We start from the raw sequence: 54,859 nt of genomic DNA on the forward strand, positions 1-54,859 counted from the left end.
TTTAAACACTGAACGATGAATTGCAGAAAAGGAGAGGCTTTGATTAGAACAAAACAACGTGGCAGGAAGCAACAATCGAGGAGATTTTTTTAGTGTTAATTTGGCCCGCCAACTCCTAAGATCCTCTGGCGGGCCCAGGCTTTTTGATTTAGCCGGGCAGGAAAGCGATGAAGTGTCCACTCTCACCACAGTAAATGCATAATTTGCTTAGAAAACGTCTTTGTCTCTCCTCTGGGTGAGCCTCGTGTGTCCCACCTGCATGGGTTCGACATCTCTTTCGCCCGAATGAGAGGCCTGAATAGGCAGCGGTAGAGACTGGGACTTAGGTCTCTGTATGGGCAGCTGCTCTGTAGAGGAAGAACAAACAGTCACGTTATGTGAGGCAGGAGAAAGTGTCACCTGCTTCTTGGAACTGCTTCTGGCACGGATTCTATTGTCCAATCTGATCGTAAGACGAATTAAATCTTCGAGGGTAGCTGGTTCGTCGAGGGTTGCAAGCTCATCTTTAATGTGCTCATTTAAAGCCATGAAATAGGCTCCCTTCAGAGCGCTTTGGTTCCACCCGGAAGCTGCCGCTTTAACCCGGAAATTGATGGAGAATTCAGCCACAGAAGAATTTCCCTGCTTTAGATTGAAAAGAGCTCGAGAGTCAATGGTTTGATCAGTCTCTTGGTTGAATACCTGAGTAAATTCAGAGAGGAAATCAGAGTAATAGCAGTTAAGGCTAACGTCAGTGGCAAATCTTGCCTGAGCCCACTCCAAGGCTCTTCCTGTTAGCTGAGAGAGGATGAAGGTTATCTTCTTGTAATCCGTGGAAAAACTGTTTGGAGAGTTCTGAAAAATCAAACGGCACTGAAATAAAAATCCTTTGCAATCTTTCATGTTACCAGAAAATCTCTCTGGTAGACTTGGACGGAACTCCGATGATGTCACAGCTGGTGACCTCGGATGCGGAACTGGACCCGGAAATGGTTGAGGTGTCGGTGCAGCATTAGCGCTGTTCATGTAATTAGCATAGCTTTGGATAGCTTGATTTTGTCTTTCAATGTGGGTGTTTAACTCACATAGCGCCAGGCCGTGTCCATGGAGCTGGGCCGCCTGTTCCTCCAATCGACGGATGAAGTGATCTGCTGGGCCTTGAGTTTGGCCGCAGTGTTCTGTCATGATGGGTTCTCAAAGAGCGACCCAAATATGCAGAACACCACTGACGGACACAGGAATAAAAGTTCAACAAGTTTATTTTGCTACAAGCACACAGAATGTACTGGTTCTGGCTCGGGCCTGGACACTGGTTCACCGGAGTCTGCGTGAGAGACAGTTCAGTTAGCGTTGCAAGTTAGAACTTGATTTCTTGAAGATAACTGATTGTACCTTGAGGGTTCTTGAGGTTAGCTTTGGGAGAGTCACTGTTGGATCTGGAGAAGGAGTTGATCAGCAGAGTCTGCTTGCTGCTTCAGCGTCTCACGTCTAATAAAGAACAGACCTTGGCTTAGGGTTTTCCAGCTCTAGCTGTATGAAGTTCATTAAGGTTCTTCGGGTTTGGCTCTGAGGGTCGGCTCGGCAGGTTAGCTCTTCCAGAGCTTCACAGAGGAGACACTGGTTTCCTGGAAGACAGAGACAACGGTTAGAATCCAAGCTGGATTCAAAGTCACAAAGTTACACTGAAAGTCTAGGCTTAGGCGCTGACCAACTGGATCAACACTGCGGCGTTGAGGCAAGGTCCGAAGACAGCTTATGTAGTGGATCCTCTGATGATCTTGATGGGCTGCAGCTGTGCAGGCGGCTCACTCAGAAGGATCCACGGCGGACTCTGCTGGAGAAAGGTGGAACTTCTCCAGCTCCCAACAGATTAATTGGACAGTTTATACACTTGGATCACATAATCTCACATTTACATAATATTCCTGAATTAAATTCTTAAGGTGCTTTTCCAGTTGTAAATCCTGTTTTTATTCAGTGTTTTACTGTTAGAAATGTATTAAGAACATGTGTGACAATCTGCGTTTCATATTGGAGACCGAAATTATGATTAACTTTTCAACTTATTTGTGTAAAGTCTGATTTCTAAATTAAACTAATCCTTGATCTTGCAAACCCTGCATAGATACATTTGAGCTATAATTATAATGTTTATTCTGTTAAATATTAGTTGGCTCGGTACAGATAACCAGGAATGTAACCTTTTTAAGATTGTACGTTTCGTCTTGGATATTCATAAACAAGTTAGTGTGTCCACTTTAACCTTAATCATTCCTGTAGTTCTCTGCCAAGCTAGAAAAAAAAAATATAAGGTTGTCTTCCTGTGGACTTTGAAAGAGTGTGTGCGGCAGTGCACAGAAGTTGTTTAATCAGACTGGAATGCGAAGTGACTGTTTCCTGTCTCTATGGAACAACCAAGAGAGAGGCGGACAGAAAAAATGTCTTTCGAAACACAAAGATATTTGAGTAAGTATTAACATACTTTATTTGGCTTTGAGCTAGAACTGTATTTAGTCTGTTTTAGCCTATAATCTGTTTTAAGTCTTTTGTCATCTGCATTTAGGATTCTGATCTGTCTCTATATTAATCTTTTAGTGAAGTAAACAGTTTTCATTCTACGCTTCACGTAGAATCATCTAATATAATCTAAAGCATTACTGACTTCTTAGGTCTATTAATATCATCGGTTCTTCACTTCTTGAACCACATCTCAGTCTTTGTTCTGTTTCAAGCATTATTTGTTAGTTTCCTCAAAAGGATAACTTCCTCATATATTGAAGTAAATACATGTTGCTAACATCTGTAGATTCACTGTTGGCTGAATCTTTACAAATCATAGCTGGTGGTTTTTCAACTTAACTGTTCCAAAAACAAACTAAAAGTAAAAAAAGGTTCAAACAGCATCCCATAGGATTCAGGATGTAACCGTTGTAATGATTTACATAGTGGCAATTAGTAACATATTCTGAACATTTTGAAGCTTATTAATTACTGCTTATAGTTTTCCCAATACTAATTCAGTCTTTGTAAAGTAAACATCAGCAAGTTTACACAGAATGTCAGTGTGAGTTCTGTCCCCCAAAGCTGGAAACAAGTTTTTCTAAGATGAACAGAAAAAAAAGAAAGGACAAAATCTTACTCTGTTATTAACTTATCTAAATCTCAGTGTTACTTAATTCTAATTGCACGAACTGATCAGCATGTTTTCTCTAAGTCCTAAAATGTCTCTGCTAAATGTGATATGAGATATTCTTCCTCATGCTGGTTCTAAGTCTCATAATGTGCTCAGCAAACTTCACATCACTCTATATTAAATGCTGACCATATTTTGTTAAGCGTTTGCTTTAGAAAGTATCTGAACCAGAACGTAAGGCATTATGATTTTACAAAATAGTCTTGCTATAAAGAAAATCATGACATTCAAAGGTTTGGAATGCAAGTTTATATTAAGATAATCACAACTGCTCTAAGGCGTTGATTACAAATTTTGATTGTATTTAGTTTGCAATAGATGCTTTAGAATTAGAAGTACAGTTAAACCTATAGGTTGTTTTATAAGACAGAATAGATATTATATTAGATACCATGTAAATGTTGATGTTTTGCTGATCTCTGCTGTTGTACATAAATAAACCATAATTCACTTACTCTGACCATAAAGCTGTGTTAATTTGAGTACTGATGTGTTTGGCTTTTTGCAGCGTTTGCTTCACGTCCAGCAACCAGCGACAGAAACCATCTCCTATTTTGGCCGAGCTTATTAATTAATTAAAGTTTTTATTGATCTCAGCAGTGGCTGCCATCGTTGGGCACCAGAGAGCAATCAGGGTTAAGGGTCTTGCTCAGAGACCCAGAGTGGCAGTCTGTGGAAGTGGGTTTCAAACTTGCAACCTCAGGATTCCAAGCTCTATGTCCCAACCACAAGGCCAGCACTTCCCTCCAAGCTTTCCATGTCAGCTGCAGCACTTTCTAGTTCTGCCAGTGTTCTTTGCTCGAGCCGCTTCGGCTAGATGACCGTGATTCATCCAGTCTCCGCCTCATTCGGTCTCGGTTGCACGGCTTCAGTTCACCAGGCTCACCTCGGCATTTAGTGATCAGCTGGTCACAAGTCTGAAAGACTCTCATGCAGTTCCGAGCCCCCCTGGGCTCAAGGCACCGTATCCTAAAATTTCAGCCAAACTCATCCAACTCCTGTGTCTACATACCATTTTTCATTACTCTGTAAATAATAATGCATGTTTTTTATGACATTTTATGTTTAAGACAACCACAATACTGTTTTAGGTTTAATTAAATTCTCCATGTAAATAATTTGCCTTGTTAATTGTTTTATGAAAGAACAATTTATAAATCATAATTTTCCAATAGCAAAACCACTTTCCAACCTTTGCTTCAAGGTGTTAAAATGACTTCATTTTATTTATCTCTTACCCCTAATAATTGTTGAGTTGTATTTGTTCTATCAAGTTTCATCAAAAGTTAATTACCTTAAAAAAATCCTTAGCATAAATGTAACTTGCTCTTTTTGAAAATTGACCTTTAAGTGTTCTTTTTTAATTCACCTTTAAGTATTCTTAATAATCAGTCTTTCATTTATTGACTTTGCTACAGTAAGACCAACTTAACTCAGGAGTGCTCTAATTCTGTCATCTATGGGCAAAGAAAGGATTCGTCTAATCATGTGGTGTTTATCATAATCAAATATAAGCTGCAAAGCCAGTCACTTTACATGCCGTACACAATATCATTCTAGTGTAACAATCTGTACATTGTTTTCAGTTAAAAATGCTTCGAAACCCTCGGGCCCTAATTCTATTTTGATCGCCCCTGCGTGCACTCTGGTAACTGTGCTCCTCCTTCTGCCTCTCAGCGAAAACAAGCAGCTGTGTGTGTGTCAGGCATAATGTGTGTGTGTAGAAAATGTGTGTGTGTTGAGTTTCCGTTTGCCTGGGGACAGAACTCAGAACCATTTTTGGACTTTACTGGGTGGGCGGGAGGTGGGAGGGGGGGTTTCCAGCACTTTTAGTACAAATTGATTTTCTAACCTTTTAACATGTTAATTTCAAGACATAGTAGGATGTAAATATATTAATCAATATATTTCTTATAAAATTGACCATAGTTTTTCACTTTTTATAAACATTTGAAAAAGAAGATCAGCACTTTGCATAAATTTCAGCTCCTCTCAAGGTTCACCTCCAGAAATCACAGCAACATCGATAGCATTTGCAAAACAACATAAACAAAATATAACTAAAACCAAACACTTTATAATAGAAGTTGTCTAGACCAGATCCTATTTCTTGTGCACATTATTTGTATTTTCTTTTTCGAAAGTTTTGTCATTGTTTGTCTTGTAGTATTTTCTGATGACTTTGGTCCCACTCATTACTGAATTACTCAAAACGCATCCAAATAGTAAGAACGTGCAGAAATTCGACTTTTTCAGCAACAGGTTTCCTGCATACCTTTCTTATCATATGTCCGGACGTGGATGCATAGAGAGAATCCAGTTCTTCATGGGATTTTATGTTTGTTGCCATATTAATCTATGTTTCAACATAACTGTAATCTAATTATCTGCTGTTTATTATCCTATTGATCTGTTTATACTGAACCATAATAGAACAAATATTTCATACCCCAGACAGACATGTTGACATTGAACAAACAACATAGAACAGACAGACAGACAGAGAACATAAAGACAGACAGACAGACAGACACATGCCGGCTTCTAACATAGTTTTGTTTATAATAATATATAGTCCTGCTTAACAGATACAGAACGTCGTGGCATTTTTTAGCTTCCAGCATGTGTGTGTCAGCGCACACACAGATAGGCTCAAAGGACGAGGAGTGAAGAAGAGACGGGAGGGGGCTTTTACTAAAACAAAATGTTTTGAAGCTTTTAACTGTTGTCTTACAAAATTTGAAACTTCTCTTATTTCCACTATTTATGTAACAAATTGTTCTGTAATAATTAACAACTTTTCAGCCAAGTATAATTAAACATTGGGCACAGTTAAGCCTTTTCTGTTAGAACAAACAACTGGACACCTATTTTTCATGCAGCTCTGCTATTAGAAAATGTGACGCAGTTACAATTAAAGTGAAAGCAGACGTCTTTTGCAGATATAAAGTGATCACTTTCTTTCTTTTGTTTAGTCTTTTATGTTTTTAGACTTATTTATGTAATTATTTTCGCTTTTTATGTTTTGTTTCCTTATTTAATGACTTTTATTACCTCCTTTTATTTTGACCTCTTATGTCCTCTGGGACACTTAGGAGAGGTTATTAGAGATCTCTACATTTTGTAGGGACTAGATCTTACTTTACACTGTTTTCAGTCTGATTAAATTACAGTGATTAAGCAGATCTGATTACAGATTCTGGAAGGAGCTTTGAATTTAAACAAATGTTTTTAGTGTACACTTAGATTTCAAACACACATACAGAATCACACAGAGTCACACGTTAATACAGAGTCACACAGAGCTCTTTAGACATTCATTTAGGGTGGCCAGATGTCCGGCTTTAGGGCGGACAGTCCGGATTTTCATTGCACTGTCCGGCGTCCGGCGCTGCACCCAGCCGGACGTGTATTTGTCCTCCTTTACCCCCAGATTCCACATACTCCGTCAGCGCTCCGCCCCGCTCACGTACGTCGTGCAGAGTACTTGTCTGTCATGTGAATCAATGAGAGCTGTTCCACATCCTCCGCTCGTCACCGCCCACGTACGTCTTCTCTGTCCTTCACCGTCAAAATACGGAGCTGAGCTATTTTTTGCTCCCCTCCGGTCCGTCCAGATCAAGACCTGCTATTGCAATCACACCAAACAAACAAAAAGAATGTAGAGAAGACCCGGTTTGTCAAATCAAATTATAGTAAAAACAGATCGGTAACTAGAAATTACAGCATAGTTCGTATATATTCCCAAAAACTAAGAGCAATTAATTAAATAAGTTGATGCAGACTATTGGTGCTTCAACAGACCAGGAAGAAGTTGTGAGATTCTAGAGGGCATCTCACAACTTTAAAAGAAAATTCTTATTGCAGGAATGGATGAAGAGATGATGAGTTTGGAAGCAGAGAATAAACAGAGTTCATACAAACTATGGATGATCCTTGTTATCCCTGTTACAAACATCCACAACAGAAAGAAAATATTTGGGCAGAAACTGAACATCTGCTGGATGATGATGGGGATTTTTTTAATATGTCAGATTAAATTAAGCGTTCACAGGTTTTATACAGGAATGAGGAACTCTAATTTAATGCTCCTATAATGCTATTAGAAATAATTTTAATGCCATCAACAAGTATCATGTACACAAGTTATTAGTTTACATGAAATAAGGAGCTGTAAGCACAGTTCCATGACTCAATTTTATATATATATATATATATATATATATATATATATATATATATATATATATATATATATATATATATATATATATATATATATATATATATATATATATATATATATATATGGAATAGAGAACATGGTGAAATCATCTTTACTCTCAACAGGCTGCAGCCATGTCATGAATTCCTCTTTTCCAGCCACTTTTTGCAGTTTGCATCGTCCTATTCTCTAGCTCTTTCTCGAGCTTCTTTTCCAAACAACTGCTTTATGATCAATTGCAGCAGTTCTGCGCAAATTAATCGTGTTAAAAAATGGTCACTTTTTAAACACCACAATGTATTAAATAAATACAAATGCTGGGAACCAATTCTTTTTTACATTTCTTTAATATTTTGTTCTATTCAGCTACACAAGCATCCTCTTTAAACTACTAAGAATTGTGCTATAAATGTGACTTTACCCGATTCTTATGTACACCTTAGTAATTTATTGATATGCCGCACAATGTCCTCCTTTTTGGTGCTATAGAAATGGCCACCCTACATTCATTCCATTAAATGCCATGGCAATTAATTATTTGTGCACATAATTCTTTAACTTCATAGATCCAAGCAACCAATATAAACTAATTTGCACACACTTTTAACTCTTTTTAACAACTTTTGGTCTAACATCATCAACACAGAGCCAAACTGCTCTCTGTTGCTTCTTTCTCCGGAGATAAACAACAACAACATACGAGATCTCAATACAGTCCCTCTGGACTCAGGCCTATTTTTCAACAACAACAGCCCTTCAGGCTCAGTCGAACTGCAACTCGGCGACATGTTCTAGGAAATAGAATTCCTCACTAGAATGAGATATACATAATAGTTGCATCATTCATAATGATACATCACTTATAGTCCGTGACCGCCAGTTTCCACCAATTTCTATAACGTTATGGTGCAATCTCGCTTCAGCAGATTACTATTAATTATCAGATAATCCGAGCCAGTTCTTGACAGCTACTATTTGTCTCAAGATGCCAATTTATGCTGCAGCAAACATCCAGTGGCAAACAGATAATCGTCTGATACAGTTTAAATGTGTGTCCAGCTTCCAAACAGCTTAAGTGATCTGCTTTATATCAGTCATTAAAATAGGAGCAAGGGATTTAACTCACCGTCTCCTGATGACTTTCATCAGTGATTCTAAAGTTGGTCCCGGGTCTTTTCTCAGCCAGGCCAATGCATCAAATGTGGTGGCTTTCAATGGTAGAATGTCAAAATATCAGGACACCTTCAGTCGATCATCTGATTGCCCCAGGACGGGAGAAGAAGCATTTATTTTATAGATCAAATTGACATGCTGTCCTCAGTACACGTAACACAGCGCTGAAACATCTGAACAGAATATATCTGTCTTTTCTCTCTTGCAAGTTCTCGACTCACATACCAATCCACAGAGCATTTATAGTCTCATCCTCGCACTATGTGTATGCACATGCACAACGGAATATTGCCGACATCTTACTGGAATCCACGTGTGCAGATTTGCGTCAAAGTCACTGCGACCCTCAAGGAATGTTTATACATGATGTTCTCTCTTTTTGCCAAACCCCCTCATGCAGCCTAGGAGACCATGCTGTTACTGAGACTTCCGTTGCTGAGACAGTGTACAGCCATGAAACAAGTCTATATAAGGCAAATAGCCTGCTTCAACACAACCGCTTGACATCGGTGTGAACCGGCCATTCAAATTAAGTCTGTGAGCAGCGTGGGAGCGATGGATGACAGACGGAGACCACAGTTTCACGAAAAGTGGAAGGCAGCGCTGGGCAAGTTACGCCACTGTTTGCGGATGGATTGTTGATGCTTGGACTAACGTGTCTGCTGGCACTGTTGTTCGAGCTTTCGCATTTCTGAGGAGCTGTCCGGCACAGGAAGTGTCTCTGACAGCGAAGAAGGGGAAATTGGCATGCCTGATTTAGCGCAGCTGTTTAATTCAGAAACAGAGGATGATGACTTTGATGGGTTTGATTAATACTTTGTAATAAATACTTGAATAAAACACAATCATACTCAGTTTTGCTCCCGCTCTATTTTTCTACCTGAAAACTTAATTCAACAGCAGCCTCTGGGCCGGGTCGCCTCCGGGTTCACCGCGGTGGCTGGCAGGTGTTTTTCATCTAAATAATCTAAACTGCAGGCACCAGGATAATAAAAGCGAACATATTCTGTCGGCAGGTTTCAGGATTTTAAGTTAATTTATGAGTCAATAAGCTGTTTCAGGGGAGTGATCACAGCGCTCTGTCATCAGCGATTTGTCTGTCTCACGGCCAGCTCCGAGGTTTGATTAATACTTTGTAATAAATACATGAATAAAGCACAATCATACTCAGTTTTGCTCCTGCTCTATTTTTAAATACGCAGTAGACGTATTTAAACGTAGTAGAGGACATGTACTTGTATATAAAAAACACACCCTATAGTCCGGTGCGCCTTATGTGTGTGTTAAATACAGAAATGGCACACATAACTGAGACTGCGCCTTTTAGTACAGTGTGCCTTATGGTCGTTAAAATACGGTAACTAGTTTTACCCTTGATTTGAATGACCTATTTAACTTACTTCCAGTTCAAGTTATTTGCTATATTCGTAATCTTCTTGTAATGTACTGGATTCGGACCCAAGATTCAACCACAACAGGTCAGTGACGTTTAAACAGTTTATTGAAAAGGCAGGATTTAAACAGCGCTGGCTCTCGGGGGTGCAGCTCTCGTTAATGGGCCTGAACATCCTAGAAGCAGAGGGACAGATTAGAGGCTGCAGTGGCAGGTAAGTAAAGAGGAATTGACGAGGGACTACTCTGATAATTAGAGGAGCCAGAGCACTTAGTGTCAGCCAGAGACAGGCAGGAGGCTTTAGAGGCTGGAAGCCTCTGCTTGTTGGTAGGGACAGGCCATTGAGCGGCCGACAAACTGACTGACTTTGTGGGCTTTCTAGGGGCATTTGTCCAGAGGCTGTCCAGGTCCGATAACGGGGTCCAATAATGCAGCAGAAGTACAGGGGGGTAATCCAGCAAATTTCTCCGATTCCAGTTCCAGGTCCGATTTCCGATAAACACAGAGAGTTAAGGGGGCAGGCAGGCTCAGGTACTCATGGGCAAAAAAGGGGTCAGGAGCACAGAAGGTCAATCCGGAATCCAGAATCTGACAGAGCAGGACTCAGACAGGCAGACAAATCTAGAGAGGGATCAGGCAAGCTCAGAAACAGGGGACAAAGACAGGTCGGTTGGCAGGCAGGCAGACAGGTTTTCAATATCAAAAGGGCTGGAAGGTTCTTAACAGGCTAGCTCCAAACAATCTGGCACTGGAGGCATATCAGGACGGAGCTTATATGCAGGTAGCGACAGGTGAAACCAGAAGAGGTTAATTGCAAGGAGGATGGAGACTGAACCGGAGTGTTAATTGAGAACAGAATCAGCTTCAGTGCCAGGATTTTCACACCTCTGGTAAGCTAGCACCATACCACTATCAATGCAACCCCAACCCCTTTACAGGGTAACAGAAGAACTCGCCTGTTCAGTCTGGCCAAAAATTTCTTTAACGACCCCGCTTTCAGAGACTAAGACAGGTATTAGTCTCTGAACAACCCCCATTCCAAAGGGGTGGACCTGTTCGTCCATTTTACTTTACGTGTTTTCAAAACAAAAACAAGGTTTTGATGGGCTACTTTATAAAACCTCGAACTCAACCCTATTCTTGACATTTTCAATTGAAAAAGTTTCCTGGATGGGAAGCGAAAAACCTGGAAGCAAAGTCCAGTGGATTTTTTTTTTTTTTTTCCTTTTTTTTTGATCAGAGATAAACCAGAACAGTGTGACCCTAGAGGTTCCTCCTCTCAGATTTGGAGAAAGTGACATCACCTCCTGGTTTGTGGAGGTCGGAGTCCTTGGAAAGGATGGATGGACACAGAAGACGTAAATAAAAACTGGAGGAGTCACAGTGAGAGAACTGAAGCCAAACACAGAGTACATATTCAGATGCAGAGCAGTGACCGCAGCAGGTGATGGGTGGGCCAATGAAATCACACTAAAACTCCAGTGTCATGATTTCGAATCTGGTATAAAGCATATACCTGCTATAAAGTATTTGAACCTTCACAGAGATTTTCTGAAAACAGTTAGTCTACAGGTAAAAGCAAGTAAATTTGAATATTTTGAAAACCTTGATTTATTTCAGTAATTGCATTCAAAAGGTGTAACTTGTACATTATATTTATTCATTGCTCACAGACTGATGCATTCAAATGTTTATTTCATTTAATTTTGATGATTTGAAGTGGCAACAAATGAAAATCCAAAATTCCATGTGTCACAAATTAGAATATTGTGTAAGGGTTAAATTTTTAAGACACCTGGTGCCACAAACTAATCAGCTGATTAATTCAAAACACCTGCAAAGTAGCCTCTCAGTCCAGTTCTGAAGCCTACACAAACATGGGGAAGACTTCAGATTTGACAGCTGTCCAAAAGGCGACCATCGACACATTGCACAAGGAGGGAAAGACACAAAAGGTTATTGCTGAAGAGGCTGGCAGTTCTCAGAGCTCTGTGTCCAAACACATTAATAGAGAGGCAAAGGGAGGGAAAAACTGTGGTAAGAAAAAGTGTACAAGCGATAGGGATCACCGCGCCATAGTCAAGATTGTGAAAAAAAACACATTCAAAAATGTGGGGGAGATTCACAAGGAGTGGACAGCTGCTGGAGTTAGTGCTTCAAGATCCACCACCAAGAGACGCTTGAAAGACATGGGTTTCAAATGCCGCATACCTCGTGTCAAGCCACTGTTGACCAAGGAACAGTGCGAAAAGCGTCTCACCTGCGCTAAGGAAAAAAGAGCTGGACTGCTGCTGAGTGGTCCAAAGTCATGTTTTCTGATGAAAGCAAATTTTGCATTTCCTTTGGAAATCGAGGTCCCAGAGTCTGGAGGAAGACAGGAGAGGCACAGGATCCACGTTGCCTGAAGTCTAGTGTAAAGTTTCCACCATCAGTGATGGTTTGGGTGCCATGTCATCTGCTGGTGTCGGTCCACTCTGTTTCCTGAGATCCAGGGTCAACGCAGCCGTCTACCAGCAAGTGCAAGAGCACTTCATGCTTCCTGCTGCTGACCTGCTCTATGGAGATGGAGATTTCAGGTTCCAACAGGACTTGGCGCCTGCACACAGCGCAAAATCTACCCGTGCCTGGTTTACGGACCATGGTATTTCTGTTCTAAATTGGCCAGCCAACTCCCCTGACCTTAGCCCCATAGAAAATCTGTGGGGTATTGTGAAAAGGAAGATGCAGAATGCCAGACCCAAAAACGCAGAAGAGTTGAAGGCCACTATCAGAGCAACCTGGGCTCTCATAACACCTGAGCAGTGCCAGAAACTCATCGATTCCATGCCACGCTGCATTTATGCAGTAATTGAGGCAAAAGGAGCTCCAACCAAGTATTGAGTATTGTACATGCTCATATTTTTATTTTCATACTTTTCAGTTGGCCAACATTTCTAAAAATCCCTTTTTTGTATTAGCCTTAAGTAATATTCTAATTTCTGGCTTTTACCTGTATAAGATTAATATCTTTCTAACAAATTGATATTTTCTTAATAATCACTTCTAAAATGTCTTTATAGATTCAAAAATCAAATGCAAAAAAGTCACTTTTATTACTTTCTTTCATATCATTTAAGTTCCAAAGGGCTCCTCTATTCATCAGTTATCAACAGAGCAGAGAAAATAAGTCTTTCTTAAACCAAACACCAGTGAACAAAGATGTACAGACTTTCAGACAGCTGCCATGATGATGATGATGAGATGCAACAAACACTTTCTGATCTTTCAAATTTTGTTGTTATAATTTTTAAATCATACATTTTTAATGTTTTTAATTTTAAGATTTTCAATCCCTATTTATGACATGAATTATATTTTTATTTAATAACACAATCCTTACTATTCACCAGAGGGCAGTGTCGCCCAATCGATACATCAACCTCCTCTTATTTTAGAGAACCACTAAATAATGCACCAACAGTCTATCCTAATCTATGATGAACTTAGGTTTAAGGTTATCTTTTAACTCTAAAACAAGTTTTTTTCTGACTGAGAGTAATATCTGTACTGTAATATTTGTGGAGAAACTCATCCAGTCCTTACCTTAATTAGCTTTCCTTATCTGTCTTGCGTTGATGCTTTGTGGAGCCTCTCTTAATTTCCCTATCCTCCAAAAACTGGAAAATATGGATCAAGTCAGTTGGTCTCTCAGCATCACTAATCACATTTACATCATATTTTCAACAGCAAAAACCCATAAATCAAAGACAGCTTTATTCCAAGCAGTTTATATCCAAGCTTGTAGGAGTGGCTCAGGTTATCCTGAGCTATCTCTATAGTTATGCTGCTATAGGCTTAGACTGGTTGACAAAGGGACCCCTTTTCCATCATTCTGCTTCATTCTATCTCTTCTCTCACATTCTTATGAATTTGTTTCTCCAGTCTCTTACATTATGTTTTCTTAGCTTTTTCTCATAGTAGCTTCATCTGATGTTGGGATCCTGAGGCTTGCCCACCTAAGGGCGCCGAGGATCCCTTCCTGGGGATTTTTGTGTTATTGTTGGGATCTGGGGTTCTGTCTACCTTTTCTCCACCAGAGGGCGTACTGGATCTCCTGAGGCTGGAGCTGACTTCACCAGCTGTTCTTCATCTGCTCATCAGGAGACCAGCATTTTAGTGGGCTGAGGACCACACTCCAGTGCCAGAGTGTTAGTCAGTCACGGTACAGCAAACCCTGAGCCAACCTGCCTGTCTAGTCTCCTGACTACTAAAACCAGAACCTGAACCTGATCCATTTTTGTCTTCTCTGCTTCCCAGGTTGAACCTGCCTGCAACCAGAAACCCCCTAAAGAGTTTTCTCTGTTAGAAATCGGTCTGCCTGATCTCATTAGAACCCTGGAGAACCAAACCTGTCAAGGATCTGTCAGCCAGCCCCCAGAAGGACCTGGAAGGGAAACTGAAACTGAAACCAGGTGATCTACCAGCTCTACCAAACTCAGCTCCAACCTCAGCCCTCTGCCTGCCGTCAGCCTCTGAACCCTCCTTGCTCCCTTCTTCTGCCTGCTCAGCTCAAACCTCAGCCCTCACCCTGCCGTCTGCCTCTGGACGCCCCTGGTTCCCCTTTCTGCCGCTCAGCACAAACCTCTGAACAGTGAATCCAGTCGTGACCAGCCCCTGGACCTGATTACCCATCTGACCTGTTTTTGTATGCACTCTTTATTAAAACCTTTGAACTTTTTCCCTGCCTCCTGGTTGTGTTCTGCATATGGGCTAGCATCCAGAAACCCATTATGATATCTGATATGTTCCTGTTTGGCTGTGACACCATACTGGAGAGAAATAACAGCTGTTCTGCTGCCATCAAGACCTTTGTTTATAGATGTTCCAGCTTGGCCTGTTTTTCAGTGTAGTGCTGTTTCTCTGACTGTGACCTACTAGATGTGCTCTCTTTCATCCTCTGACATGGGAGCTGGTTCGGTGCTCATCTGCCTGTGTTTCCTGGATGGGGTCACCTGTAGAGCTAATTGGGTATCTCTTCAGTTCTTTCTGTATGTCTGCTCCTGTCTCCTCAAGGGTCTCCTTGAACCCTTGAACACAGTGTCTTGAGATGTGTTGAGATTGTTGTGATTTTGTGCTATACAAATAAACAAAATTAAGCATTGATATTACCTTAAAGATAATCCAACTCAGGAAAAGTAAAAAAATTTTTTCCTTCTTCAGGGCAAAAAAATAACAATATGTTTTTTTTGCCAGGCAAGAACAAATTTGTTTATTTAAAACAATACATCTTAAAAAACAACAATTGTTTTTTTCTAACAATTTACTTCGATCTTTGTAAACCAAAACTTTTAACATATACTCAAGGATTTTTATATGAGAAGAAAGTTTCATTTTAAAAGGAGGATGAAACATAAATCTGTGATTGAAAAGACTGTAGATGGAAAACCTTTTAAATCCTAAAGTTAAATGATGCAGGAAAGACAGATTTATCTTCTATGTTGACTTCCTGTTGACTGAATGTAGAAGGTGAAAAGGATCATACTTAAAGACGGCTACAGTTCTAATGACCCAAAAAGGTTCTAAGGAATATAAACATCTTCCTTCAGGGTAAATTATGTACAGGAAATGTGGGATGAAGAATTACTTTTTTCAAGGTTTTTCCAGGCAAAACAAGGGTCAAACATATAAAAGCACAATAAAATACAAGCACCTGTGCATGTCCAATGTTGAGGTTTAGTCTACAGAGTGATGTCATAAAGATAATACTTTAGATAACATCTTGTGTGGAGGAAAGTGTCTCCATGGTGATTGGCTGACTGGGTGAAACCCCTGATAAAAACACACCAATTTGTTTACCTGATCTAATCTCTTAATGATTAAGAGGATATAAAAAAGTAATCTTTAAAATAAATCAAAACAATAATGCTTTCCTTTGATTGATACAAACAACTAACAGTTCAAAAATAAAATAGCTGAAAAACTGCTTAATTTGCTCTGGACCACAGGTCTAATAACGTAAACATGGCCGTTGTTTTCCCCCCAGGATATTCCAGGAGATCATTGAACCGGACTCAAGCCTGGAAAAGGTTTTATCTGTTAGAACATGAAACTCTGACAGACAACATCAAGCCACCTTAAATGTGACGTCTTGATTTAAATATGTAAAATACAGAAATAAACATCTGTATCCATTTAATCAACAGAAGCTGGTGTAGGTAAACCATAGAAACATTTATACATAAAAAAATTAAAAACTTCAAAACTAGCGTGCTGTTCCTTAGTTATTTTTACAGCCTTTTTGATTATTTATAAATCTGTCATTCCATCTGGGATAGCGAATAACAGTTTAATTCCTTTACTGCCTGTAAAAAGAGTAGGTATAAATAAACATTTTATGGCCTTTCATCATGACACCATGTACAACACCTGTGCACAAAAAAAATCCTTCATTCCTGCCAGAAACTATTCTCATCTGCATCCACCTGCAGTCTCTTCTGTAAACCCTTTTCTCATTCAAATAGAGGATGATAGGACTTGATGCACCTCCTCCTGTGAGATGTATGGGGACATGGAAAGTCCTTCCATTAAGTCTTCCCTGTCTCGTGGGAAAGTCATTTCCATGGCGATCTAAATGCAGCTCTAACAGCTTGGAGCCTTCTTCCTTAAACATGCAGTGATAGCAGCCTTAACTTTTGGTCACGTTTCCTCCACTGTGAAAGCCTTCAGTAGGTGGGGGGTCTCCTCGCAGGGCTCCTGAGGATCTGGGATCATTGTGGTCTGGAAGTCAAAGTTTTCTCTCTGCTTGGACACAGATCAGGAAAAAAAACTGGTTCAAAACTTGAACATTAGTCCTTATTAACATACAGCTGGAAATCCTAATAGTCTGGTAAAGAAGAGCTTTCTACTCCATTTACAGAAACTGCAGTGCATTGCCCACTGCTTAATCATTGTTCTGGTTTTACTAAATAGGTTGCACCAAATAAAATCAGGAGTTATTTTCTCATTAAGTTTAGCTAATGGAAGCAAATAGATATTTTTACAAACCATAATTTTTCTCTCTTCACATCAACAGCAGAGGGAGACAAAGAAAAGGTTTATATTAACTGTGTCAGAGCAGAGGAATAAGTGTTGGGAATTATCTTTTATAGTGGAAATTTTAGCATTGTTTAAATGTAAAGTATTCAAAACATTGCTCAGTTTACATAAATGTAACAATATTTTAGTCAGCCTCTAGTCTAAAGCTCATTAAGCAAAACATAGATTATTTTGGGTGTCTCTGTTTTATAGTCCAAACACACCTTGTTTATTTAAATAATCAGGGGTCATTTTTATCAAGCATCTTAGCGTTATTATTAAGATCGATCTTAAAAGTGATCTCATGAACAAAAAAATGATAAGAAATTATTTATCAAGAAACTTGCTCACATTTTTGGCTGTGTCAAATTGTCTACCCTAACCCCTAACCCTTCAATACCCATCTGGAGCAGGGACTATATAGAGGACTTCATAGTGAACTCAGTAAACGAAACACTGGGACAGATGATCACTACTTTTCACTCTATGTTGATCACCTGTGGCTCCCCACATGGTGCCTGCAACATCTTTGTTCTTTTTTCGCCCCAAAACCAGTCCCATAATTTTTGACAAGGAGAGCTCTTGCAAAGCATTCCGCGATATATCTGCTCATTTAGTGAACACTGATGTACACTACTTTTCATGGTGCATGATGGGAACTTTTGAGTCCACTACTTTTTCATCCAGACACCCATATAAAATTATAATAATGACCCCAACCCCTATACAGAGCACTATATAGGGGTTAGGGAGGGTGTTCGGACACAGCTTAAGTGTGATTTTAGGAGCGGGTTACAACAGCATCTGCTGGATGATGAAACTTCTAAGTCTATTAAATTTAATTGAATTTTTTTTTTTTTTTTTTCGGATTTACTTTTTTTAATCTACATTAATCTCACGGTAATCTTGGAATTGATCTAGATGACTTCATGAATCAGAATAAGAACTACTTTTATTAATCACTTACGGGAATTCTTTTTCTTGCAGTGCAAACTTTTACAGAACAGAGAAAAATAAGATTGTATGTACAAATAAGATATAATAATAAAAAAGATAAGGGTGAAAATAAAATAAGATAAGGATATGCCTGTGCTACCAAAATATTAAGTAAAAGTAAGTCTTTGAACAGATTTCTTTAGCCAGGTAGTGCGTTAGACCAGGGGCTCATCACCTATTTCCAAAATGCATCACAAACTGCTGGAAGCTTTTATACTATAATAACTGGTGATGAAAATAAATAATATTCAATAAGATGTATTTGTGTGTTTATCTAGATAAACATGAATTCTGAATTGTAGGCCTACATAACTGGTCATGATAAACTATTTACAGCCAGTAGCTTTGTGTCAGTCAGTCCAAGCTCTATTTCTCCTTTTTCCACCAGTCAATCAAACAGACATTGTAATGTCCTGTGAGGCTGGATTAGCTGCAATGGCTTCTGGTCAAGATGGGCAAAGCATCAACATTATGTTGTTGCAGTTTATAAGTGCTAATCTCTTCATTATCACCATCAGAAGAATGTTTAACCAGGAGCATATAACGGTATAAGCGTTTCATTATTTTTTTGTATTGCGGAAAGAGCTTTACGATAGGGGTATCAGGGCCAGGCAAGAGATTTGTTGAAGAGAATGAAGTCGTAACACTATTAGAATTAAGTAATAAAATTAGGAGAATAATGTCGTAAAATTATGAGAGTAAAGTGTTAAATTATGAGAGTAAAATCTTAATATTATGACAATAAAGTCCTAATATTATGAGAATAAAGTTGTATTTTATTACAATTCTTATAAGAAGCACTTTCTTACCTAAAATGAGCAAATTTGAGCATCATATGAAGTTATACTTTGGCTTTGGTGTGACAAATAAGGAAATCTTTTAGGACCAACATTAAATCAGGCAGTTTGTCGAAGAGGACTCTGTTGCTGGTTGCTGTTTGGTGATGCTGGTCGACCATCATCTGCTGGTCGGAGCTCGAAGCTTTCTTTCTGAAACGGGTTGTGGTATGATGACTTTATTCTCGTAATATTGCAACTTTGTTCTCGCAATATTACAACTTTATTCTCGAAATAAAAAAGTTTTAAAAAAATCTCAAACCTCGCCTGATACTCCATCAAACGATTGGACCTTGGTTTCAGCATTAGTTAGTTACCTGCATGCAAACCTGCTACAGTATCAAGGAGAAAGTCATCATTAGTAAAGGCCAACCCAACTTTGAGAAGCATTTGCTTAGTTTGCTTAGGCCTTGGGCTGACCCTGCATGTAACACCTAGAAATACAGTACCTAGTAATATGCTCCATCAGTCTGCTTTATAAAGAACAGAGTGATCTGTTTTAAAACCCATTAAATACTCACCAGAAATTGTGGCAACGTTGCTTTCTGGAAATATTTTTGACAGGAGTCTGGATAACAGTGGACGATGGACCAGAAGAAACCAATCAGAAGACCCAACATGATGACCACTGTCACAGTCACTGCGGTGGGCTCCTTCCATGCAGGAGCACCAGGAGCTGCAGGTGCATTGGGTTTAGATTTGTTTAAGACCTTTTATAAAATGATTATGTATAAATATTAAAAAAATTGAAATGATGCATTTTCCACTTTTAAAATTGTAACATTAACACTTATTTTCGTACTCATATTTTCCTAGGAACAACAGATTAATGTGATTCTCTTTTATTTTTCAGGTCAAAAGGAAGATATTTCATCAATAAATAAGTGCCGTCTTTCTGTGTGTACCTGTGATGGACACACAGTAGCTGTCCGTGTATCCACTGTGCATGTCTGACTTGAGGAAAACCTGAGCCTTGACACAGTACACTGCTCCCTCCTGCAGGGCGGCGAAATGCAACACCTCCTGGTCTGCTGCCATCAAACTGACAGAAGCCTGAAGAAACAGCAACACAGGTGCAGAGGTGTCAAAAGTATTCATTTTTATTACTTAATTAGAAATATAAATCCTACTGTTTAAAAAACTATTTTGTAGAAATTAGAGTACTAACTTAGACTTTTTACTCAAGTAAAAGTTTAAAAGTAGTATTTTTAAATGTACTTAAAGAATAAAAGTAAAAGTAATGCAGGACAAAATGTAAAAGAAAAACAATGGTTACTGCACTACTCTATTAAAGGAACATGTTTCTATAATTCTTGATGATAACTTCTTTATACTTAAGTTTCGTAGTTTTATAACTAATGGCAACAGTGTCAAATTTAACCTTGCCCAATCTTAAAAGACTATCCATTTTGGTATGTAGCGAACAACAAGTCGGTGCAGCACCGACTCCAACCAGAAAGAAATTGTTTGGATAAAACAAATGATATTCATGTTTTTTCTTTTTTTATTACAAACAGGCCATTATGAAAAGGAGGTAAAATGAAGCAAAACTAGTAAGTCTATTTTTAAAATGTAAGGAGAAGAAAGAAGAGATAATTGGGAAAAAAAATGTAAGGAGTAGAAGTAAAATGTTGTCTAGAAAATTTTTACTCCAGTGAACTTTTTAAGTATGGTAACAAAGTATTTGTACTTTGTAACTTGACATCTCTTCCAGTGGCGGCCGGCCCATAGGGGGCGCTGGGGCACCGCCCTCCCTGATAAGAAGAGAGAAACGTAAAATATATTTTTAGAAATTTACTCATAAATGTCAGTTTAACTCTCTAGAGTTTGTACCTATAAGCAAAACAAATTATATAAACTACATTTTCCTACCTACCGTCATTCATTTGTGGATTTCCACAGACAGACTCCTACCGTCTCTGTCTTGGGGCGCTGATCAGACAGACCCACATTTGCAGAGAATCTGTCAATCATGTACTATTGCTAGGTGAATTTAATGGCCAATCAGCGTCTCAGAAATTTATGGTCTTGGGGCGCTGAAAATACTGCGCTTCTACAGGCTTCTGCACCCAATGCGCAGGTGCAGACAATTAGAGGGATGATTGCGAACGTAACGAGCAAGATGCAGCTTCCACTAAATTCGGTGAGATCCTTATTTATCTACCCGTTTGCCAGAAGAACATCCCTGTTGTAGGATATGAAAATTTCCTGTCATGGTTATTGTAACTGTGACGAATCCACCTCGTCACTTAAAACTTTGCGTGCCACGCACACATTCCTGTTATACTGTGCTTGTGAGGACCAATTCGCTCGCGTTGAGCCCAGTAGCTCCATTAACTTAAAACACACAAGCTGTTCCTGGTTACCTGCTGGCGTATTGAGGGTGCACACTTAATACTTCAGTGGGTTTAGCCGTGTGTGTGTGTGTGTGTGTGTGTGTGTGTGTGTGTGTGTGTGTGTGTGTGTGTGTGTGTGTGTGTGTGTGTGTGTGTGTGTGTGGGTGTGTGTGTGTGTGTACGGGGACTTGTCATCTTCAGTCTGGCTGCGTCTTTGCTGGGTTCAAACCCAGTTTGGTGTAATTGAATAAGTCAATGAATCTGTGTAAAAGAATTAAGTTGTAAAAATTATTTGTTTGTTTTTGTACATCGTTTGTGGAGGGATAATATATGGACAAAACTGATTTCTGAGAAGAAATCAGAAATAAGAGAGCCTGAGGTGAGGGGCTTAAACTATTTAATGAGGGCTGTGGGAAGAAGAGCGGCCATTTCTGTTTTCTGTTTCTTTGTTACATTGCTGGTAACTGGAGGGAGGCTGAGGCCCAGAGGATCTTGTATATGTTTAGTTTCTTTTGCACCCTGTTTTGAGTTTTTGCGCACAATAAATCACCAACACCGGTAACCCGACTGAGCCTGGGTTCTCGGAGGCCAAAGAACCCCGACACAGTGACCAAAATCATCACTGTTACTGTTATTATACAGTAAATTAAATCATTACTGTTAAATTGTATGTATTGTGCAATTGTTTATTTGAATTCTTATTCCGGATTAGTTGGAGACATACACTAGGCTATATCAGCCCCACCAAAAATATTTTTCACCAGCCGCCACTGATCTCTTCACAGATGCAACATGTCAGTCAATGCAAATTAAAAATGTGCAGAGTGACGTTCAATGTCTGTAGTTAAGTAAAATCGGTCCATGTGTAGCCCTTAGGGCCAGATCAATATCCAGTATTGGAAAAAAAATTAAAGGGATAGGAGCAAATAAAAAGTATTTCAAACAATTAAAAGAGACATGGTACAGTTGCACAGATAAAGATAAGAGATAGAGGTCGAAACAAGATGGCGGAGGGAATGGAAGCATAGTCAGCTAGCTCTCCAGAGTCGGGTAAAAATGGCCATACACTGTAAAAACGACAACTCAAAATTGTTCACCTTACTAAGATTTTTGCATTCACTGACAATAAAATTGCCAGTTGGAACTTGAACTGTCTTTTGTGAGCCAGTTGAACTTACTTTCATAAGTTTCTGATGAAAAGTTCATCTTATTCTATAAATTAAGTTGAGTTTACTTAGAAGTTGTAGTTGACACCCAGTCCGAGCGAGGTCAACTTATCTGCACATGCTCATTTCAAATTTGTCATGGCAACTGGCTGCTATGGGGTTTCCATGGATTTTCCCAGGAGCTCCCTTCTAAAGTTTGGTTCAACCATCTGGTCACTCTGCTGGTGGTAACTTTCCCTAAGGACTCGTCCAAGAGAAGACTAAGGCACTGGTTTCCTGTCATCTCTGGCAATATTGCATTATTTGTAAGGTTTTAACAGGAGTTGGAAAGCAAAAAAATATATGCTGAAACCTGATTTGTTTTAAGCATAAGATTACTTGTTTACATTGTGGAATTGTAAACCTGGTTTACTGCCAGGGCTGCACAGTGGTGCAGTGGGTAGCACTGCTGCCTTGCAGCAAGAAGATTCTGGGTTCGATTCCTGGTCATGGGTCTTTCTGCATGGAGTTTGCAGGTTCTCCCTGAGCATGTGTGGGTTCTCTTTGGGTACTCTGGCTTCCTCCTACAGTCCAAAAACATGACTGTTAGGTTTGGCTTCTATAAATTGTACTGAGTGAGTGTGTGCATGAATGGTTGTTAGTCCTGTGTGTCTGGTGACCTGTCCAGGATGTACCCTGCCCCACTTGGGACAAGTGTGTTTAATGTCAGTGGATGATTTAATGGGGGGGATTTAAACTCAAAAATGTAAGTTATTACAGGGAATGGTTGTCTGAATTTAAAATTACTTTTTACAGATAATCTGAACTTAAAATAATAAGTTTTTACAGACTTGAAAGTTCCAGTAACTTGAATTAAAAAAACTTAGTTGGCAGAACTTGAAAAACTTAGCTGACACAACTTAATAAGTGTAGTTCTACAAAACTTAAAAAATTAAGTTGATGCCTTCAACTCAAAAATTCTGTGCAGCCGGTTGCCTTGAAATTTTGAGTTGAACTAACTTTTTCGTTTTTACAGTGTAACAAAATTAGAACTCGACAGATTAATCTAAAGCATGAGTGGAATAAGCAAGAGAAGAAGCCGGAAAAACAATAAAAAGCAAGACAGAATCGAAGAACTGGCTGCAAAAGAAGAAATTTCCGAACACAAAGCTAGCGAACACGAGAAAGCCCTAGCAGAGGAAATGGAAGAACACGATAGCACGGAGGCACTGCAAAATGGGCTCGCAGCTATCAGAGGTGATATTAAAACCCTTAAACAAGACCTGTGTCAGGAGCTGGTAACATTAAAGGACGAGCTGAAGAAAGAAATAAAGGAAGAAATAATGAACCTCCGACAAGAAATAGACCGTCAGCTGTCCGAGAATGACCGGGAACTAAAGGCACAGCAAGTGAACATTAGCGAGACACAGACACGCATATCGGAGGTGGAGGAGTGGAAGATGGATGCTAACAAGGTGCTAACGAAGATGGTGGAACAAGTTCTGCGAATGCAGGAAAAACTAACCGATCTAGATGGGAGATCAAGGAGAAACAATATCAGAATCTTCGGTTTACCAGAGGATGTAGAAAGGAGATGTAAAGCTACATTTTTGGAGCAACTTTTTAAGAAAGAACTTGAACTTCCGGAGGGGATCGATCTCCAGATCCAACAAGCCCACCGAGCCCTCGCTCCAAAACCGAACCTAAATGCAGTACGAGGTCAGTGTTGAATATTATAATATGGTTATTTCATATTTTTCAGAGGTTAAATAAATACAGCAATAATTAAACTCAAATACATTTCAGGTTAAGATTGTACTAGGTCCTTTTATAAGTAATTCTCCACCAGATGGCGTAGGTGCCATAGTTGTTGTTTTTTCCTGTTTTCTGACAGGCGAAGAAGTCAGTGCTTTTCTAGAAAATGTAGCTCTATTTTTACATGTATATTGCCGCAGTTCAGAAGTAAAGCGATATAAAATGAAGTCGAATGGGATGTCAGCTAAATCCACAACAGTTAGTCATGATAAACTTTCTACAATTTGAGACCAAAGAAACGATCTTGAAGAAAGCCTGGCAGAAAAAAATCCACGTATGGGGTAAACAATTCTACTTCGACCACGACTATCCAACTGAGATTGTCCAGAAAAGAAAGGCATATGCGGAAAAGAGGATTCAACTAAAACCGACTGGGAGATGGTAAGACATTTAAGTTGGACATGTCTAGATAGAGCGCTGCCCCACAGGATGGGAGTGGTACTAGATCTAGGGAGGGGCCCTCAACACAGGTGAGGATCTCCCCTCCACCCACCAACTGGGACTGGGGGAAGAAGGATACCCCATGTTTTTAGTCCGCCGGATTTTTGTTTGTTTTTTTGGTTTATGTTTGGTTAGTAAGTTCATGCTGGCTCTGTTCTGAGACGCTTGGGAGCATATTTAAAGGGAGTAATAAATCGTTATGACTGATATCAAGATAATGTCGCTTAATGTGAATGGTTTGAACGCATTGAGTAAAAAAGAAAGGGTGATGACAAAACTGAAAAAGGAAAAGGCACAAATTATATTGTTGCAAGAGACTAATTTATCCAAAACAGAACATGAAAAACTAAAAAAGTATGGCTACAGGAATACATACCATAGTTCTTTTAAAGAAGGATGTAGAAGAGGTGTTGGAATATTAATGTCAAACACAATACAATTTGATTACAAAAAGGAATTAAAAGGAAGGAAAATACATAATATTGAAAGGAAGAATAGAAAATGAATTAATAACCTTGGTAAATGTATATGCACCCCGGGAGAGTAACAAAAACTTTTTCAAAAACATATTTGATTTAATAGCGATAGAAACAGAAGCAATTTTAATTTGTGGAGGTGATTTAAAAGTAGTTCTGAATCATAATATGGACACAACAAGTCACAAAAAAACTAAAATGCAACAGCAAACACAGAATGCGATCTATAAAATTAGAAACCCATGCACAGGTGAACTAACAGATAGCCCAGAGGCAATAGAGGGCATTTTTCGAGAATATTATGAGAAACTGTATACACAACCTGAATTGGCACATGTGGAGGAAATGAGAAATTTTTTAAATGCATTAGATTTACCAACAATTGGCAAACTACAAAACACTGACAGCAGCAATCACAACGGAGGAAGTGAAAGAGGCAATAAATACATAAAAAAATTATAAATCCCCAGGCAGTGATGGATACCCAGCAGAATGGTACAAGACGTTTAGAGAAGAGCTGACACCAATACTTACAGCTTCTTTCAATTGGACACTCAGTAACAACAAAATACCTCCTTCATGGAGTGAAGCTATCATCTCAGTCATCACAAAACAAGGAAAAGATAAGGAAGACTGTGGCAACTACACTCACCGGCCACTTTATTAGGTACACCTGTCCAACTGCTCGTTAACAGTTACTTTCTAAGCAGCCAATCACATGGCGGCAACTCAGTGCATTTAGGCATGTAGACATGGTCAAGACAATCTCCTGCAGTTCAAACAGAGCATCAGTATGGGGAAGAAAGGGGATTTGAGTGACTTTGAACGTGGCATGATTGTTGGTGCCAGAAGGGCTGGTCTGAGTATTTCAGAAACTGCTGATCTACTGGGATTTTCACGCACAACCATCTCTAGGGTTTACAGAGAATGGTCCGAAAAAGAAAAAACATCCAGTGAGCAGCAGTTCTGTGGTCGGAAATGCCTTGTTCATGCCAGAGGAGAATGGCCAGACTGGTTCGAGCTGATAGAAGGGCAACAGTGACTCAAATAACCACCCGTTACAACCAAGGTGGCCAGAAGAGCATCTCTGAACGCACAGTACGTCGAACTTTGAGGCAGATGGGCTACAGCAGCAGAAGACCACACTGGGTGCCACTCCTCTCAGCTAAGAACAGGAAACTGAGGCTACAATTTGCACAAGCTCATCGAAATTGGACAACAGAAGATTGGAAAAACGTTGCCTGGTCTGATGAGTCTCGATTTCTGCTGCGACATTCAGATGGTAGGGTCAGAATTTGGTGTCTACAACATGAACGGATGGATCCATCCTGCCTTGTATCAACTGTTCAGGCTGGTGGTGGTGGTGTCATGGTGTGGGGAATATTTTCTTGGCACTCTTTGGGCCCCTTGGTACCAATTGAGCATCGTTGCAACGCCACAGCCTACCTGAGTATTGTTGCTGACCATGTCCATCCATTTATGACCACAATGTACCCAACTTCTGATGGCTACGTTCAGCAGGATAATGCGCCATGTCATAAAGCTGGAATCATCTCAGACTGGTTTCTTGAACATGACAATGAGTTCACTGTACTCAAATGGCCTCCACAGTCACCAGATCTCAATCCAATAGAGCATCTTTGGGATGTGGTGGAACGGGAGATTCGCATCATGGATGTGCAGCCGACAAATCTGCGGCAACTGTGTGATGCCATCATGTCAATATAGACCAAACTCCCTGAGGAATGCTTCCAGCACCTTGTTGAATCTATGCCACTAATAATTGAGGCAGTTCTAAAGGCAAAAGGAGGTCCAACCCGTTACTAGCATGGGGTACCTAATAAAGTGGCTGATGAGTGTATAGACCAATTTCACTGTTAAATGTTGATTATAAGATATACACAAACATACTTTCTAATAGATTAAATACCTTTGTAACAGACTTGATAGAGGAAGATCAAACAGGAATTATGAGAGGACGCCAAACACATGATAATATTAGAAGAGTTCTACACATGATAGACCAAGCGCAGCTGGGAAAACAAAGTATCATAATAGTAAGTGTTGATGCAGAAAAAGCATTTGACTTAGTAAATTGGGAATTTATATATAAAACATTAAAACAATTTGCATTCAGTAATAAATCAGTACAATGTGTAAAGACACTATGATATAGTGTCTTTATATATTGTACTGATCATCACCCTACAGCGAAAATTAAAATAAATGGAAGCCTGAGTGACGAATTCAACATACAAAGATCAACCAGGCAGGGGTGCTGCCTATCACCTACACTGTTTGCCCTCTTTATAGAGCCTCTGGCGCAGGCAGTACGACATGATGGGGAGTTATATAGGGTGACCAAACGTCTGTATTTCCCGGAACATATCCGTATTTCACGTCCTGTCCCGGGCGTCCCGGTTTTTTTTTTTAGAAAGTGAGGAAATGTCCTGATTTCACTGCGCACGACGCTCCGTGTGACGTAATCCCTGAGCCGCGTCAGTGCGGGCAGCCCTGCTCTTAATCAGAGGCTCTGTTCAAAAACCTGGGCTGCATCCTCCAAGGATGCGGTCTACGTAGACTGGATCCTTCGAAGTCCTTGAAAATAAGGAGGCCGGAAGAGTTCTGTCTGTAAATTCGAACAGGTCCTCCCTTCGGCGGGTTTTACCGCCGTATGCTCTGTTGCTTAGCAACCGTGAAAGTTGACACACAAAGCAGGAAAAGAATGAATACCGAGGTTTTCAAAACTGTTTGTTTATTTATTTATTTTTTAAAAAGTTAAAGTGAACAAAGACTACACTCACAAGAATCCAGAGTGGAATAAAGGTTCCAACCACCGGGAGCAGGAACAAATCAAATCAAATGTAATGATAGAAACCTTAGTCAGTTAAATAACCTGCTGCTGTCATTCTGCACATCTCTGATGTTGCTGCTATTTTCAAATATCCATTATTGTAAAAATGTCCATACCTGCATATTGGTTATTTATTCTCCAGTTTTGTTAAAACACTTTACAGAATTTTATTTTTTATATTTTAACTCTTCCCTATTATGTTATTCTTATACATTTCTCTAAGGTCCTCATTTGTGTGACCATTTTCAATAATCTTTTTGCTGCTGTAAATTTGCCCATTGTGGGACAATAAAGGGATTTTCTATTCTATAAAAGGGTTAGAAATATATAAGTAAATCTAAACAATGTATCTACAAAATATATCTGCAAAATCTCTAATATTCAACAACAAAAAATACTTAGTTAAGCATATTGTGCAAAACAACAATAAAAAAATTAAAATCCTATCAGATTTATAGTTCCCAGTCTGCAGATCTATTAGAATCTGTCCTTAAATTACAGCCAAACTCATTTACACAGTAACAGATTAAAACCTTTAGATAAACCAAACATTACCGCCACATGTCTGACTCTATAACCATTAAAACAACTATTTACATTAATTTCAGACGGAACTATACACAGAGTTGTATTATTATATTAAACTGAACTTCAAATTTTCACAACTGTTCTGCGCCAAGTAACATTTCCTCTGATCACGGAGCAAATCCCGATGATGAGACATTTGTTCTTTCAATATCGCAAATATCATAATATATGAAAATATGGTCACCCTAGAGTTATAGTAAATGGAGAGGAACACAAAATAGGGCTTTTTGGAGACAATGTAATAACTTTCCTTGAACAGCCAAATGAATCGTTACCAACGCTGGTGAATCTCTTTGGAAAGTATGGTTATCTTTCAGAATATAAAATTCATGTAACTAAACACACATTCTAACACTCAATTACATTCCATCAAAAGAAATTCAGGAATCATTTCTCAACTATGCTCAACTAAGATATGTCATATGCTAGTGCACACTCGACTACCTTTCTGATCGAATTCAGTTTGTTCATGTTAATGACAGATCTTCAACATGCTCAAAGGTTACCTGTGGAGTACCACAGGGATCAGTGCTAGGACCAATTCTCTTTACTTTATACATGCTCCCAATCGGTAGAATTATTAGAAAGCATGGAATTAATTTTCACTGTTATGCTGATTATACTCAGCTATATCTGTCTATAAATCCAGATGAAGCAAACCCATTACATAAATTACAGGCATGTCTTGAAGACATACAAACCTGTATGACACTTTCTCCTTCTGAATGCAGACAAAACAGAAGTTATAGTCTTTGGACCAGAGTCTTTGAAAAGGAAGCTGATTAGCCTTCATTTGGATGGGATTAAACTGATTTTAGATAATAAAGCAAAACATCTTGGTGTTGTTTTTGATCAGGACCTGTCATTTAAATCCCATATGAAAGAGGTTTCTAGAAATCCCTTCTTTCATCTGAGGAATATTGCAAAAATTAGAAATATCCTGTCCAGGGGTGATGCTGAGAAACTAGTCCATGCATTTGTTACTTCAAGGTTGGACTATTGTAATTCTTTACTATCAGGAAGTCCAGAAACTGTAGTTAAAAGCCTTCAGTTGATCCAAACTGTTGCAGCCAGAGTTCTGATGAAAATTAAAAAGAGAGATCACATCTCTCCTATCCTGGCTTCTCTTCATTGGATTCCTGTTAAATCCAAAATAGAATTTAAAATCCTCCTTCTCACATATAAAGTCTTAAATGGCCGAGCTTAATCTTATATCAAATATATGATTGTTCCTTATGTTCCTAACAGAGCACTCTGCTCTCAATCTGCAGGTTTACTAGTGGTTCCTAGAATTTCTAAAAATAGAATGGGAGGCAGATCTTTTAGTTATGAGGCTCGTCTCCTGTGGAACCAACTACCAGTTTTAGTCTGTGAGGCAGACACCCTGTCTACTTTTAAGACTAGGCTTAAAACTTTCCTTTTTGATAAAGCTTATAGTTAGAGTGGCTCAGGTTATCCTGAGCTATCTCTATAGTTATGCTGCTATAGGTTTAGACTTTTGGAGGACATAGGGACCCCCATTTCATCATTCTGCTTCATTCTCTCTCTATTCTCCTATTCTGCAGAATCTGTTAGTTCAATCTCTAATGTTATGCTCTCTCTGCTTTTCCTCAGAGTAGCTTTGCCTCATCTGTTCCTGTTTGGCTGTGACGCCATCAACACCCTTGTTTATAGATGCTGGAGATCGGCCTGTTTTCCAATGCGGTCCTGTTTCTCTGACCGTGACTGACTGGATATGCTCTCTTCGTCCTCTGGCATGGGAGCTGGCTCGGAGCTTGTCTACCTGACTGTGTGTTTCCTGGACGGGGCCGCCTTTTACAGCTGCTTTTTGGATATCTGCTTCTGTCTCCTTGAACCCCAGTCGGCCTCAGCAGATGGCCGCTCACACTGAGCCTGATTCTGCTGGAGGTTTCTTCCTGTTACAAGGGAGTTTTTCCTCTCCATTGTCACTACACTGTTTAGTGTGAGGGATTGTATTCGAGTCAATGAGTCGATACAATCAACTGGTTTTCCTTAGATAGAAAATTTTGAATCAATTTGACTGTATGATCTGGTTGAACTGTAAAGTGCCTTGAGATGACGTGTTGTGAATTTGGCACTATATAATTAAACTGACTTGAATTGAATTGAATTGAAACTACATAGCTAAGTGGAAAGATATGGAGAAAGAGTTTGGAGGATACCCAATTCAAAGTGTTATAGGAGATGAAGATATATATAAGAAGATCAAAAAATACATGGATCCAATTACATTGTTCACACTGGAATTGTGGTTCAAAACATTAAAAAAACACAAGATAAAGAAAGAAATTAAGGTACTCAGGTGGGTATCATATGATAGCGATTTCAAACCAGCAATGTATGATAAAGGGTTCAAACAATGGATAAGCAAGGGGATCAAAGGATGGTATACCCTTCAGAAAGATGGGGAAATGGAGTTTTCAAAAAATTAAGAAGTATAATTTTGATAAACATGAATTCTACAGGTACCTGCAATTGAAATACTATTACAAGACAGAAATCAGGTGGGATCCCTCTGTGGAAGTGAATGGGGTGATTGAAATTGTGATAAAATCATTTAGTGGAAGAAAATTTAAAATAATTTCTACTATATTAAAAAACTGATGATGAAGAAACATTCAACTAAGTACATAAAAGAAAAGTGGGAATCAGAGCTTAATGTGACAATTTCAGATGAAGATTGGCTAGATATGTGGAAAACACATCAGACATCCACCAATTCACGGATATGGAGGGAGTTCACATGGAAAAATCTAATACGATTTTTTATCACACCTAAAGTCAAGAATAAATATAACTATACAAACATAGTATATTGGCAGAATTGTGGATAAATGAATGCTGATCATTCTCACATATTCTGGAACTGTCCTAAAATTGTAAAATTTTGAAAAAAAGTACATGAAACAGTAAAGAAGATACTAGGATATGATATTCCTATGAAGAGTGCGGCGCTATACCTTTGCAATTTGAACAATATCAAAGTACGAGTAAAAGACAAGTATCTAATTAAGATATTGTTAATAGCTAGCAAAAAAGCTATCACGAGGAAATGGGGACAGGCAGACCCCCTTTGTCAAGAACAATGGACTGGAATAATAGAAGAAATCTACATTAAGGAAAAGCTGACACATCGTCTAAGACTGCAACCAACTCAAATGGAAGAAAAGTGGAGGAAATGGACAAGATTCAAGACAAAAGACAGCGACAAAGATTAAAAAAATAAATAAACTAGACGGGACAAAGGCCAAATAGATGAATAGCTCACAAGTGAAAGCTCTATGTTACGTTGAGTTTAATGTATAATGTTCATGTACACTGTATATGTAAAAAAGTGAAAAATACCAATAAAACGTTAAATGTTAAAAAAGAAAGATAAGAGATAGAGCATAAAAATAAATGATGAAATAACTAGAGTCATTAAAGGGACACTATGCAACATTTTTCAGTTAATTAATGTGTTCCATAACGTTATGGATGATTAAATGAGTCATTTCAGGTTGAACAAAGGTATTCTCGGCCGCCCTGGTGGTCTGTGGGGGAAATACTGCACTTGCAACTGCAGGAGCACCGACCCGCACCCACAGGCTCAGAAGTCTCGTGAGAGTCAGTCTTGCTTTACGGCGAGAACTGCTACACCCCCCAGTTAAAAGCATGCTCGTTGCTAGCACAGTGGCAATCTTTGTGCAGTTATGCTACGTTCACGCAGCAAAAGCAGCAAAATCGCGTCTGCTGCTTCATTTTTGCTTCTTGTACCAGTTAGTTCTGACCTGTGGCTGAAGCAGCTTTGCTGCTCTGGCTGTGCGGTGCAAAAGTGTGTCTGAGGCGCGTTGGGCGGAGCTTCACTATCCTTTCTCTGCCTTGCAGCTATATTTGCTGTGATCAGTGGGAATAAAGTAGTTTTAATATGTGTTAAGTGAGAAAATACACCTGAAAACTTAATCAGTGCCGTCAGTTCATCCAGATTATTATCCTGCCTTCAATATTTTTTCTGTCGGAGCCGCTCAGAACCCCACATACCAGGGATGCGCCGACAGTATGGATCCCTTCATCAGCAGCGGTTCACCGCGGCAGCTGGTAGGTGTTTTTCATCTAAATAATCCAAACTGCTTATTCAGATTTCTGCATTTTAAGTTAATTTAGGCGTCAATAAACTGTTTAAGAGGAGTGATCATCAGCGCTGTGTCTCTCTCCCTGCGTTAAACGCTCCGACGCGCTGCTTCAGCTGCTCAGACGTGCTGCGCCTGCTGCAAGTCTGAGCAGCTGGCGCAGCACCGCACCGCGGGACCTTTTGCTGCGCCTTGACGCGCGTCAACCATTGACTTTGCATGTAAACTCGCTGCTTTTGTCGCGCCAGCTACATCCAGTGTGAACGCAGCGTTAGTCATTCGCTGCTAAGCTCAAAACAACCGCGCCTGGCTTGACGGAGAAACCAGGAGAACAGCTGAGCATATTTACGACAGTGCACTTTTACTTTCGCCCTCTGGGGGGAGCCTCGCTGGAAAATCAACACCGGTTGCATAGTGTACCTTTAAAGTCAGGATTCATAAGGTAAAAAAGGGAGCATAACAACTGAGCATAATTTGATAAACTTTGAAGTTGAGAAACAACCTGCTGCTCTCCGTCTTTCTTCCACACCACCACCTTGGTGATGGCTGTCAGAGGAAACTTCCTGACCGACACCAGGAGAGCGTCACCTGCTGTCGTCACCTTTATATCAGGAACAGGAGGAGTTACTGCAGAGAAAAGTTATTTTATTACACAACCAAACAAAGTCCTGCACCTCATCCAGCAGCCATCTTTGATTAGACCATAGCAACATCCTATATCTGTCCTGTTTCATCCCACCGTAGCTCTGCTGCTGTGTTTTGGACTATTTTTTGATGATGCTCCACTCTGGACCAAGTCTCAGAAGTTTGCATGTTCTGTGGCTGTGAAACAAGTCTGCATAATAAATTCTCTCTGATGAAGTGTTTGTTCTGATATGTTGTTTGGTTTTCTGAACAGCCACCTCTACTTTAGAGCCGGTGTTCTGTCAGATGAGCATACCCCGTCAGATCAGCATATGCATGCGCAAAACATCAGATTTGCATTTATCCCTTTATTTTTGTATGAAAAATATACTTTAAACTACCTCGACAGGTGTGTATCCCTTTATTCATGTACAAAAAAATTAAATAAAAATTAAGGTCAGATCGCCATACACTTAAAAAACACCAAAAAGTAAGTTATTAAAATGTTCTTTTGTAAATGAGTAAGGGGATACACAGCCATTGTGGTAGTTTAAAGTGTTTTTTTCATACAAAACTAAAGGTATAAATTAAAGGGATAGACTTAAGGAATAAACTTAAGGGATGAATTTAAGGTATAAGCTTAAGGGATAAAATAAAGGGATACATTTAAAGCTACAATGTGTAATAATTACAGGGATATACAGTCAGAAATGTAATATATTATACCTAACTATGTTATTTATCATCATCTACGAGCTCAGCCTCTTAACCTTAATATTTGCGTTGCCTTAGAATTCGCTATTTATAATTATATAGGAGCGGGTCTCGCAGCCATGGAGGCAGACATCTTTGCGCTACGGCAGCGCAGATCCAACAAACTAGCGATTGCGAGATCACCCAGTACGCTCGAAGGTAACTACGGCAAGTTGAAAGAGATGAACTGAGACGGTACTGAACAATAGATACTAAATACTACTATAGATACTTATAAATACTATCTGTAAAATTATCTATGTAAACAAACCTTATCACTTGAGAAGGTAGGTGATGCGGACGTCGTGGAAGACATTTTGTCCCGTAACGCTCGCCGTACTGTTGGGGGGGAGAAGCGGTGGGGGGGAAATGTTCATGTTGCTGCGGTCTGCAGCCTGGACGTTAGATGTCGCTGAAAATTACACACTGTAGCTTTAAGGTATAAGCTTTAGGGATAAACTAAAGAGATACATTTAAGGTATAAGCTTAAGGGATAAACTAAAGGGACAAACTAATGGGGGATAAATGTAAGGTATAAACTAAAGGTATAAACTAAAGGGATACATTTAAGGTATAAGCTTAAGGGATAAACTAAAGGTATAAACTAAAGGGATAAATTTAAGGTTTAAGCTTAAGGGATAAACTAAAGGGACAAATTTATGGGATAAATTTAAGGTATAAACTTAAGGGATAAACGTAAGGGATAAACTAAGGGGACAAACTTAAGGGATACATTTAAGGTATAAACCAAAGCGACAAATGTAAGGGATACAGTTAAGGTATAAACTAAAGGTATAAGCTAAAATGAAAAAAACTTAAGGTATAAACTAACGGGATAAACTAAATGGACAAACTTAAGGGACAAACTAAAGGTATAAACTTAAGGGACAACTTAAGGGATAAATTTAAGGTATAAACTAAAGGTATAAGCTAAAAGGATAAATTTAAGGTATAAACTTAAGGAATAAACATAAGCTATTAGCTAAAGCTATAAGCTAAAAAGATCAACCTAAGGGATAAACTAAAGCTATAAGCTCAAAGGATAAATTTAAGGGATAAACTTAAGGTATAAACTTAAGGGACACACTTAAAGGGATAAACTTAAGGGATAAACTAAAGGGATAAACTAAAAAGATAAACAGCTATTGACTATGGATATGCTGGTCTGCCTTCTGACAAACGGAGCCCTTTAAAGGCTTCTGCCATGATCCTAGTTTTTATTAATTTCTGCGAGTTGCAGGTTTTGATATTTAGACAGCTTTCCTAAATATCTGCCCATTTGTAAATAATCTCTTATTCTATAATATGATAGATATCAGACAGTACAGAAATGAACCTTAACCCATTTCAATCATTTCCTCTGCTTTATTAAAGAAAATCACACAGAGGACGATCAGTTTATAAAAATCTGAATCACCAGGCTGCTACTTACCTCCTTAAATTCTGGGAGAGCTTCAGGTTTTACTTAGGTTTTTAATGATGACTACATCTCTTGATGAGAGGAGCTTTAACATGTCACCTCTATTTAGCAACAGTAGTCCCCCTTTCCCTGTTGACGCTTATCTGTTTTTGACATGTGCTACAGAAAAAAACAGCTCCTAAACTGGATTTGATGGGTGGGGTCAGGATGACAACATTCTGTCTCTCACCGTTGTTCCTGTTGAACGGGAATTTGGTCCAGGCGGAGAGCCTGGAGCCGCACTGGGCCCTGACGCGCACGTTGTAGTCAGAGTCAGATCCCAGGTCGAAGGTCAGGTCACAGTCAGTGTGTGGAATCTTCTGACAGTCAGGAGCATTAATCCAACTGCCGTTCTTGATCACAAGCTCAAACTCGCTGCAGGAAAAGAGACACAGGAGTGTTAATATCATACTAGCGCTCATTGACTGGAAAACCTTCCACACTGGAAAATTGATCTAAAAATAAGTAAAAATGTCTGAAATAAAGTGTATTTAGCCTTAATTTGAGAAGGTAAATGATATAGTTTGCCAATGGATTGAGTATTCTTACTCTTAAAATAAAATAATTAGATAATATGCACTTGAAATAAGACAATGCAATTGTCTTGTTCCATTAGCAAAATGTCTCTTTTACCTCCTCAATCCAAGAACAAATGCACTTATTTTAAGAAAAAATGACTTGTCTAGATTTCAAATTTTTCCAGTGCAAGAGCAGTACTGATCATTTTTGCGGCTGTGTGTTTCCTGGACGGAGCCACCTTTTGCAGCTGCTTTTTGTGTCTCTGCTTCTGTCTCCTTGAACCCCAATCGGCCTCAGCAGATGGCCGCTCACACTGAGCCTGGTTCTGCTGGAGGTTTCTTCCTGTTAAAACAGAGTTTTTCCTCTCAACTGTTGCTACAAGCATGCTTAGTGTCAGGGATTGTATTTTAGTCAATGAGTCAATGCAATAAACTGGTTTTCCTTAGATAGAAAACTTTGAATCAATTTGACTGTATGATCTGGTTGAACTGTAAAGTGCCTTGAGATGACTTGTGTTGTGAATTTGGCGCTATATAAATAAACTGAATTGAATTGAAGAGCTCTATTATGATGTTCTGAGCCAAGGATCATGATTAATGATGTTTTCTATCAGAAGTGGCAGATTTGGAGTTTAACATATCTGTAGATCAGAATATGTATGTTCACCCCTACCCTTATCCTCCTGCTCTATTCATCAGAAATGTTTTTGTTTGTCTCAATGTCATGATGAACATAATTTAACAGCTGTTTGTCTGCATTCCTCCTGCTGTTAGTCAGACATGTTAATGGCTCCCAGGTGTTGATAAATCCGGGGCTTTGAGAAAAAGGAGGAGGAGGAGGTTTTGACTCCTCTTTCAGGAGTCTGTCTAACCTGTTAGGTTGGTTTATTGGAATATGAAGTAACACAAAAACATAAACACAGCCGAGCTTCTACTCTCCAGAAACATCATGTTGTTTCTTTGATGAATTTTTAGCTGATTTATCTGTTTTTCTGAAAGTGAGATTTAGGTGTTCCATCACCTTTATCAAGTAAATATCCCTCCCATTTGAACATCTTTTCAAACACATTATTTTGCATGAACATGGTTTACTTTCACTTCATGTTTGTTTCATATGGAGTTCCTCAACAACCAGGTTTGTCTGCATGAAAACAGTCGATTCAGATAAATCCTGTAAATGCCTGTTAAGGACATTAACAACCTTTGCACCATGCCTTTTTATTTATTTTTTCTCCCACGCTGTTTAAGTGATCAATGCTGCACTTTATGGAATGGATATAGCTAATATGGAATTAAAATCCACCTTCTCACATATAAAGCCTTAAATGGCAAAGCTCCATCACATCAGAACAATCAGAGATCTGATTGTTCCTTATGTTTCTAAAAGAGCACTTCGCTCTCAATCTGCAGGTTTACTAGTGGTTCCTAGAATTTCTAAAAGTAGATTGGGAGGCAGATCTTTAAGGTATCAGACTCCTCTCCTGTGAAACCAACTAGTCTGTGAGGTAGACACCCTGTCTACTTTTAGGGGTAGGGTTAAAAACTTTTTGATAAAGCCTATAGTTAGAGTGGCTCAGGTTATCCTGAGCTATCTCTATAGTTATGCTGCTATAGGCTTAGACTTCTGTAGGACATAGGGACCCGTATTTTTATAATTTTTATGAAATATTCTCCCACTCTGCAGAATCTGTTAGTTCAGTCTCTAACGTTACGCTTTCTCTGCTTTTTCACATAGTAGCTTTGCCTAGTCTGTTCCTGTTTGGCTGTGACTCCATCCTGGAGAGAAATTTCAGCTGTGCTGCTGCCATCAACACCCTTGTTTATAGATGTAGGAGATCAGCCTGCTTTTCCAGTGTAGTCCTACTTCTCTGACTGTGACTGGATGGATGTGCTCTCTTCATCCTCTGACATGCGACTTGGCTCTGAGCTCGTCTGCCTGTCTGTGTGTTTCCTGGACACGGCCGCCTTTTACATTTGCCTTTTGTATCTCTGATTCTGTCTGCTTAAACCCCAATCAGCCTCGGCAGATGGCCGCTCACACTGAGTCTGGTTCTGCTGTAGTTAAAAGGGAGTTTTTCCTCTCCACTGTCGCTACAAGCATGCTGAGTGTGAGGGTTTGCATTCGAGTCAATGCAATCACCTGGTTTTCCTTAGATAGAAAACTTTGAATCAATTTGACTGAATGATCTGGTGAACTGTAAAAGGTCTTGAGATGACATGTGTTGTGATTGGGCGCTATATAAATAAACTGAATTGAATTGAATGGAAATGTTCATTTACTGTCTGGAGAGCTATACTAAAGGAAATTTCCTTTTGTGTACACACTGTGCATAAAAAAAAGACAATACATTTTTTATTCTGATATGGGCTTTCATTGGAGCTCAAAACATCTTTTTCTTTTTATTTATGGATAAATAAAAATGTGGAGTTGTGAAAAGGGCACCTATTTATAACTAATGTCTCAGTTTTCACCCATCTTGGCTGGTACCACCTGTTTATTTTATTATTTTCCTCTCAGGTTTTTGTCTTTTGTAGTTTCCTATTTTAAACCAGCCTTTCAGGAGGACTCAGAATTGGAGAAGCTCAAACATCTTGTTTGAGATAAAAGCATAAAGCCCATCACATAAGGACTGGACCCGCTGACTCCCAGCATTGGTTCAAAAGGGTGAATAACTTATAATACAAGGAGGATTATATGAATTATATGATATTTTCTGAAAGCCAATTATTCTAAAATGTTGTGTTTATTTGTTCGCAACAAATGCTGATCTCTTTGTACTTTAGTAGATAAACGGGTTCCATTCATGTTAAGTAATTTAGAAAAATGTCTGGACCGAATCTAATGTAAATCAGGATCATGTTCTGATCTAATTTACTTCTATTTATAAAACAAACAGTTGCTTTTAACTTTTCTTCTTTTTACTGTTTAAGTTTTTATTTCAACTTTTTCCTTATTTTAACTCTAATATTTTAATTGTTATTTCTTTTGATTTCCTTTCCTTTTTTAGTTTCCCTTCTTTTAATTTTATTTTCTTCGGTTTTAGGTATGTGTTCTTTTGCCATTTTTTATTCTTTGTAACTTTTAATGTAATATTGTTTATAATAATTATAATTATTATTGTTACATAATAATGCTGATTGCATAGAGTCATAGCCTTGGCAGAATCCCTAGTAACTGAAAAATGTCCACTAAATTTATGATATCAAAAAAACACATGTTCTGAAAAACTCAAATTACAATAAATCAAAAACAGAACTTCAGTGTTTCTGATGACAGCTGGTTCTCCTCATGTTTACAAACCAATTATCAGGATATTCTGTCTCTAAAGAAGCCAGAAGAGCCAAACTATGACTATCATTTTTTATACTTTTTAGTCTGTTTCTTTTATTCTCCTTTAACGCAGAAAAACTTCTTGAATATTAGATTTGTTTTTTTCGTAAAGCTACTTGGTGTGACTTTGTATTGGTTCAACTAGATCAGGGGTCACCAACATGGTGCCCGCGGGCACCAAGGGGCCCTCAAGGACCACCATGGGTGCCCTTAAAGTCTTCTGAAAATAGAACAACTCAACAGTGAGCTACGTTTGAAATTTCACTGTATTCTGTTGCTCTTCTTTTTTTAATCAGTTATAGAACATTTCATCATTAATCATATATGGCATTTAAGCATTTATAGAGATTTCAAAATGAAAATGTCTAAAATAAAATTAGAAATTTCAAGATACGAAAAAGATATGTACAGTATATAATCTATAAAGTTTAGGTGAACATTGACCCTTGCAATTCATAGGTCAGTATTGGTAGCCCTTCCTGTGACTCAGTACCCCTGAATTAGCCCTCAACTGTAGAAAGGTTGGTGACCGCTGAACTAGATCATCACGTTATAAGTGTGAATCAGATGTGAATGTTGAGTTACTTCCTTGGAACGAAGTGGTTAAAAATTACAAGTAATTCGTTTTCCAGAAAAAATTATCCCTGCTCTAAATAAACCAGGCAGCCTTCTTTCTTTGGCATTGCTCTCTTTCTTTACCCTCATAACCCTTATAATCTTCTAAGTGACAGACTTGGTTGAAAAAAAAAAGAGCAACATGAAGAAAATCTATATGTCACTTTCTGTTATATCTGAAATGTTTTGCACCAGCTTCTATTAAACCATCTGTAAAATGATTCAACATTTTTTAATGTTTAAGCTGATGTCATGTGAATTTGTTTACTGTGAGCAGAGGAATGCTGTTGGACATTCGAAAGGCGACACTTTAATTAAATCTCTGATATACAGCCAAGATAACTCACAGGCTAGGTAAGTGGAATTTGTTGTTCCATTCTTGGTTTGTAGCTTAGATGCAGAGAAAAAAAACCTTCGACTTTGCTGGCACTTCATCAGGACAGATCCACAATGTGAAGTGGGCATCTATCAACGCTCCAGACAAACTTTCAATCAATCATGCAGAGGTCATTAGAAACTCCTGGAAGGAAGATTTGAAGGCCCTTCAGTGCATCGCCTGGTAAGAGGACGCCAGGGGAGTCAAAGCAGGGGCCTCTGATCATCACAGATCAGCCAACAAAGCCAGGGGAAAAAAAACAAAAAACTCTAAAGATAATTTAAGGGTGGTGCTGGAAATGAGTGGAACATGCTTACATTAGTAAAGTTTTGATTAGATATGTATAAAAAGTACAACTCGTTGAAATATTCGTTGTCTGTGTATCAATGCCGAACAGTATTTACTGTCCTTAGCAGCAGTGTGAAGTCATGGATCATTGATAGTTGAAGCAGTACTGATCATTTTACCCGTCTACAGGTTGAGACAGCACAGGTAAAACAGGTTCAAGACTAGCCAAAAGTAATATTACATTACTGATATGGCAGCTAAAATCAGAGCAGTGGAATTTTAAATATTAATTAAATAAAAGCAAAATTCAGAGTTGTAAAGTAAACAATGTAACAGACAGTAACAGAAAGGCTGAACTACGTGTCTATATCTGGTAGATTTTATTCTGGTCAGATGAGTAACAGCAGAAACAGGATTCTGTAATGGCTTTTTCATTTTCCTATTTTTTGATGTTATTCTGAAATCCATTTTATAATAATTTTTCTCACATCAGAATGGTGTCGAAAAGAAACAGAAACTTTGCTGAACTGAATATTTTTTTTAATTTGTTGAAGGTGTAGATCTGTTTGGAGTACATACCTAAACAAACATTTCTGAAACTGCATTACAGAGACAAGAGAGTTTTTAAATAATTTCACTACGTGTCCTCTGTGTGCTTCCTGCACATGGTGTCTCTCAGCCATCTGCATGTGTGAACAACAGATGCAAAACACCCAGACTGTACAGCAGCCTGGATTTGTAGCCAGTAAGACAGTTAAGCTCTTGCAGCTTCTGGAGGTTCACGGTAGAACCTTAAGAATTTTAAGAAATGGTCATAAAAACTTGAAATATTTTATTTTTATATGGTTATGTTTCTAACTAAGCTTCAAATTCAACATATCATCACCATATGAGACATGTTTGGTCTGTGACATTGGGTTTGTCGTTTTCTGCAGAAAATCTTACTTGTTTCTGGTACCTTTTTATGGTTGTGGTTTATTATTCTAATTTTTTTTTTTTTTTTTTTGGTGTTGTTCTACTTTTGTCCAAACACAGGACTACTGTGTTATCTTTATTATAATTTTCAACTGTAATTAATTTTTTTTGTATTGCAATTATTTTTCTAAATCAACATATTGTTTTCTTTATTCCGGGATATGGCTCTAATTGATTGATTCAAACTGTACTTGTGGCTTTGATGTCTTATTCCACCAATATGCTACTGGCTCCACTGCTGGTTGTGTTGGATTCCTGCTGTTCAGTCTCTCATGCAAAGTCAAAAAGGTATTTATGCATGCTAAATGTATGTAAATAGCTTTATTATTCTACAGTTTAAACTGACATAGATGAGCAAACAGTGTCTAAAAGTCTAAGCTTCTTCCAAAAGAAGAACAGCTGCCAAAAGCTTGATTTGAGTCAGGAGCAGGTAACCTGAAGCCTAGAATCTATAGAGACCATGATTTTCACTGCTTTACATTAACAGGATGTATTTGTTCACATTTCTTTTCAGCTTTTTTTTTCCTTTTTACTGTGTCAGTTTGTATAAAACCTGATTTCCAAAGTCAAGATCTCTAAAATTTAGATATATGTTCATTTTAAACAAACTTTTTAATTTTTTACAGTGATCAATGACTTCTCTGTTTTATAATCAGCAGCATTATTACATTTTAACAACACCAACTATTGCCTGATATACATACATATGCTGTCCCTAAAACTTTAGAGGAGCTCTTTGTCAGATCAGCACCTCAACAGCTCAACACTAAGATACCAGAAATATAAAAAATTCCTTCATCCTTTGAGTTTGATTAATCCTGTTGGTCTAAAGAGGGAGTTTTAATTATTAAAAATTAAATATGTACAATCTACCAAGATGTCTGGCTGCATAAAAACTCAGTTTGTGTCTAAAGCCACACGTTAAATCAAGGATCTGTTTGTGATGATGATGATGATGATGATGATGATGATGATGATGATGATGATGATGATGATGATGATGATGATGATGATGATGATGATGATTCAAATCAAGACAGTGACACCGACATGGAGGCATTTACTTACCCCTGGTACTGAACAGAGTAAACGACCGTGGTGTTGCATGAAGCCTCCGGGTGTGTCCACCTCAAGACGTGTCTCATGTTTGCAGAGTCCATGAAGACTGTCCCCGGAGCTGGCAGCATCCAAATATCTGCAGAGATAGTTGTTTTACATGAACCAGTCATCAACCTGACAACAGTTTTGGATCTAAAACAACTTCAGTAGTTCATGCGAAAAACGTCAATAGTTTTAAAAAAGAACGTCTTTAACCTTGCCCCCATGCTACTGTTCTTGGAGATACTGGAGAAGTTCAGAAGAGTGACTTTATGAAAACTTTTTTCTTATTTTAACTTTTCTGAACCTCGTTTCTGTTTATTTGAACCCTAAACTGCTTTCATAGTAAATTGTAAAAAAAAGAAAATGTCAAAACTGATACATCTTATTCCTCATGAAAAAGCTTCACATCTGTAATCAAGACAATTAATAAACTGCACTAAAATATCCACTCATTTACTTAAATTGAACTAAACTAAAATAAATTTGGATGTTGAACGTTGAATATTGGGTCAGGCTTTGACTTAAATGGACCAAACCAATACAGTTGTTTAAACTTCCATCTATCTACAGAAACTGCTATTCAACCTTTTCAGTAGTTAAGTTAAAACATTTCTTTGTACAGATATGAATCCATTTTGTCAACAGATGTTAAATACAGCTGTGTTTATCACTATGTGCAGCATTTCTAAACTGGTAGAACTCGTGTTTATCAATGTTAATGTTTTAATCAATTATGTACCTGATTTTCAGAACTAACCTTAATATACAAACAAACTGCATGCACATAGCTCTGAGCTGCAGAGATTCTGTCCAAAGCAGTCTGGGATTCAAAGTATATGTTACTTCATTAGTTTCTTAGAAGTTGATGTAATTGCCAGTTCCAGGCATCCATTCAGTGAGCGACCAGAAAGCGCAGATTCTAATTTTGAATAGTTTACATCTGTACTAAGCTGCAGCAATCCAAGCTGATTGAATATTTGACATCTGAATTTAAAAAAAAATCTTAAAGTTTCCTACTTCAAGTGCTCTCTGAAGGTAAACTTAACCCTGCTCATTTTTACCTTAAATAACTGAATTTTAATGGGACCGAAGGAGAGAATGTTTCTTTACTGAAGTGCACATACTGTAAGTATTTTAATGATTAAATTCAAATCAGTTTATTTATATAGCACCGATTCACAAAAACATTTCATCTCAAGGCACTTTACAGAGACAATTCAACCAGATCATACAGTCGAATTTGCTTAAAGTTTCTATCTAAGGAAAACAAGCTGATTGTATCGACTTATTGACTCTCCAGCAATCCCACAGCCTATTCAACCCATCAGATCCGGTGTGATCTAATGGCTGTTTTACTAAATGAACAAGCATTTTTCCAGTTTATCCCAAACACTGCAGTCAGAATCTGATCAGAATGTCAGAGACAAGGCAGTGTCTGCTTCTCTAAACCACAAGCTTGCTTTGCTTCATCTGACAAACCCAACAGGTTGAGCCCTGGAGCCTGGAGGTTTACCTGACATTTCATAGCAGCAGGAGCGAATTTTCGAACCAAAGAATAAGAAGAATGGCCTTCTGCTTCACACAATCCAACATCTCAATGCAGGTGATATGAAGTATTGAAGACAGAAACAATAACCTCAGCTGTTAACCAGGTGGATGACCCATCGCAGCACTGATCAGCCTATAGAATCCAATCAGGTCAGACGATTCTCATGATGTTATCAAAACTATACGAACACCCCTGTTTTTAGGCCAGTGTTGTTATCTCAGATCTTTCAAAACCAGAAACAAACTTTATTTACCTTGATGTGCTAAACAATTTTAAGAAACGGTGGTTTTGAAAATGCAAAACAAACAAAGAGAAGTTCCAATCAGTAAACATTTTTCTGCACAGCTTCAGGCAGTCAGATGTCTGCTCACCCTTGGTAAACTCAAGCAGGATGACCATTATGAGCAGCTCCTGGGTCTTTCTTGATGGCATCACCACAATACATGAAAAAAGAAAGTCACTCGTGTCTTTCAGAGCTCATGAAAGGAAACACGGTTTTCTTTTTTTGTTCCTGGAGGAAAGTCTGAAAGCCTCAGTCTAACCCATCCTCTGCTGTCTGGCGCTAATGTTGATCAGTGTCTGAAGGTATAGATGAAAACTGTGAAAGTAAGAAGATTGAGATGCAATCCAATAGTGATCTGCTGAGAAAATGTGGCGTGTCAACATGCTACCGAATGATTTTAAGCCACAAATCCGGTCCGACCGGCTGTGAGTCCCTCCAGGCTTTACTCATTGGCTGCCATTTGGATAAAGACACACCTGAAAGGATCCAAGGAACTGCTGCCACAGTTCAATATTAAGTTAATCAATGTGCCTCATACAAAGAAATAGGAAGAGCAGAATATAATAATGTCCTTGGGATAATTTGATGTGTAGAGGGAGTTTATATAAAGCTCTATTTATAAAAACAACATAATCAACAGGATTTAAAAAGAACAGTTCAGCATATATGCTCCCAATCATTAGAATTATTAGACAGCATGGGATTAATTATCACTGTTATGCTGATGATACTCAACTATATCTGTCTATAAATCCAGATGAAGCTAACCCATTACATAGATTACAGGCATGTCTGAAGACATACAAACCTGTATGACTCTTAACTTTCTCCTTCTGAATGCAGACAAAACAGAAATTATAGTCTTTGGACCAGAGTCTTTGAAAAAGAAGCTGATTAGCCAGTCACTTCATTTGGATGGGATTAAACTGATTTCAGATAATAAAGTAAAAAATCTTGGTGTTATTTTTGATCAGGACCTGTCATTTAAATCCCATATCAAAGAGGTTTCTAGAATTTCCTTCTTTATCTGAGGAATATCGCAAAAATTAGAAATATCCTGTCCAGGGGTGATGCTGAGAAACTAGTCCATGTATTTGTTACTTCAAGGCTGGACTATTGTAATTCTTTACTACTGTATCAAGAAGTCCAGAAACTGTAATTAAAAGCCTTCAGCTGATCCAAAATGATGCAGCCAGAGTTCTGATGAAAAGAGAGATCATATCTCCCCTAACCTGGCTTCTCTTCATTGGCTTCCTGTTAAACCAAGAATAGAATTTAAAATCCTCCTCCTCACATATAAAGCCTTAAATGGCCAAGCTCCATCTTATATCAGAGATCTGATTGTTCCTTATGTTCCTAACAGAGCACTTCGCTCTCAATTTGCAGGTTTATTAGTGTTTTATAGAATTTCTAAAAGTAGAATGGGAGGCAGATCTTTTAGTTATCAGGCTCCTCTCCGGTGGAACCAACTACCAGTTTTTGTCAGTGAGGCAGACACCCTGTCTACTTTTAAGGCTAAGCTTAAAACTTTCCTTTTTGATAAAGCTTAAAGTTAGAGTGGCTCAGGTTATCCTGAGCTATCTCTATACTTATGCTGCTATAACTATTTTTGCTGCTTCTCTGCAGCTGAAATGGAAATACTGTAGATAACAACAATTATCAGAATTATTATTTTTATTTGGTTATGGTTGTTTTTGCTTCTGCTGTGACTTCATGGTTCAACATGTAAAGGACTACGTGACCCACCTTACCTGTTTTCTTAACCCGTTCAGCAACGAGTTGCAGTCCTTCCGTGGAACCCCCCCCCCCCCCACCTCCCTCCTCTGCTCACCTCATTGACTCAGCCTGTCTTCCGCTGCTGATAGCATCAGCTCACTGAAGCCACAATGGAGACCTGCATCAGGCCTATTGACAGTGTTGAACCTTAAAATCTGATCCTTAAAGTAAACAAATTACTTCATCAAAGTAAATGTCTTTGATGTTTACTAATGACTATTTCATTTAAGAGCGGAAAAAAACATCTGCTATAATTTTTTTATTTTGTGGGGAAGCTTCAGTGAATAAAACCTCTGCTTGTTTTGGTATTTCTTAACCATCACTTATCATGGTTCATTTCAGGTGGAGGAGATTATTCAGAAATCTGTGACGTATTCACTCACTCTTGTTATCAAACGTGTTTGGGTTTTGGTTTTCTTTTGTCTTTATGTTTTCAGTATCTCTGTTGTTGATCTATGTTCAGTTTAGTCCTGCCTTATTAGTTCATGTTGTATTTAAGTTTCTTATCTGTCTTGTCTTTGCTATTCATTCCCTTAGAAGCTTGTGGTGTTATATGAGGGAATTTGGTAAATCTTTTTGCCTTATCAACCCATGGTAAGGCAAAGACAGGCAAATAATGTTTCTAAGGAGTCATACATCAGGTCTGTAAAGTTATTATATGAACTGAAGTCTGCACAGCAAGAGCAGGAATGCTGCGAAGGCTGCTTTAGAAAGCTGCTGTATGCATTATGTCACACAACTTTTTAAAAACAGTTAACTGGTCAGAGCAAACAAAGACCAAAGTTATGCCACCAGAAGATGTAACATTGATCTTAACAAAACACAAGCTTTAAGTAATAATTGTTAATCTACCATTATGGAAACAATAAAACACTCAGCCTGTTTCTGCTGGAGGTCTTGTTAAAAGGTAGTTTTTCCTCTCCACAGTCGCTACAAGCATGCTTAGTGTGAGGGATTGTATTTCAGTCAATGAGTCAATGCAATAAACTGGTTTTGCTTAGATAGAAAACTTTGAATCAATTTGACTGTATGATCTGGTTGAACTGTAAAGTGCCTTAAGATGACATGTGCTGTGAATTGGCGCAATATAAATAAACTGAATTGAAAATATTCCAGGTTTCTGAAGACCACTGGTTCTTGTCAGATTTAGTTTTTCTGCTGCTTCTGTTGGGATCCAGAGGTCTGCCCTCCAGAGGGCGACGTGAATCCCTTTCTGTGGGCTTCTGTTGTCTGTTGGGATCCAGAGGTCTGCCCTCCAGAGGGCGATGTGGATCCCTTTCTGAGGGGTTCTGCTGTCGGTTGGGATCCAGAGGCTTGCCCAACAGAGGGCGCCGTGGATCCTCTCCTGAGAGCTGGTGCTCATTTGAAACAGCTGATCCCCATCTGCTCATTAAGCTCTCCTTACTTAAGCTGAAGGAGAGCTTCTCTCTGAGCCGGATTGTTGTTCCCTGTTGTGGTTAGCAAGCCTGAGCCATCCTGCCTGTTCTGACTCCGTGAACCTGTACCTGAACCTAACCTGCTTTGTCCTCTCCGCTTCTCCAGGAGGATCCCTGTCTGTATCCAATAAACTATTGGACTTTTATCCTGCCTCTCTGTGTCTGTGAGTTCTGCGTTTGGGCTAGAAATCCTGCCTGATCATGACAGAACAATCCGGCAAACTGACTAGCCCAGCAGACTCATTCGACGCACTCCTGGGGGAGTTTGATGACCGACGGACTAATTCAACGGAACCACCCTGGACGGTTTTGTTCTGTTGATGGCTGGAACTTTTGGACCGTCTAGAGCCCCCTGAGCCCGCTCTGAGCCGTCTGGAGACCCCTGAGCCCGCTCAGTGTCTTCCTAAGACTCCTGATTTGGACCCACAGTCAGTGGTCTCCTCTTCGTTCCTGTACGTGGAGCCATGGTCGGTGGTCTCCTCTGTTCCTGATTTGGAGCTACAGTCTGTGATTTCCTCTGTTCCTGATCCGAAGCAGCAATCGGCGGCCTCCTGTGTTCCTGTGGAGCCACAGTCGGTGGCCTCCCCTGTTCCTGATGCGGAGCCGCAATCGGCGGTTTCCTGTGTTCCTGATTCGGAGCCGCAGTCGGCGGTTTCCTGTGTTCCTGATTCGGAGCCGCAGTCGGCGGTTTCCGGTGTTCCTGATTCGTAGCCGCAATCGGCGGTTTCGTCTGTTCCTGATGTGGAGCCACGGTCGGAGGTTTCCTCTGTTCCTGATGTGGAGCCACAGTCGGTGGTCTCCTGTGTTCCTGTGGAACCACAGTCGGTGGTCTCCTGTGTTCCTGTGGAGCCACAGTCGGTGGCCTCCTCTGTTCCTGATGCGGAGCCACAATCTGCGGTCTCCTGTGTTCCTAATGCGGAGCCGCAATCTGCGGTCTCCTGTGTTCCTGATGCGGAGCCGCAATCTGCGGGCTCCTGTATTCCTGATCCGGAGCCGCAGTGGGCGGCCCTGTCTGAGCCTGTTGCAGAGCAGCAGAAGCGGAGGCGGCGTCCTCCTCTGTGCTTCCTGCAGAAACGGAGGCGGCGTCCTCCTCGGAGCTGCCTGCTGAAGCGGAGGCGGCTTCCTCCTCGGAGCTGCCTGCTGAAGCGGAGGTGGCGTCCTCCTCCAAGGTCCCTGCAGCTGTGGAGACTCCGGCCTCCAGAGACTCTGCCTTGCTTTCGGCCCTGTGGCCGGCCACCTGAGACTCTGCTTTGCCTGCGGCCCCGCAGCCGCCCATCTGAGACTCTGCCTTGCCTCCGGCCCCGCGGCCGGCCTCCTGAGACTTTCCTTGTCCTCGCCCACCCTGAGTGGGTTGTTTTGAGTTTCGGACCCTGTTCTGTTTCTGTGCCTGGCCCTCCTTGCCTGATTCCCCCTCCGCCCGCCCTGGGTGGGTTGTTTTTTTGTTTTTGGGTTTTTTTATTTTTGGGCGTCTGGTATCTGCCCTTGAGGGGGGGGTACTCTCCGCTTCTCCAGGAGGACCCCTATCTGTATCCAATAAACTATTGGACTTTTAACCTGCCTCCCTGTGTCTGTGAGTTCTGTGAGTTATAATTTTTCTTTATTTTGTGGGGAAGCTTCAGTGAATAAAACCTCTGCTTGTTTTGGTATTTCTTAGCCATCACTTATCATGGTTCATTTCAGGTGGAGGAGATTATTCAGAAATCTGTGACGTATTCACTCACTCTTGTTATCAAACATGTTTGGGTTTTGGTTTTCTTTTGTCTTTATGTTTTCAGTATCTCTGTTGTTGATCTATTTTCAGTTTAGTCCTGCCTTATTAGTTCATGTTGTATTTAAGTTTCTTATCTGTCTTGTCTTTGCTATTCATTCCCTTACAGTAGAAGCTTGTGGTGTTATATGACAGCATTTGTTAAATCTTTTTGCCTTATCAACCCATCATAAGGAAAAGACAGGCAAATAATGTTTCTAAGGAGTCATACATCAGGTCTGTGAAGTTATTATATGAACTGAAGTCTGCACAGCAAGAGCAGGAATGCTGCGAAGGCTGCTTTAGAAAGCTGCTGTATGCATTATGTCACACAACATTTTAAAAACAGTTAAGTGGTCAGTGCAAACAAAGACCAAAGTTATGCCACCACCAGAAGTTGTAACATTGATCTTAACAAAACACAAGCTTTAAGTAATAATTGTTAATCTACCATTATGGAAACAATGAAACACTGAGCCTGTTTCTGCTGGAGGTTTTGTCTAGTTAAAAGGTAGTTTTTCCTCTCCACAGTCGCTACAAGCATGCTTAGTGTGAAGGATTGCATCTCATAGATAAAAAACTTTGAATTAATTTAACTGTATGATCTGGTGATCTGTAAAGTGCCTTGAGATGACCAGTGATGGGACTAACGGCGTTGAAAGTAACGGCGTTACTAACGCCGCTACCTTGTTTTAGTAACGAGTAATCTAACTAATTACTTTGACTGTAACTATAACGCAGTTACCATTGCAGACACCCCGTTACTGCGCGTTACTCAGGTCGCACCTAGAAAGTGAGGAAATGTCCTGATTTCACTGCGCACGTTTCTCCGTGTGACGTAATCCCTGAGCCGCGTCAGTGCGGGCAGCCCTGTTCTTAATCAGAGGCTCTGTTCGAAAACCTGGGCTGCATCCTCCAAGGACGCGGTCTACCTAGACTGGATCCTTCGAAGTCCTTGAAAATAAGGAGGCCAGAAGAGTTTTGTCTGTAAACAGGTCTACCCTTCGGCGGGTTTTACCGGCGTATGCTCTGTTGCTTAGCAACCGTGAAAGTTGACACACAAAGCAGGAAAAGAATGAATACCGAGGTTTTCAAAACTGTTTGTTTATTTATTTATTTTTAAAAAAGTTAAAGTGAACAAAGACTACACTCACAAGAATCCAGAGTGGAATAAAGATTCCAACCACCGGTAGCAGGAACAAATAAAATCAAATGTAATGATAGAAACCTTAGTCAGTTAAATAACCTGCTGCTGTCATTCTGCACATCTCTGATGTTGCTGCTATTTTCAAATATCCATTACTGTAAAAATGTCCATAGCTGCATATTGGTTATTAATTATCCAGTTTTATATTGTTAAAACACTTTACAGTATTTTATTGTTTATATTTTAACTCTTCCCTATTATGTTATTCTTATACATTTTTCTAAGGTCCTCATTTGTGTGACCATTTTCAATAATCTTTCTGCTGCTGTAAATTTGCCCATTGTGGGACAATAAAGGGACATTCTATACTATAAAAGGGTTATAAATACATAAGTAAATCTAAACAATGTATGTATAAAAATATATCTGCAAAATCTCTAATATTCAACAACAAAAAATACTTAGTTAAGCATATTGTGCAAAACAACAATAAAAAAATTAAATTGCTATCAGATTTATAGTTCCCACTCTGCAGATCTATTAGAATCTGTCCTTAAATTACAGCCAAACTCATTTACACAGTAACAGATAAAACCTTTAGATAAATCAAACATTACCGCCACATATCTGACTCAATAACCATTAAAACAACTATTTTCATTCATTTCAGACGGAACTATTCACAGAGTTGTATTATATTAAACTGAACTTCCAATTTTCACCACTGTTCTGCGCCAAGTAACATTTCCTCTGATCACGGAGCAAATCCCGATGATGAGACATTTGTTATTTCAATCAATTCCCCCCCCCCCACCCCCCCGCTCCAAGGTGTCCTGGTTTTCCCAAATGAAAATATGGTCACCCTAGTTTAAGAGATATTAAAGATAATTTTTTTAGGTCATCCAGAGGTGCGCGCCTTGTCATGCGAGAGGGGAGGATGAGATTCCGTCTGTCAGTTGGGTAGGTGGGTGTTTCTGCTGGCAGGTGTTAACGTACAGCACACACAGAGAGATGGAGAGTGAGGATGACTCCAGCAGCAAAACAGCGTTTTCCTGATGGAAATACCGGTGTTACATCGAGCTGCGTTTCCCCATCAGATACGGTTTCCTCTGCATCTCCGCACAGCGCAGGCGGCACGAGTCACCGCGCAAGCGACAGGAAACGCGCATGCTCGCTAAAGGCGCGCAACAGTCGCCCTGTGCTCGCACCACAGGAGAACTATGGAGAGCGGGAACGATCAAATGATTAACCTGACAACGGATGGATGGATGGATGGATGGATGGATGGATGGATGGATGGATGGATGGATGGATGGATGGATGGATGGATGGATGGATGGATGGATGGATGGATACTCTGCCTTCTCAACCTACTGTATTTTTTATTTTAAACATTATTTGATGGCCTTTGTGGCAGGGATGGAGATCCATATTTATGTCACACACAGAGTATACATCTAGATGGATAGATAGATAGATAGATAGATAGATAGATAGATAGATAGATAGATAGATAGATAGATAGATAGATAGATAGATAGATAGATAGATAGATAGATGATAGATAGATAGATAGATAGATAGATAGATAGATAGATAGATAGATAGATAGATAGATAGATAGATAGATAGATAGATAGATAGATAGATAGATAGATAGATAGATAGATAGATAGATGTTGCAGTATCTATAACAACCCAAACACACAGGATTTCAGAATTAGACATCCCCAGTTATTAATTTCACCAGATCTGAATGCCCTGTTAAAAAACTTCACATCGCGTTCCCCCCTGATGTCATTTACATTGAGTTGCAATAAATGCAAAACTCTCTGCAGGTTCTTGTCTTTGTTGTCCTCTATTCAGCTGGCTTTGGAAACACACCGCGAGAAAGTGGGGGCTGGGTGGTGAGGGTTACGGGGGCGCTATCTGCTTGCACATGCGCAAATGAGCTGATGGTATGGCTTGTGTTTGATGCATCCAACATGGATGCTGCAGCTTTGCAATTCAGATTTCTGATATCAGTTTAAATTACAAGTAAAATTACACCACATGCTGTATCTAAGAAGTTGATTGAAACAAAAACAAAGCAAAATTAAACTGAACTCAATAATTTGGAGATTTTTAATAAACTATGTTGCAATAACTTAAAAACAGAAAAGCACTTATTATCTTATTATACGGTAATGCAAACAAAATTCATTTAAAAAGTGCCCCAATGTTGTTTGGACTCAATCTCCGCTAGGTTTCTTTCTCTTAAAAGGTAGTTTTTCCTCTCCACTGTCACTACATGCATGCCCAGTGTGAATGATTTTTTAATTGGTGCTATATAAATAAACTGAATTGAATTTTAAATGTGGTAATCTACTGATCTGGAAACCTCCCCTGCAGTTGCAGAGCTGTGGTTTCCAGCTTTGGCTGCTGTAGCGGCACACCCAGGTAGGGAAAGATGACACCCACATAAAACCATTTCGCTGAGCTACCGGTCCTGCTGCTTTTACGGCCTGCAGGGAACAGATGGATGGTAGGAACAAGAAAACAGAAGAGGAGAAAAGAGAAAATTAACAAGAGGCAATGAAACTAAGACCTGAATATAATGGTGAATATTTGAAAAATGTTCTCTTTTTATTTGGATAAGTTTAGGTTTTCTTCTTTTTTTCAGTTAGTTGTAATGTTTATCTTTCAGCAGAGTCAGAACAGAACGTGTAGGACTTTGGACTCTTGTGACGATCAAACATTAACTGTAACCAACCATAAAACACTCTCAGAATCATAAAAGCTGCTAAATGACTTTCTGATTCCCCTTAGTTTCACCGAGAGCAGCATCACAATCCAAAACCAAATCCTGCCAGATTCATCCTGAGCTCATCTCATCCTTATTCCTTTATTCATTCCAACTACTTAACTTATCTTATTCATCGAGTAAGAATGACGAGCGACTGAGACGCTTCCACTGCTCCCATCCTTTCTTTCTAGGGAGAGTTGGTATAGTGGAGGAGTAATCAATTAAAAATCAGCGGGGTTCGAATAAATAAAAACGTCAACCAGTAAAGGTCTGGAGACATTTTTAATTATGATCTGTTACTTTAAAAAGAATTTAACTCTGAAATAAAATTAGGTGTTTATGGATCCATGTTATTCATTAAATTATTAAAGAAAAAAAATTAAAGAAAAAAATTTTTTCCATCTTAAAATCTGTAAGTGTAGAACAAAAATCGTTCAGTTTGGTACATAGACAATTTCCTGATTCACATATTTTATAAAACAACTGAACTGACTGAATCATTTTTCTTTCTTAATGACAGCAGTGGGCTTTATGCTGCCCTGCAAGGCTTTAAACCTGGGTTTGATTGGAGACAAAGCCATTCTAAAGCACATATCAAGGAGCTCATTTTGAGCCTGGATCCATATTTATTTTTGATTCTGTTCATGGTGGATTATCCTGCTTCACAGCAGCAGGTTGAGCCTAACATACTCAAATTGTGCAGGGTCATCTTTGAGCACGCCATTTCACTTTCTTTCACCAGTTCACTGCAATTCTTCCAGTAGTCCACACCTTTTCTGCCCTCTTTTTCTCATGTTCTTCTCCTTCTTCTTCATTGCCCGGCTTGCCACAGGTTTGCCTGCTTTGTGTAAAAGTAGCAGCAGCAACAACCCAGACTGACAGCAGCTTAGTGGCTAATTTGTATTACATATAGCCTGGTGCCAGACGCTCCAGAAGCCTTTACCATATAAACAGGAGAAGTGGCGCAAGTGAAGTTAGACACTGTCGTTGGACAACATGCAGTAATTTCTAAATTATAAATCAGGTTGTGTCCAGATTCACTAGCAGGTGGGTCTGGATCCGGACCGCGGTTCACTTAACCTTGACCTCTGGTCTAGTGGGTTAGAGAAGGTTGCAAGCCTCCACTCTGGGTTTCTGAGCAATACCCTTAACCCTTGATTGCCACCTGGGAGCCACAAAGTAGCAGCCCACTGGTCCCCAAGGGGATGGGTTAAATGCAGAGATAAATTTCTCCAATGGGAGATCAAACGTTAATCAGCAACATTAGGTAAGGAAGTGTTTTAAAGGTGAACTGTAATAAAAACTGTAGAATTTCCAACTTAGTTCTCCACTGATGCAGATTCTATGACTCAGAGTCAAAAGAATAGTAGAAGGAAGCTGCAGATAAATGGCCTGAAAAAGGTACTCAACTCAGACAGATGGATAAAAATTTAGATGATGTATAAACAGATGTGACCACTATA

The 54,859-nt window shown here is 39.2% G+C and overlaps 1 protein-coding gene across 4 annotated transcripts; it reads right to left on the reverse strand.

Annotated features, from left to right (window-relative positions):
- Positions 1-15,261: 15,261 nt before the first annotated feature.
- On the reverse strand, positions 15,262-45,048 carry crfb16 (cytokine receptor family member B16). Of its 4 annotated transcripts, XR_005279340.1 has the most exons (9): positions 44,594-45,048; positions 42,641-42,767; positions 35,660-35,844; positions 33,136-33,260; positions 19,754-19,901; positions 19,370-19,524; positions 19,111-19,180; positions 18,822-19,001; positions 15,262-16,740 (listed from the first exon to the last, which is right to left on the reverse strand). XR_005279340.1 is itself a non-coding variant. In XM_038269933.1 (8 exons), exons 1-7 carry the CDS (start codon positions 44,652-44,654, stop codon positions 19,154-19,156), a joined length of 828 nt encoding a protein of 275 aa, XP_038125861.1. In that variant the 5' UTR covers positions 44,655-45,048; the 3' UTR covers positions 15,262-16,740; positions 19,111-19,153. The 4 variants fall into 4 exon arrangements, 3 of the variants coding, with proteins under 3 accessions (XP_038125861.1, XP_038125859.1, XP_038125860.1); XM_038269933.1 differs by lacking the exon at positions 18,822-19,001; XM_038269931.1 differs by lacking the exons at positions 18,822-19,001; positions 19,111-19,180 and having other exon boundaries at positions 15,262-16,743; positions 44,594-45,044.
- Between the last annotated feature and the right edge of the window lie 9,811 nt (positions 45,049-54,859).

The sequence above is a fragment of the Cyprinodon tularosa genome, unplaced genomic scaffold (genome assembly GCF_016077235.1).
Source record: "Cyprinodon tularosa strain WSP-4 unplaced genomic scaffold, ASM1607723v1 ctg743, whole genome shotgun sequence".
NCBI lineage: Eukaryota > Metazoa > Chordata > Actinopteri > Cyprinodontiformes > Cyprinodontidae > Cyprinodon > Cyprinodon tularosa.

What these genes read in the sequence shown, in the direction of transcription:
- crfb16 (XM_038269931.1), bottom strand. Translation starts at nt 44,654, where the DNA reads ATGCCATCAAGAAAGACCCAGGAGCTGCTCATAATGGTCATCCTGCTT. An exon ending in CCTGCTTGAGTTTACCAAGG is followed by an intron (nt 42,768 to 44,593) that starts GTGAGCAGACAT and finishes CTATCTCTGCAG; the next exon opens with ATATTTGGATGCTGCCAGCT. An exon ending in TACTCTGTTCAGTACCAGGG is followed by an intron (nt 35,845 to 42,640) that starts GTAAGTAAATGC and finishes CTTTTCCTGCAG; the next exon opens with CGAGTTTGAGCTTGTGATCA.